This window comes from Acanthochromis polyacanthus, chromosome 3 (assembly GCF_021347895.1).
Source record: "Acanthochromis polyacanthus isolate Apoly-LR-REF ecotype Palm Island chromosome 3, KAUST_Apoly_ChrSc, whole genome shotgun sequence".
Lineage (NCBI taxonomy): Eukaryota > Metazoa > Chordata > Actinopteri > Pomacentridae > Acanthochromis > Acanthochromis polyacanthus.
The window spans coordinates 3,958,544-4,030,632 of record NC_067115.1 but is presented as its reverse complement, the minus strand read 5'-3'; the positions used below and the strand labels follow the sequence as shown (position 1 = coordinate 4,030,632).

The following is a 72,089-nucleotide window of genomic DNA, read 5'->3' as shown; positions in this document are numbered from 1 at the left end:
CTCCAGGTTACCCTGACAGAAGACGGTTATTATTCAAAGAATGTTCTTTGTTTGCACTGGCAAGTAGGGTAACAACTGAGATCAGAGATGGCATCATACATAAAGTGTGGGAATACCATGCCCAGCCTTAAGATATTATAACACAAAATAACTTGGTTTGAGAAAGGCGTCATCATTAGAGGCTCTTCAGAACAACTTCACATGTCATTTTGACATGTCAAACTTCTTCAATGCACTGAAACACTTCCACTGGAGGTGAACACAATTGTTTTGCTGTATCTACCAAGTAAATACTATGAAATGTTATGCTGTGATGAGAAACATACACATAGGGTTTTATTAGCAACAAGAGAAGCATTCAGAGAGCGCAGTACACCGCCAAGGCTGCTCGGTCAATAATTATTTCCGACAGATGAAATTTTGAAAATAAATGTGGCATAAATCACAGCACAATAGAATGTGCCCATTTAATATAGATAATATAGATTTACCCACAAACAAAATGACCTTGTGATGAGCACAGGCGTGTGTTATGCACATGTACGTTATGTACGTATACTGAAACGCTTCACCTAAATATTTAGCGGGCAGCGGGAATTGATGGGACTCAGAAACACCCCCACAATGTAATCAATTGTTCCTTGTATCATTTCCAATGGATAAGTCCTGATAAGTCCTCAGTTGTGCATTTGTAGTAGGATCACAATCATGTGATCATCAGCAGGCAGCTGACATAGCATTCACTTGTTGTCATGGTTACAATGACACCATGCTGCTGTCTCACAGTGATACAGAAATCTTTAACAAATCTGTGGATACAAACTGAAAGCTGCATCACTGTCAAAATCTAATCACTTGGTCCTTGTGTTATTTCTGACCGTCCCTGAAAATTTCATCCAAATCTGTTAGTCCATTTTTGAGTAATGTTGCTGACAGACAGACAGACAAACTTACGCCGATCATCACATAACTCCGCTGTGTTCTTTGGCGGAGTAATAAGACTGCTTTAAGAAGTGCAACATCAATTCAAGGACACACAGTGTTTTGAATGTAAGCATGTTTTTTTTATTCAAAGGAAAACTCCACAGGGAAACTTCAAGTAATATTTTGCTTCGATGCATCTGCCTTCAGATTTATTTTTAATGTTCTCAGTTGACTGGGTTTAAGGGCCCATCCACATGCCATCAAATTCATGATGTGCAACAACTTAAAAGTCTAATATTTACCAGTCTGGTATATAGTGGTCCAATCACCACCTTTTTTTTATACAGCCAAACTCTTACATTCTTCGTAATTCTTCATCCAGCCATAAACCCTGGGTCTCCCCAAAATGCTGTTCCTACACAACTTAACTACATTCTCTGCTACATTTGGAGGGAAATGTGTTTTGTCCTGGTTCACATTTTCAGTCAACACATGTTTGTCATTTCGTGTATTGCTTTCCAAATGTTACTCCTTTTTAGTCCTCCAATCGTATGCTATGAGGGGCCAGACTCAGAAAATACAGGAGTAGATTTGTGTTGTCATAGGGTCATATTTTTACTCAAAAATGCTATTTTCTTAAACTTAATGAATTAGTTATAGTGTGTCTACACATAAATATAAACAAAGAAAGTAAAAATGAGTGTGAATGTCCTGGGTGATAGATCTGTACAGGACCCATCATCCTTCCAACCTCCCAACATGGACACAGAAACAGGAAATGTTTCCTGTCATGTCATAGCTTTACCTTACTGGGACCAAATATGTTTCTATCTAAAAGTAATGAGAATGCAGTTTAGTTGTTCAGGAACATAATTTTGGGGAGACTGGGTTGCTTTAACCATTTTTAATCAGCCCTGACAGATCAAGTTGTCTCACTCAGTTCTTTGACATGTCATCATCCTCATCCTCATCCTCATGGAAATTACAACAAGTCCTCCAATTCATACGACCACACAGGTTGTATGTAACGTGCACCGGAATACGACCCATGAGAGCGTATTTACGTTAGCGCCCCTGCAGGGAAAAGGAACGCATTACGGGATTTAATTCGCGAAACGGCTTTTCCCTCGTAAAACGGCTTTTTCCTCATTTTCCCACCACGGGTTTAGGGTTAGGGTTAGGGTTAGGGACAGGGATAGTGTTAGATAAAAGTTTGTTCATGGTGACGTTTCACCTGCGACACCGGAGTGTTGATATTTACTCAACCGCTAGAGGTCGCTTAACGTCAAAACGTAACACTCGGTCGTAATACGGCCGTGTACAGACGACCTATGTGGTCGTTTTTTGTTTGAGGACAGGCTCGGAAATTAAGTAGAACCAGATAAATCCATCCATATATTGTATTGGCCTTGCATTGCGTTGAAACTTCTTCATGTGTTTACCTAGTAACATATTTAAATGCTGCCTCTGCTAACATCTTTTGGAGCCCGCTGTCACAGTCGAAGGATTTCAGAGGATTTTAGCACCAAAGACTTCATTTGAACTGTTTTGTATTCACTTTATTCCTCTCGACAATCTAAAACGGCACTCAGACGATTACCAGACACGACGCATTTTTCACTGAAAGCCAGACTAATGACCTTCTTTGCTGAGTACCAGCTGCAAAATGCTGGTCACACCCCCGCTGGGTATTTGGACGCTCAAACACTGAGCAGGCGGTGTCTGAACTACAGTTGGCCTTTACTGTGAAAGGGTAATAAATTCATTATTGTGTGATGAAATGAATAACTGGGCAAAGAAAATAAAAATTTCACTCTACATTGTCTAGACTTGCAGCTGCACTCTGGGGTGAACCTTATCATCAAGTCATCAGCGTAGGGAGAAAATAGCGTAGAAAACCTAAATATTTGTGCATGATTATTAATAATTCAGACCGTGAATTTATGTCAGTAAGTTTTATTAGTGTGAGTTTGGTAAACTGGGATCAAAGTGTTGCTTGTGCTCCATCTCTGGCAGTGGTCTGATCAGTCCCATCAGAGCTGTCCTGTAGAGTATGTGATGTTCAGAGATCCCCAAAACTCACTGATCCAACATCAGTGAGTGATCTGTGCATGTGCAGCAGCATGGGTGTAGAGTATGAAACCTCCAAGCACAAAATGAAATCCAGCTGCTAATACATCCAATGGAAAAATGGCAAACAATGCAATAATCACAATGGCACTAAGAATAGCAAAGTACAAGCAAGAAACTTTGCCAGATTGTTAGTATGACTCATTTCTGGTCGTCTTTTCCTCTCAGGTTCTGATTCAGATTCCACAGACCCATACTCCATTTTGGGCCTTTTTATTGTATTTGAACTGACGCTAATCAATTTCTCTGTGTAACCAGGAAAACGTGAGTGCCCGTTGGCATTGTTGCGGCCCTGTGAATCACTTCACAGTTTCTTTCTCAAACGACGCTTTGATGAGATGGAAAGCGAATGAGGGACCACTGAGTCAAAGGGAAGGAGCGAGGGAGGAAAAGGCGGGGGGACGCAGCGAGGAGAGGAAAGGGGAGGGAGGGAGGCAGAATCACATTGTTGTGTGTTTTCCCAACATCAACAGCAGAGGAAGTGGAACGGAGCAGCTAAATATACAAACAGCACAATGAAGCAGCGAGTGTGAAGCAGCTGTGGAACATGGCTGTCACCTGGTCCAGGAGTGTGAAGCACGGAGGACTGCCTTCTGTTTGTACAGGAAGAGCTGATGGCGTGTACGCACCACTCTGCAGATACACCCACATATCCCAACTGTCAGCACAGGCTCATATACAACATATCAACAGCTTTATATTATTTAGTCTATTAACTTCATGTTACACGCTGTATATTCTACTGGGGCCTGTGAGGTTTCCTGTCTTCTGAGTAGTCACTGGTCTACATTCAGTTCTATGTTATCAAGTTCAGTAAACACAAAACTTATCAATATCATCTCAAAGAGTGAAGCTTTTAGTGTGGATTCACATTGTAGCTAATGTACTTTATGATTGTACATTAATGCAAGTCGAGCTACGGAATTATTGGTCCTGTCAGCACGTGAAGTTGTGAGATTTCATAATTTAGGAGATAACTGTGATGAGGCACAAAGTGAGCGGTGCACATTTCTGCACAGCCAAAGAGAATAATATGTACCTGCAATTACAGTGAGTTAAAGAAAGATCAGAAAAGTCTTCCATAGCGAAAGACTCCAAACTAACTCAAAACACTTGCAGAATGTTTGCATGCAGCTCACAACTTGTTGCTGTAGACTGCTGTGACAGTACGGACCTTGAAGAGCAGAGAGTTGGTGAGTGCAGGTCATAGATCTGTGGAGGAAAGCTCGCTTATGGATTATAAGCAAACACCTTATTCTTTTGAATGAAAGCTGCTCAGTGGTTCATATACAGGAAAAGTTTCCGAACCTTCTTACATGACAGACTGCAGTGTTCTGCATGCTTCCATATTTTTGGCCTCATGTGTGTTCAGTGCATTAGCATTTGTCTCAACAGAAAGTCCATGCACAACTGAGATTCCAGCCGGCTGAGCTGCCTGATGACATGCTGGCAACATGGGACATTTTCAAAAGGAAGATGTAACAGAAAGTTTAACATTAAAACCCAGTTGTATCACATGTAAAAGAAAAAACAGACAGCTTTAACCCTCGTGTCGTCCTGGAGGTCAAAATTGACCCGTTTTGAAGTTTGAAAATGTGGGGAAAAAAATATGTATTTTCACACTGAAACTTCTGATGTCCTCATTTTCAACATTTTTGGGAAATCTGAACATTTTTTGGTGGAAGAAAAAGAAATGTTGTAAATGTTTCTTAAGAACATTCCCCCCCCCCCACACACACACACACAATTTTTGTGAATGTTCTTAAAGAAAATATTAGAAGTTTTACTGATAAATATGTAATCACTTTAGATAATTTTAGGATTTTTTGGAAGATTTACTCATTTTTTGAAAATATTTACAAGAATTTTCTTGCCATGTTTGGGTTTTATTTTTAAAACAAACTTTTAAGGGATTATTGGAATTTTCTTCCTGAAGGTTTTGCAAATTTTCAGAAATTTGAGGATTTTTTTTTTGCTGAATTTTTTAGTATTTTTTCAGACAAGGAAACAGTATGTTTTGGTGCCTGTAAATGAGGACAACAGGAGGGTTAATATATTTGGTTTTTATGTAGATTCCATTATCATGAAGACTTAGACGTTATCAGCAACTGCATGTATGAAATTTACTGCTGAAAGTATATTGCCATTGAGAACTTTATGTTTCACTGCTTGTCGGGATTCACGTGGTACGAGTTGCTTTTAAGAACATTTATAGTTACTCATTGCTTTTGTACATTTTTGAAAGAGCATTTTTAAATTCACATTTGCTTTTTTCATGGAGGCAATTGATCTGCACAGGATGTGAACCACTACAGTACCTAAGTTAATGTGAGATTATATAACACTTTTGTATTCTCCGTGTGTGTGTTTGTGCGTGTGTGTGTGTGTGCATCCAGTCTCCTGTCCAGGTCATGTGGTAACTGAACCTCTCGGCCACTGGAAAAAACAGGAAGACATGCCACAGACATTTTTCCTCATTACCTTGGCAACAGCGGATGCAGTTGTTATGACTTTATATGGACCTGTTGCATGACTTGAATTGTGATAAACACATGACAGCATGACTGGACAGCGTCATCTTCATCTCTGTTGACTTATTTGTGCCATTTGAAGCACACTTTTATCCACAGCACCTGACTGCAGCACGACTGCTAACTATTTCCATCCCAGGAGGTAGAGCAGACCAGGTCCATGTCACCTTCATCATCATCATCGCTATTGTTATCTTTGACGTTTCATCCACATCCGTCTTTATCACATTTTTATTACCTACCTCTCAACCTTTCTTCTCCTGCGTCACTTGCGTATTATAATAATTATTTCCACCGTTATTTTCCAATCTATCCAGGTTATACAGATGCTCCTCTTCAGTCTCCCTTCCTAATCCCATTATCAGGGCTACAGCCTAACATCCTCCATGGAATCATACGAGGCCAGCTGAGCTGCAGTCAAGCCTACAAAGCTATGTGGTGATAACTTGCTATCAAATGTGCCGTTTTCTTCCTGTTTCTGCTCCTTATGACAGCAAAAACACTCACGCTGCTGCTGAACACAGCTGCCTGCTGACCAAACTACTCTCAGCAGGATGATCAGACACCAGCAGTCACTTCATTTTTCACTGCTGATCTTCCTACTGTGTTGTTTAAACGAACTGCTGTGCTGGTCCTCGCTCCCCAGCTGTGCCTGTCTTCATAGTCATACATTCGCTTTGTTTTCCATCAGCATTTTTTTCTTTCAGAGAGAAACAGGTGAACTTAACCCTCCTGTTGTGTTCATTTCCGGGCATCAAAAAACATTTTTTTCCTTGCCTGAAAGAATTCCAAAAATTCAGCCAAAAAAAATTCCAGTAATTTCGTAAAAGTTTCCCTTAAAAGTTTTATTTTTTAAAAAATCCCTAAATTTAGCAGGAAAATTCTAGTAAATATTTTCTAAAAATGAGTAAGAATCTTTAAAAAAAAAATCCTAAAAATATCTAAAGTGATTACACATATATTGGTGAAAGTTCTAATCTTTTCTTTAAGCACATTCACAAAAAATGATTGATGGTTGATTTTTTTTGTGAATGTTCTTAAGATTGAAGCATGTTCTTAACATTGCTTTTTTCCACCAAAAAATGTTCAAAGATTTCCCAAAAATGTTGAAAATGTGGACATCAGAAGTTTCACTGTGAAAATATATTTTTTTGCCCCACATTTTCAAGCTTTAAACCGGGTCAACTTTGACCCACAGGACGACACAGGGGTTAAAGCTGCTGCTTTTCTAGTCAAACTTCCCAGCTCATACTGTGTAATCAGTTTATTTTTATGGTTGTTTTTTCCCCTCTGGTTTAGTTTACAAGTAAAACCTGCTCCAAACTGATGAGTATCAGAGAAAAAATTCTCAACAACAGAATTTAATAGGATTAAACAGACCGAGCTCCAAGATGTTAATAGGAGCTTGGTCTGTTATTTTATGTTTTAGTTTAGAATAATTCAGTTATGAAAGGTATGAGACTTTTTCTTTAAAAACACAGATAAGATGTGTTTGTCCCCACTTTAAATTTGGATGCTTTAATGTTGACTTTTCTTCACTAGAAAATGCCACCTCTGATTCCAGGAGCTTATTCAAATATGGGGTTTTAATTGGGATGACTGAGGACAGTTGTCTTCCATTGACAAAAATGGCATAAAATCTTCTAAATCTTGTTTTTCATTCATATCCGTCACAGGTGGCTTTGCTTTGAGGTGATGTGTTGGTATTAACCAGTCAATACAGGACTGTTAACAGTTTTAGGCTCAGTGATTGATGCTGTGGATGAAAAAGCATAATCGATCTGAGAATTTACAGTTTAGTGGGAGAGCATTTGACTACAAATCCTGGAGGTGCTCTTACCATGGTCTGCTGGGACGCTTTGCTGCCGGCGTACATGTGGATGTTACTTTGACACATAACACTGACCAACACTTTGTTGCAACCAAAGCAGACACCAAATGGAAACAGCATCCTAGATAACAATGCCCTTCTCTATTAGGACAATGCACATTACCACGCTGCACTAAGTGTTCAGGAGCAGGGGGTGTAGCTCAGTGGTAGAGCATTTGACTGCAGATCAAGAGGTCCCCAGTTCAAGTCTGGGTGCCCCCTAAGATTGTCAACCTTTTTATTAGTGTTTCTGTTTATTGGGATGTTGCATCTTGAAAAGAATCAGTGAACTGGATTTAGGAAACAAATGAACCAATAAACACACAATACTAACCCTGCTAATAGACAAACATGTACTCTAATCCACTACCTTGTGCAACAATGGCTGGTTCACTGGTTAACTGGAGCAGCAGCAAGCTAGCAGAGACAGTGTAATGCTCTGCTGGAAAACATTCATGTCTATGTTCCTTTGATATGTACCACCTAACACCTACCTAAATATTTTAGCAGACCTCCTTACACCCACTTACGGCAATGCTATTCCCTGATGGCAGTGACTTCTTTAGGCAGGATGATGCACACTGCAAACATTGTTAAGAAACTGTCTGAGGAACATGACAAAGAGCTTAAGATGTTGACTTGGCCTCCAAATTCCAAGATCTTAATCCGACCTGTATCCAACTGAGCATCAAATAGATGTGCTGGATAAACAAGTCTAATTCACGAAGGACCCAACTTGCGACTTCAAAGGCTTCCGGGATTTAAAGGATATTAGACTACATTAGGATGGAGGTTTAATGTTGTGGTTGTTTGGTGTATTCCCCCCAACAGAAGTAACTTTGTGGTACTTATCGATCAAAAACTATCCCTGCACAGATCAGTGGGCGTAGCACTGTGGTAGAGCATTTGATGGAAGATCAAAAGGTCCTTTTAACTTCATCAGGATGTGGCAGCTTAAATCAAATATTTGTCTTTAATTCCACCAGTTCCAAAGATTTCAGAAAAGCATAAATTAATATGCAAACACTCCAATAGCAAAAGCAGCAACACCAGGTTCCATGTACATCGTTCACTTGGGAAAGAGATGCTCCATGAGATGAAAGCACCCACTTGACCATTGATGAAGACCACCTGAACCTCTTCATGACGATGGAATTTCCTAAGAGCAGTGGCTTTTTTTCTTTCAGCAGGGCACTGTTCACTGCCACCCTGCAGACTTTGCTCAGGACTGGTTTGAGGAACATGGCAAAGAGCTTACGGTGTTGACATGCTTGATTGGATTGAGATTCCCAGATCTCAATCTGATCAAGCATCTGTGAGATGTGCTGCAAAAACAAGTCTAATCCAGGAAGTCCCCACCTTGCAACTTCAAGGCTTCCAGAGCTTAAAGGATCTCAGACAATATTAGCCAGGTGGTTTTAATGTTGTGGCTATTAAGGGTATTTCTCCTCAATAGATGCAACTTTGTTGTACTTATTGATAGAAAAGCACTGGTGTTCAACTGCAACACAATAAGAGGGGGTATAGCCCAGTTCAATTCTGGGTGCCCCTTTGGTGTGATCTGTAGCTGCAGATTTAGAGAGCTGAAAGGTTTGTAGTTTTATTCTCATTTAAAAAAAACAGCAGCTCTTTGTTCTGGACAAGCCTGTTTGATCAAATAGGGTTAAATTCCTACATTTCATCAGACAAGTGGAAGAACTGTGCACGAATGAAAACAGAAAAGACATTGTTCGATGCCGAGAAATTTCAACTGTGGATCTCTTGATCTCCAGTCAAATATTCAGCAACTGTGCTGGAGTGTGTCGCTTTGGTAGTGATGATACACTTACTGCTCAACAGTCATTGGTCTTTGATTCACAGTCAAACAGTCACCTGATCTATGTTAAAACAGACATTTCTCACTTGTCTTTCTGAGTAAAAACATCCACAGGATCATTTTAACTATGTGACGCTCTCAAAGCACCTTCTCAGTGTAATCCACTCAGCTGTATGTTCAGCACATTTTTGAAAATGAATTTAATCATGTATACACAGTCCAGTCAGTCTAATTCAGTAGCAGCATCTTGTGTTTTTTTTTCCCCAAGTGACCTGTGACAAAAGCTGGAGCCCCTTAGTCCTTGCATGAGGTTTTGCTTTGCTTGTGATAGCATCATCTGAATACTAAAGAAAACATTCCAAAGACGTTGTCACTAAAGGAGTTCATGACTATGCTGTTGGGCTGACAGCAAATATGTGTGTGTGAGAGAGATGTTTGACTTTTGGCCTTCTTTAGTGCCTCATAACATCTCACATCAAAGAGAAAAAAAGACTTGACACACATTAGGAAGTCACCAACTCCCACACCCACCCACAGAGGCAAACACACTCACATATAAGCATGACACCACCAATAACAACCAGGTTTACCAAAAGAGATACACTGCAGTGGCAATGTTCCCTCTCTGAACCACAACTGACCTGTAAATACGCTGAGATAGAAGCATAACGCATGAAGATCTGCAGGGAGTAAACTCTGACAAACTGCTGTGCTTTGTGATACTGCTTTAAGGATGAGTGTGGGAGTGACAGTCTGGTGTTAATGTTCATGGGTTTGGTTAATGAGCTGAAGGTAGACAGTCACTGTTGTTGTTATAGAGGGAGAGAGAGACAGTTCAGTCTTTATTAATCTTGTACGCTGTGTTAACTCTCTCTACACATCCTAAACAGCCTTTCTGCACGGCGGACTTTTATGTTCGCACTGTACGGTCCATTGATCAGAATGAGGCCGACCATAAGCACGAGACATCTGGTTGGGTTTGTGCATTGATCAGTGACAGAAAGGCAGCTTTACTTTGTGCATTTCTACTATGAAGGGCAAGGTAGAAAAATGAGATGCTGCAGACAGCTGGAAGATGCACACAATACAGCCATGAAACAGTAAAGCTCAGTGTTATGATATCGCATGTTATCAGTGGCGAAGGAAGTATTCAGATCCTTTACTTGAGTAAAAGTCCACATTTTTAGATAGTTCAGAAGGAAAATGTCATTATTTTGGTGAAGCTGTTAACTCATGTGCATCCGAGCTTAAATGCACAAGAAACCGTAAAGGTTGAAAGACCACTGATTGTTATATAATCTAAAATCTTTGTCATTTTATAAATAGCTAAAGCTATCAGACACATGTAGTGAAGTGAAAAGTAGAGTATTTCCTACTGAAATGATGCACAGTGGAAGGAAAGCAGCGTGAAAACGAAGTACCTCAAAGTACAATGCTTGGTAAATGTTCTTAATTACTGTCCTAGTCCTCTACTGCACATTATAATGTATGACACTGTGTTGTGTGAGACTTTAATTTAAAGCTTTAGGATGTGAAACAAAGCAGCAGAATACAAGATGATTTGATTTGCAACACAAGACCATAAGATACAACATTATGAAGTACGCTGTGATGCAGTTCGATAATAGGATAAAAACAGATGGGGCGCCTCTGTTTCAGATCTCATATTTATTCTATTTCATTCCTTTTTTTAACACAGCACAATGAAAGTATTCACACTGACATCTAAACTTGCTGTAACTGGTGTATACTGTAACCATGCATGCATGCAAACAAACACTGTTTGGTTTTGCTTGGTTACGCTGCAACAGGACGGTGTTATATCTCCACATACTTTTTAATGCCCTCATTCCTTTACACCTTTAAGATCTTCTTCTGCTCATTTAAGGTGCGGGTGGCTACACTCACAGGTGTAGCACTGTCTTCTCACACACACACTTTGATCTGAGGGGTGGTTTGCTCAATTTGGTGGGAATTTCCCCTTATATCGCTGGAGGAGTGTCCCCTTCCTCTACCTTCCAAAAATCTTCTATTTTCTCTTTCTTCTTCCAACTCTTCTGAAGCTCCATGAGCGCTGCCCTTCAGGGTTTGGATCCTTGCATACTCTTCGTTCCTTTTTTCTTCTTCTCCTCCTCTTGCAGCCACATTCAATCCTCTCCTTGTTCGTGGTCCTGTGATCCTTTCACAGCCAGGCCACCAAGTGCTTCTATAAGTCTCCTATAAGGTCTTGGTGTCATACTTCAAACAGCTCCTTCATGCATTTCCATAACATGTTCACTGTGTTGCTGACAAGAGCTTAGAGGAAGAAGGAGAGTTGCCAAGTGTGAATGAGTTCTTTCTCCTCCAACTTTCAAGTGACCTATTAAGAGTAAAAAGGGGGAAGAAGGAGTAGTGATTGAGGCTTTCATTGGAGTAGACAGCAGTGTTGGCCTACCTTGTCTGCAAATTAGTGCTCTGATGCTTTGACAGGATTTTCCGTTGTAAAAACAAATGATGGCCTACAAACGCTGGAACATCACCTTCAGTCAGGCCTTCTACCTCTTTCTTCCCCTCAGGGAGAGAGTCTACATTTTCTGTTTTAGTTTTAGACTTTCCCTATTCCAAAATGGGAATAGCAGAAAAGCAAAATTAGGAAAAGAAACTATTTTGCACACTATACAGCCATGGCCATGAGTTTGGACACAAGTACCATGTGAATTGTGAATCTTAGAAAATACCACAAAATTGTCACTTACCAGTCATAGCCATCAACCAAAATGAAATACAGATATTTCCAGTGCATAAATTTGATGTTTGACAGCAAATATTGACATTGAAATATTAACTGCAAATTGTTGCACAAATTTTGTCATTGACCATCAAAAGTTTTTCATATACTATTTGCTGTCAAACATCAAATTTATGCACTGGAAATATCTGTATTTCATTTTGGTTGATGGCTATGACTGGTATTTATATTGTAAGTGACAATTTTGTGGTATTTTCTAAGATTCTCAAGCGTCATGGTACTTGTGTCCAAACTTATGGCCATGGCTGTACTGACATGGCTTTTTTCCAGTTAAAAGGTAAAATAAGAAACCCCGCTTTTCAAAAGCACAATCTTTATATTAGACCAAATGAAAGCTAATCACAAACACAGTTTTTGCTCAAAGATGCGTTTAGAAAATTGGTTAAGTTATGGTTGTGGTTAACGAGACTGTCTTAACTGAAATGTCGCAGGTGCCGCCTCTGCCGTGAAAACTCAGCTGTCCTGTGCAGAGAAACCACCTGAAAATTGCTGCAGTTGAGTTTCTTTCCTCTCCTTATTCTTCACAGAAACACACTTTAAAACAAAACACAGACTCAGACATCTGAAATAACTCAAAATTTTCCTGCACCTGTGTTTCCCACCTCCCCGACTCTAGCAGTTAACCTTTTTTCTTTTCGAGATGAACGACTCTCAGTGAGGCACGACCACAGCTCTTTCCAGCCGAGGTTATTTTCCCCACCATGAGGGCAAACAAAAAAAAAAAAAAACAAACTCTGACTCAAGTTCTTAATTTTGGAACAAAGCGTCATAAGAGTCACAGAAAAAGCACAAGCTGGTGTGAATGATGAACACATACGAAGACACTCGCATTAAAAAGCACGTAGGCTGGATGTCACACAGCTCGAAGGAAAGCCACTTCCCTAAACTCGCCATCTGGGGAAGTTCTGGTGGTTTTTCTGTGCAAATTTGCACAGATGTGGTTTTTACAGAGCTGCTAAGAAAAATCTGTACGGAGATGTGGAGTTGAGGAAATGCGTCAGCAGAGGAGGAATACTAACCTCTCAGGACAAACTCATGCATTCACACACAGACTACAGCTTAGTGGGTCTGTGTGTAGAGGTGTGCATGACCCTGTACAGTCAAAGCCATTGTCTTAGTATGTTTAATGTCACCTGTGAAAGCAGGTGAGTATGCAAAACATGTTAAAGTAGGATGTCTATGCAGCTCATGTTACACTGACTGTTATTTGTGTGTGTGCACAGACATTTGACAAGTGCAAGTCTTTGTTTTGATTATTCAAAGACAATGTTGTGTGGAGATTTGTTTGATTTGTACAACAAAAAAACATTTTATCATGTGTGCACAAGTTATAATCCTGTGCAAATAAGCTATTAGCTATCTTGTAGAAAAAGTCATTATCATGTGCAAACAAGTTATTAATTTGTGCACACTTTATTTTACTGTGAACATGTTGACACCACAAGTTGTTGTCTTGTGAAAATAAGATATTATCTGTTTGTTAACAAACTTACTATCTTGTGCAGAGAAGTTATTAACTCTCGCACACAAGATTTCTCTGTAAACTAGTTACTATCTTGTGTAAATAGATTAATTTGTGTAAATGGCTTAATATGAACTTACTGCACACAATATCATCTATTTACACAATATTCATCTATTATCTTGTGTAAATAGATTAATACTGTGTGCAGAGAAGTTAATGTCTTTCGCAAATAAGGTACTATGAAGAAGTTATTGTCTTGTACAAAGAAGCCACTATATTCTGCAAACTGAGTTGTGTAAACAATGTGAAAAGAAGTTCTTATCTTGTGTTAAGAAGTTATTCTGTGAACAAGTTACTATCTTGTACAAAGAAGTGATTATCCTGTGTGAACATGTTATTATCCTGAGCAAATAAGTTATTGTATTGTGTTAAGGAGTTATTATATTGTGTAAATAAACTACTATCTTGTGCATACACGTTGTTACCTTATTATTTTCTTCTATTAAGTTATCTTGTGTTAATAAGACCATGACTGGTGGAAACAAGTTAATGTGTGAACATGTTATTACCTTCTGCAAAAAAAACCATTATCTTGTTATTACAAAAAAAATCACAGTTTAAACTCTAGGGGCCCTGTGAATTTTTTTTTCCTGCAGTCTTTGAGAGATCTGAGTGTTGGTGTTAGCCAACAGGACAAGCCATGACAATCACTGCCTTTATGTTGCGAGCAGATGGAAACCCAGCTGAACATAAACATCTGAACTTGACTTGGGCTGTTTTTTTTTTTTTGGTTTGTTTTTCTGTCTCTACTTCTGTGCCCCGAGCGTTTGCACTGTGCTTCTACAAACACCTCCATAAGGACATGAATCGAGGCATAAAATCTAACAAATTCGTGCTGAATGTTAAGGCCATAGAAAGCACATGATCGAAGTTAGGCGCGAACACAGTCGCAGCTTTGAAAGAGAAAATTTAGATAACATGCAGACCTGAAGAACTGTGTCTTAAGAACACTTGTCGTTCGATTTGAATTTGACCTAAAGGACATAAAAAGGACATGGGTGTGGCTAAGCTGATTTAAATACACAACCTGAGAGTGGAGTTGGCCCAGCAAATGCAAACACAATATGATCGCTTTTGCCATTTTGTGATCTTTATTAATATTGTTAAATACACTAATGTTATCTACTACTAATGTTGTCCAACCTGATGAAGACTGTTGTGATCTGTAGTGACTGAGTCATTTAAATCACCAGCATGGCTTCACTAGACAGCCTGAAGGCTCCCAAATGACTCCCCCGAAGAGAAAAATGGGTCAGAACTGGAAGGCAGGTGAGGCAGTTAATGAAAGATGTAAAAGGGGAGACAGAGGCTTGGGGAAAGGAAAAGGAGAAAGACGTAGAGACAGACAGAAACTGAAGAAGAAAATGACTGGGAGTTAAAAATATTCGTGGTATGCACCTTCACTTAAAGTCTAACCAGGCAACGCACACACACCCACACAGGCACAACCAAACCCTTCTCTGCAGTATATGATAAGGTAATAGGGGCATTGGGTTTCCACTCTTTCTCCACAAACACTATCTGATTTAGGGGACTTCCTACTTACTCCCCCCTCCCCGCTTTCTTCGTTCTTTGATATTAATACTTCGCAGTGCGTGCTGTTTCATGTGTGCTCATGCCAGAAACTATCTACACCTTGTAAACGTCAGTCCTGCAGCAGGGCGAGTCAGAGTAGCTGCAGTGTGTATGTATTTCTATTAATGTAGCAGTGGATTTGTGTCTGAAGTACACCTGCAGTAAATATAATGTCCTTCTATAGGATTTGTTTATGTGTTATAGCTGGATGCCTCGTTTATTTTTGACATCTGATGTACTGTACAGCTGTGTCTGTGCCCATGTGACGAGGAACGGAATATTTAACAAGACATGGAAATTACATGTCACTAATAATAATGAATTATAGCTGCTGAAGAGTAGTGGCTTGGTGGTTAGCACTGTCGCCTGCAGCTAGAAGATCCTTAGTTTGCGGCCTGGGCTGGAATCTTTCTGTGTGGAGTTTGCATGATATCTCTGTGCATGTGTTTTACCGTTTGCTCCGGCTTCTTCCCACAGTCCAAGAACATGCTGAGATTAATTGGCGATTCTAAATTGTCCGTAGGTGTGAATGTGAGTTTTTTTTTTATATTTTTTTTTAATGTGTAGCAATACATCAACCCTCGTGTCGTCCTGTGCGTCAAAATTGACCCGTTAAAGTTTGAAAATGTGGGAGAAAAAAAACATTTTCACAGTGAAACTTCTGATGTCCACATTTTCAACATTTTTTGGTAGAAAAAAAGAAATGTTAAAAATGTTTCTTAAAGAATATTTACATAAATTTCACTGGCTTTTGGTTGATTTTTATGTGAATGTTCTTAAAGAAAATATTAGAAGTTTTACTGATATATATGGAATCACTTTAGATACTTTTAGGATTTTTTGGAAGATTTTTACTCATTTTTTGGAAGTATTTACAAGAATTTTCTTGCCATGTTGAGTTTTCAGGCTGGATGTGTGTGAGTGCGTGCTGGATGTCGTATTAACTTCCACTCCCCCCGCTGCTGTCACATCCACTGTCCTCACTCTTTCCTGTTTACATGAGATGACTTCCGCATGAACATCGGCGGGACCTGGACTCTCTTTCTCTTTAGATCCAGATAAGTCCACAAATAATACCCCAGGCTCAGTGAAGTAACATTAGCATTCTGTTGGCTCCTTTGACCCTCTGAAGAAACTGATCAATGGTGGAGAGCAGGAAGCTAAAAGTTAAAGAGGCTCAAATGGCCAAATTTTCTTTCATGTTGCATCCTGCCAAAATGCTTTAGTGCGTAATACACCTAGACACACACACGCACTATTCTGAGAGCTCTCTAAAGTCCTGCCATGCAGGTGTGTGTTAATCTTCTAAATCCAATAATAATGGCAGTCCACCATACAGCTGCTCCACTGATCTCAATGGGATCATATTATCCCATCAAGACGGAGCAGCTGTATGGTGTGTTTACAGATTAACAGACACAAAAAGCACACAAAGCCGAACAGAAAGGAGCACATACTGTATCTGTCTGTCCCAATTAGATGTTAATTGTCAGGAAATTTGTTTCCTATTAGACAGGACTTTTCACTGTAAGCTACCGGCAAGTAATCTCAGTTTTTAGCATTAAGATGCTGACACTCCTTTCACAACTGGCAGTTCCCTTGTTTGAATTGATTTGAACTATTTTCTACGACTAATTGTATCATTCAGGGTATTTTAAGACACTTAAGATCACGCATGCATTAACTAATAAAATATTTGGCTGCAAGACTAAAATATGCTGGCCTAGCCGCGCTAGACCCAGCTCTGAAGGCACAAGGGTCTAGGCACGCTCGACAGGGAGGGAGGCGGGCTAAAAGGTTGTCTATCAAATCACTCTGCAGCAATTGGGTAGGTATACAACCAATCAGAGCAACGAATAGGCTCCTAGAGCGCCGGAAATCAGAGGATGCGGTAGTTTGGTGAAGCCTTATTTATACAGTCAGTGGGTGAAGCTCAAGTATATCACAGACATGTTAACAGAAAGATTATTCAGAGTCGGTGCTAACGGAGCTCAATGGCAGAGAATTAAATTCGTTGCCGTGGGTTGTCTAGTGCGGCTAAGCTAGTTGTTTCCGGTTGTTTCTGTCAGAATCTCTGTCGTCACTTAGTTACGCCCGCCTTCTGACTCTACACTTCATGGTGATTGGTCCGGCCAGTTTTAGGAGCATCCAACCTCGAGGCTTATGGAGGGTAACTAGACCCACCCTGGCAGAGAATTAAATTCGTTGCCGTGGGTTGTCTTGCGCGGCTAGGCTAAAAATATGCATTAATCTCATAAAATGTTGACACTCCTTCTGTGGAGTTAAACAATGAGAATAAATGCAGACAAAGGAGAAAAAAAAGACACTTAAGGTCTAATAACATATTTTTGACTATTGTTTCTCTAAGGTTTAGTTAAAAATATACTCAATGCAATGTAGTCAGATTGATGATGATGGTGTTACTTGTGTAAAGGTCAAACAAAACTGATTTAATTTTAGGACTGCAGGGCAACATTATGATCACATCAAAATCTCTCCCTGATGATAACCTCAGGCAGTTTCATGAGGGACTGCTGCAGTTTCGTGCTTCATTTTTTAAAGCATGAAAATATTCACAATAAAATCCCACAACAGCTGCTGCAATTATCTGGGGCAGTCCCGATGTCCTGGGCATTTAATTAAGCTTCAAAGAAAGATACAAGGACATTGTTTTCCTTCACATCGATTTTTATTATTATGCAACCTCCGAAAATAGCAGTTTTAATGGAGGAGAAGGCATTTCTTTCCCAAAGCGTCCTCACATATTCCACACACACACATGCAGGCGTGTGTTTAATGGCCCATTGTACGTTGTGGAAAAGACTATTCCAACATAACAGATGGGGGAATTTACAGCACTGAGACAATGGAAGAAAAGGAGGGAATCAAAGGCGCTGACATCACTAACTAAACCCCTGAGAAATAATGAATGTGTGAAAGAAACAGGGGAGGAGGAGAAGGGAATGATGCGGAGAAAGATAATAAAAAGGGATGACATCATAAGTCTGACAAGATAATTTGATTATACCTAGAACTGAAATATGGTGGTTGATGTTAAGGAAACATGATCGGCTTTGAAAATTATGGAAAATGGGAGATGAGGGGTGAGGATAAGGAGTGAGGAAATGAAGACGGAAGCCAGGTGGAAAGAGCGAGAGGAGCGAAGGGTGACTGATAAAAAAAAGTGTGTCAAGAAAAAAGAGAGAATGAATTAAACATGGAGGGAGAAAAGAAGAAGGGGACAAGAGGCTTTGACTGGAAGTAATATGGCAGAGGAAAGAATGTGGAGAAACGCCAAGAAAGGAAGCGGGGCAGAACAGGACAGCACAGGAAACGTCTGAAGGTAAAAGTGACAAGTGGAGTGATCAAAAACAGTTTGGGTAGCGAATGCACGGAGCACATCACTGTAATGTGAGTGCAACGTATGAGCAGGAAGATCACGTGATACAACGCTGTCAGCTACAGTAGCTGTTTTCCAATCTTTTTGAGTGTGGACTAGAGAAACAAACATCACATTCTGTGTCAAACAGCAGCTGTGATGAGATTTATGTTGAGGGTCATGACCGGTCAGTAGAGGTGGGTCTTCGGTTAGCATTAAGAGAAGAAACGGTGAAAAACCTGCAGCCTCCAGTCTGAGCTTCAGATCAAGAGCACCAGCAGCATGCTAGCTGGTTTCTTCAACATTATTGTGGTTTTGCACCCAGAAATAATCCCCATAGGTCGAGCTATAAATGCAGTTTCTACCATACAAGATGAACTGTGGTGCAATGGTCAGTGCGATGTTTACACATGAGGATTTTTTGGCACCAACAACACACTCATCGCTTCCCACTCACCCCACTCGCTAGATTTGGGTCTCTGTGATTTCTTGAAATTCAAATTGAAGGGGCACCATTTTAAAATGGTTTAAGAAATTGTTGCACTCTTCTCTTAGGGCTCTTCAGGGAGTGTTACAAGTGTGACTATTGCACTGTGCATGATGAATTTCAGTGCAAGGGGACTACTTCAACGGAGACGGTGGTTAAATTTAAATCAAGTTCGTTTTTTGATTTGTAGGGGCACAGAAACTCATACGGGGTGGATGAAAGGAGCAAAGCAGAAAGCAAAGATGGAACATTGAGTGAGACTGTGGGATGAAAGCAGTAAAGAGAGTACAGCTTAAATTATACCTCTGCAGGTTGCATGTAAGGGAACATTTCTGTGGCACATTGAGTTTGTTTGGGAACCTGTGCAGGCTGTTGGTATGAAACACATGTAGGCTAGAGAGCATTGTCATGTTCAGCTTCTCCCTGATGACTGTTTAAACAATAAATGTATGAAACACACTTAAAATGCCTTGAATATAAATAGACAGGATAATGGCAATGATGGGAAACAATGTTAACTGCCTTGACAGGGGATTTTGCTTTGTGCTATTGTGGAACATCTCTGGTGGTGACCGGGGGTGGACTGGGGCAAAAAATCAGCTCTGGCATTTTTGGCCCAGACCGGCCCACAACGTTATCGGTTGACTGAATCAAGCACTAATTTCTGAATGACAAAAAACTGACAGAGAGGTTGGATTTTCAGAACAAAAATTCAAAAACATCCCTAGAGACCTATACAAACTTTTTGACAAGTTGGAAAAAAACAATTGCAATCCAGTAGAGCAGGGGGATTCAACTAAGGGTGCTTTCACACCTGTTAGTCCGTTAGAGTGGTTCGTTTGGGCCCAAAGTTGTTACAATGTTGCTAATTTCAACTGGATCCGTTCGCATTCACACCAGTGTTTTCGCAGTTGAACCAGCTATGATGAATGTTATATCTCCCCCCAGTCGTTTGGCGGCGCTGTTCACAAAATAAGGTGTTTTAGATGACGTAGGTGAACGCTGATTGGCGCAGCATGTGAAGAGGGAAAAATGCCGGAAGAAAACATTCCATGGATCGAGGTTTATTCGTAAACAACGAACTATGCTCTCCTGTTCGTTCTTGTTGCCATATATTCGTATCATTGCTTTATGCAGCAAGCACAAATACTGCTGTTGTTCCAGCATGAAGCTCGCATTCGGTACGAGAACATTACACAGTCGTTTTTGGCTACGGAAGCTCCCGGAGACCAAAAAGTCTGCTGCGCCATCAAGCCGGTCCGAATGGAGACAGGTTTGTGTTCTCACCAGGAGCGAACCGAACTGGAGTTCACATAGAAGCGGACCGAGATCACCTCCCGAAGGTGGTCTCGGTCCGGTTCTTTAGTCCGCACCAAAAGCATCTGGTCTGCTTTCACACCAGCCCAAACGAACCGTACTTGCTGGTGTTGCGGACTCCAGTCCGCTTTAAGCGGACCAAAAGGCATATGTGTGAAAGCACCCTAAAATTCAGAGTGATCCAGTCTGAGAAAATGTATTGAAGCAAAGGTCCAGAACATCATAATGTCAAACCTGTCAAACCACCGAAAAGTTGTAAGAAAAAATGAAAGCTGCTACCGACCTCTGACTTGTAAAAAGTATTTTTCATGTTGTTGTTTTTTTTTTTATTTTGCAATCTCTGACCTTAAGGAGGAACTGCTACTTTCACTCTGTAACCAGACGGCGGTTATTTTAAAGACCCAGCTCCTGGAGGCTTTGAGTGAAAATTTAACATCCATCAAAACGGAACTGCAGACAGTTAAATCTGAGCTGTTAGTCAATATTTCAAACATCAGTCCGACCCGGGTGTCCTAAAGCACGCTGTGGGTGAAACGGAAACTTCAGTCTCCACATCACCGACGACATCGTCACACTCCAAAGCAGAGCACTGTCTGCTGAACTTTTAAAAGTGGACTATAAAGGTAAAGAATGTGAGCAGCGGAACAGATGTGATCGGAAGGAAGTCATTTTCTTTTTTCTTTTCTTTCTGGTTGACTTGATGCTGTCAGATGCAGATGTTGGAGCTGATTCTGATCGTTCAGGAGAAAAAGCTGCTTTTCCTTCACAGACTTTTCAGGAAATTATTCTCTCAGGTTTTCTCTGCTATTTATATTTTTATTATCTGTGATCGTTTCGTTATTGTAAAATGAAGTTGGAATTGTTGCTTTCAGTGATTTTTTTAAATAAATGGCAAATATGAGGCTTTTATTTTTCTGGAAGTAAAAGAAAACGTTGCTTATCTGTAGTTGCACTCACTTATCTTTAGCTGCACTTTCACCATGTTCTTACTGATAGATCATTTTTTATATTAAAATAGCTGCACTTCCTTTGTATATTTGGTCGTTTCTTATGCTGCTGCTGTTTCATTGCAATTCTATTTTAATAATATCACTTAAAATACAGATAATTGAAAAGAAAAAAACTGGCTCTGAAATACTCAATGAACTGATACGTCATCTAGTGTTAAACTGAAGAGGAATTCTTAATATAAAATGTAACTGACTGAGCTGTATTAATTAAATCCAGATATTTCAAATTGAAAGAAACACAACATTGACTGAAAGATTTCAGTCAATTAAACCTTAAATTCATTTACCTAAGAAAACCATCCTTTAATGTGTTACCTTAAAATTACCAACATTTTTTAAAAATATAGCTGCAAAGTAAAAGTTTGAATCACTGACGAACATTTAATGGCATTAACTCAATTATCATGAGGAAACAAATCCATTTCTAATATTTCTGTCAAATATGTTTATGTCTATAAAATGTACTGGACATCAATAAAAATGTCTGCATAGTGAAATATATGAAGTCCATCTGCATTTATGTGTATATAAATAATATACAATAATATATATATGTATTATTTATAAAATGTGACTTTGAAAATGCAAGTCAAACTGTAATAAGCATTAGCTAGCTGCTCCACTTGCTCTGAATATTTTTGTTCTCGTCTTTGTAAGCCCAAGCGAAAAATGAATCCATATTCTGGCTGCATTACCGACAACAGCGTCCATGGAGTGACCGGAAGTTGGCCAACCTAGCGGAAGTGCTAATGAGGTCTGCTCTGGCACGGATTATTACCATCACACATGTAGCTTTAAAAATAAATCTTCTAAATCTTCTGTAGCTCCGTTTCAGTGTGAGGTCTTATGTTTCTCTGTGTGACTGTGTCTGACTTCCTCTCGTAAAGTCCTTCTGTTCACTGCCAGCTGCAGCCACAGATATATACTGTATCTATCTACTGATTCACATCACCCCCGACCCCAGTGAGGATAAAGCGGTGTATAGAGAATGGATGGATGGATGGATGATTCACATCAATACTCACTGGTCTGGTCCGATGCAGTCTCGATGATGACGTTTCATGAGAACCAAGTACGGACAGTTACGTACTGAGAAACGGCTACAGTCTTCTTACCGCAAAGGTACAAAGCTGCTCGTCCTCTCCTCAGGCATCAGGAAACGTCTTCAAAGCTTCTTAAAAGCCAAACGAAATACAATCAAAAGGTCAAATTTACGTCATTGGTGCATTCAAGTGCAGTCGGACAACGAAGTTGCTTTCAGGAGCGTCGGAAATCGGAGTTTCAGTAATGTAAATTTCCAACTGAATTTTTTTTGGGGGGGGTGCACTGCCCACTGCCCACTCGTGACCCGACAGAAGATCTGCCACTTAATTGAACACTTTCACATTTTTTCCCGTCTTATATCTCTCCCCTTATATCCCTGCTGCTTCATGGGAGAACTGAGCTGCAAATTGTCCTGTCAGTATTTTGAATCGTGGTCTGTTCGTTGAGAAAACTGCCTCCTAACTGTATGTTTAGCTGAACATAATCAGCATGTGCAGGGCTGCTTTCTTCTCGGTGTCTCGTTATTTGCCTTTCTATCTCCTCTGTCCTCTTGTCTGTCCTTTGCCTCTGAACTGTTTTCTGAACGCTGAGCTTGCTTAGCGGCTATAATGCAGAGATTTCACGTAGGATGCCTTAATTCGTATGTAATTTGTCTGTGTGTTTCTTGAGCTGATAACCAATGACGTAAACACAGGAAAAGCTGTGCTGGGATAATGGAAGCGACCCGTGAAATTTAAAATGTCATTAAAATTTACTGATTATAGGTCCGGGGGAACCTGTTGATCAGCCCCACTAAAAACCGGCCCACCGGGACAGTGCCCGGTATGCCAGATGGCCAGTCCACCCCTGGTGGTGACACTATGATGAAATAGTTACCAAACCTCTGAAAGAAATAATACAGGAAACTTGCTCACACTGTGGATATTGAGATTTAAGAGGCATGTCCATTCACTTCTCTGCAAGCCTGTGTGCCTTACAGTTATCATAATACTCTTCTCTGCATATTGCAAGGACGTTTACATTTATCTCAGCAGATGCAATGTGGGCCTAAAGATGGAAAGGGGCTGAGAGGAAGAGGGGGAAGGACAGAGTCCATAAAGGTTGGAAGGAGGAAAGCAAGCAGTCAATTAAAGAGCGAGTGAGAGGAAAGGGGAAAAACCAAGTTCCCAATTAAACCCCAGTTGAGAAAGTAACACCTCAGCTCTTTCATCAATGGCTTGGTACGCATTCCCTCATGTTAAAGTGTGTGTGCAGCCCTGTAGCTGCATGTCTGATGTGTGTGTGTGTGTGTGTGCGTGTGTGTGTGTGTGTGTGTGTGTGTGTGTGTGTGTGTGTGTGTGTGTGTGTGTGTGTGTGTACTTGTTTCTGCTATACCGGTGGGGACTTTGACCTGACTATTTGCTATAAAGGTGGGGACTTGTCTTACGGTGGGGACCTAAAATGAGGTCCCCACGGGTGGCAACACCGTTTTCTTGGCCATATTGTTGTTAATAAAAAATGTAAAAGTGCAAAAACGTTTGTTTAGGGTTAGGCATTGATTTGGTGTTGGTTAAGGTTCGGGTTAGGGTAAGGGTTAGGAGTTAGATATGAATGGGAGTCAATGGTAAGTCCCCACCGGTATAGAAAAACAAAACGTGTGTGTGTGTGTGTGTGTGTGTGTGTGTGTGTGTGTGTGTGTGTGTGTGTGTGTGTGTGTGTGTGTGTGTCTGGTCGCAGCCCTAGGACATGACTGAGTGAGTGACTAATTGTGCCGTCTGCTCGCCATAACAGACACACACACGCATGCACACACACCGAGATTACGCAATTGCCATCAGTATAATCTTCTTGGCCTGGTATTTTTTTTTCCGCCTAGAGGATGAATATCAACACGTCTAGATTACTCTCTCGTCTGGAAATCCTTCGCTCTGCTTGCCTAATCCCTGACCTCTGCCTACATTACACCGTCCATCCATGCATCCGTCCCTCAGTCCATTCCCATGCTCGTCCAGCACAGAATAACTAATCTGACATTTCTTGGAAAATTGCCATTTCTCCCACAACCAGTGAGCTGTTTGGTTTGAATCCAAATTATACTACAAAAGGATTTGGTCATTCCAACTTGTCCTCGCTTACATGTTGTGCGCTGAAGCTGAATATTATGTAAAAGATGAGCCACAACACGGGCTGCACAGTGGCTCGGTGGTGACAGGGGTGGATGGACGAACCACAACACGGTCTTTGTCAGCTCACAAGAGAGTTCATGACAGCAAAAGTTTACACCTCATATCTGCGCCCAATGCACATACATCTGACGTACATCTTTGCAGGCAGTAACTGTGGTTCACTTTGGCGCCTTTGACACAACCAGGCTTTTTCACAGGCTCTGTTCTATGCAAGGTTTCCAGTATGATCCGGCAATGTAACAAGGAGTTACCACCAGAAGCTGAAATTCAACCAGCTGCATGTAAATCTGCCAAATACCATTATTTTGTGGTATTAACACGTGCGCTTTTCCTACTGTGACATGTCACAATGTGTTCGGTGAAAAAAAAAGGCGAAGAAGGAAATAAAAGAGGATGTGACTGTTCCTTAAACTTGTTTTAATGCTGATACTGATATATGTTGAAACTGCTGCTGACATCTTACAGAACTACTTTGATGTAGCCTTTATCTGTTTGCTGCCTAATTCCCTTATGGGCATCATTAAAGTGTTACCTTTCCTCTAATGTCATGAATACAGGTTTAAAAAGGAAAAAAAAACCTGATGTCGTTTGCTGTTGAGGCCAAAGACTTCTTTGTTTGATGTGGAGAGAGACTCTTTGATCATTCCTCACGCAAACACAGATATGGGGGGGAAAGTAATATCCGCTAGCTATTGATTCCAGGGGCTGAAGGAAAAGCTCAATCTGTGATAGAAAAACACACAACACACACTTCTAAAGCATATCCCTACAATATAAAGATGTTAAAAATGCTTACATGGCTACTCACTCTCTAGATCACGTAAATGAGTTCATATAAATCCACACATTGATATAATAATGTGCACAAGTCACACAGTGGTTATAGGCATTCTCTTCACGTATTACAGCACAAAATATGGAAAATTTTATGCATATTTTGGAAATAAACTTGAGATCAAAAGTAAATTCTTCTGTCTTTCCTACCAGTTGCTCTATGAGGAGACTTTTTCACTTCTATACAGGTCCTAAAGTTCCTTGAGTATCCTCGCCATTACCTGTATCTTTAGATTTACAGGTGATAAAACACGCTCAGACATATACAGAAAGAGCTCAGCTGACATCTATCATATTGTGTCTTTTTACGTGGCGTGTCAGTGATGTTTATGATCGCTAGCAGCATTTTCACCTCCATCCATCCATGGAGGCCGTTTATGTGTGTGTGTGTGTGTGTGTGTGTGTGTGTACGTGCACGTGTGTGTGTCCACGGAGGTGTGCCAGATAAAAATGAAGTGTCAGCCACAGTTCAGGTAACGCTGAAACCCAGAGCAACAAGCGAAAATCAAAACATGGACAGCTGCTCCCACACACAGAGCCGGTAGTTTGCTGTGGAAGGGTTAGCTCAGACAAATACAAACTGAAAAGAAGCACAGATGAGACAGATTTGAAGAGGTGACAGACGGGGCAGGAAAGAGGGAGAGGACGGAAAAGGAGTTCAGAGCTACTCGTACGGATGCATCTGCAGTGATCCTGGCGGTGGAAGAAAACCAACAGTGAAATAGCCTGTTTGCTTGGTCAGACAACCCTTCTTTTCACACAAATACATTTCTGGATTCATGCAAAGGTATTACAGTAATTCAGTCTATATCCATTTAGCCCACTTGACCCAGTTATCTAAGTTAAAAGGTACAGTTCTGTGAATAAGACGGATCAACCAGTATGCTTTTTCTGATAACGATTATTAGTAATCAAGGGCAGCTATAACTGAAATTTGGAACTTTGTGTCTTAGTGTTACAACTTTGCTGAAGTGTACTTGTTTATTAGTGTTTACATGTGTTTAATTAAAGAGCAGTTTTAAACATTTATCCCTCAGTGATTCATGAGGTGTAACCAATCAAACAGTGCTGTTTGAGACCACAGAGTGTCGACAACCTATAGGGATGAAGCATCAGAATCAAAGAATAGCGATACTGATGATTGGAGAAAAGCCAAATGTCACATTTAGACGTGTTTTTACTGACTATGGATTTGGCTCTAACATGCTTTGCACTGTTAGCAATATGAATGTTTAGAAACTGGTGAGACATGGCACGAACATTTTTCATAAAGCAAAGATTTTGCTGCTTTTGCTCATCGTCTGATGTGTCGCAATGTTTGCCTGTTAGCCTCAGGTGTGTGATGATGAATCAAAACACAACAAGCTGCTTCTATGCTCTTCACTGTGATATTTTTTCTCAATGCATTTGGACCTTGCATGAAAGCTCAAAGTGGCGTCAAGGTAAGGCAAGTCAGCAGGAAAACATGTACATAATGCTTTGAGGTCATGGAAAAATCAAACTCTCTGTGAGGTCGTGACCCGGTCAAACATGAATGTCTAGAGTTTGCTTCACACTCCACATCTGGCGGATTTGTTCTCATAAATCTCTTTGCCCTCACACACTCAGACACACACTCACTCTCATTCGCTCAGACACTCATGCTCTCACACTCTCCCTCCATCCATCGTGGCCTTTCATGTATCAGTGGCTCCATTGACACTCTTGCGTGAGTCCTTCTGGGTGGATGTGGCTGTTGGGGTTTGCCCCTTCCATTAGCCATCATTAACCTAAGTTTCCACACACTCACACAGAGATGTGCGTGCACGCATGCACATATGTTAAAATGCTTAACCAACAACTGTAGGTTAATGAATTACATTTTTTATGACCATTCTTCAGTCACACTAAACAAAAGGCTGTGCTCGCCTTGTGTTTCCCATAATCTAATACAGATCGTATGGATGGAGAGTGATTATTGCTTTATATCTTACCCAGCTCTGCAAACATGTGGCAATGTGACCTTGTGTATGTGCTAAGGTAAAATATCAGCCTGAAATAAGTGTTGCTTCGAGGGGGAACTCCAACAGTCTTCTTTACATCGGTACACAGAACTATAAAGTGTTTAGTGGCTGCAGGGTGATAATGTGATGTCACTTCAGGTCCCTTTAAACAGCATCAACCTTCAACTTCTGTAGGATGTTCCTCGTCTCAATAATATAATTTAGTAAGAGCAGAACCAATAAATATGTATTGTTGGGTCATGTGTGGTCATCTGAAATTACTCGATTTAAATTTAACCAACCCAGCCTCATATATCCAATTATAGAGATCAGACCTCATAGCCTCTAGCAGGTGTGCAACAAATCTTCCAGTGTTACTGTGAATGCTGAAAGATGATTTTCACTGACAGTAAATTTGTGTTTGTTGCTGAGTATTTACAGGATAATGCTGCACTTTTACAATTATATCATGGCTGGGAATGTCTGGAAAGATGATTATGAATTAGATTAAGAGGGACGTGTAAAAAAAAAAGTGGATATACTGCTAGAACAGAAAATTAACCTTGGAACTGTAAAATAATTTGTACAAGCAATAATATTCAGAATAGTAATAATCGCTATAATATCAAAACCATAATAAAGTTGATAATAATAATGTGTGTTGTAAAAATGTGTTTTAAATTTTAAACTTAAATAAACCGCTGGCCTGATGCTGGCTAGAAAATTACCTTTAGTTGCTAACCCTACACTAGACTGCCATTTGTTGACATTAATAGCTTAAATGTTCACTTGCATAATCAGGTAAACAATAAAACTACAAATTCTTTTTTGTTAAAGAGCCTGGGAGCCAAAGATGAATGAATCCACTCTCTTAACAAACCAAAAGATAATAATTCTTTATAATGAATGTTTTTTTTGCGTGTATGTTTTTAGAAAAGGCTGTCTGCATACACATACATAAGAACAACGTAAAAACAATGCTGCTGTATTGTCCCTGTTCAGACAGGCTGTGGGCAGAGCTCCAGACATGAGCTCACAGGGAGACTCCCTTTGGTGTGGTGGGGAGGTGAGAGGTGAAGATTTGCGGTGTCTGCAGCACCCAGGTGGGCATGCACGGCTTTGTAAACGTGCGCACCGTCACAACTGTGCTGTGAAGCTCAGAAACACACCCACTGGCATCTATGCATGCATACACTTGCACATGGGCATTCATCCACAAACAAATACTTAATGGGCACTCACATAACTCACATACAAAGGCATTATGTTTGAAATCCGAGAGGCAGACATGCCACCTGAAGGTTTACAATCCTTCTGCAAACTAAAACAAAGAGGACATTAATGGGGAGTGACGTCCACTTCCACTGTGATGCATTAAATAAGGATGCATCAAATCCTGCTGCTGCCCAGTGGCCAACAGCAAAGGATTGTGGTATTACCAGGCAAATCTCAGGGAAGAATGGCATTTTTACTGCCTCTGGCAATTACAGTAGAAAAAATTAATCATCATCTCTTAGTCAGCCTGTCTGGTGAAATGAAATATGCACGCTCATGTGCAAATGTCAGACACATCGTGTCAAAATTTCCCTTAGCATTGTCTAAATCACTGTCTCTGTGCATGTTCACTGATGTGGTTGTATCTGTAGTTACACAGTTTACAGCCCTCTTTCTATTTATACATTTAAACAGTCTTATTGTTATGCTCCCGTATTCCCAGTCTGTCTTAAACTGAAATGACGTGTACCCATATGAATGTGAAGACGAGATGTCTCAGGCTGAACTCATGTCTCATTCACTGGTTTTCACCATCAAGCATATACTGTACAATGGTGAACCCATAGGTTTCCTGAAGACTAGTTTTGAAGCTAAGTCTGGTAGCTCCAGCCATCACCAGTTTAGCAGGGCTTGACTCCCTCTAACTTCTGATCAGTCGAACAGTGATCAAAGAGGTGGATCGTGAGTGGAGCTGAGGCAGTTCATGCAAATAGACCATGGACTGCCCTTCAGCAAAGTCTTTAAGCCTTCATAGAATGTAAACAGATAAAATATATTTTAAAAAATCACGAATTTAGATGCAAAGACCAAAACCATTTTCATACCAGACTATAAGCATCATAATTCCCACTGGACACCTATTTTCAAACATAATTTGAAAGTAGGTGAACAGCTAAGACTTTTTTTTTTTTTTTTTTTTTTAAGCAAAAACAGTCCTATCACAAACTTGAGAAACATATATATTACTGGTTTCTGTAGTGTTTTCCTTTGTAGTCAATTAGCCATTGTAATGGTTAGGTTTTCTTGCTCGTACGTGAAACTGCTCTCCCAGAATTAATTTTCCTTGTCACTATTTTGCAGAGATGCAGTCACTGCAGCCTTAGCTTAGCCCTGCCCAAGATGACGGTGACCGGTTTAAAGACACAAACAAGCCAGAGCATTTTCCCCCTAGAGCACAACGACAGTGAGGTGTAATCAGACCATTGTGTACCTAATGATAGGCGCAATAAAAGAAAAAAGATCCTAAAACCACAGGAAGATCTGATGAATAAAAAGAATAATAGCGATGCATATGAGCAGTATGAATACAGGTGGATCAGTGCATTCCTTCCTAAGCCTTCTGTACCTCCACCTAGCATCTAGGTTTTATGCAGCCACTCATCTTGCAATTTCAATTCAATTCGATTTTATTTGTATAGCGCCAATTATAGGTCAAATTGTCTCAAGATGCAATACCATTAGTCCAGCAGCAAGGGCTCAGGGACTGAGGCTGTCAATAGCAAAGAAAAGCGGAAAAAACAAACTACTTAATTGCATTGTAGCACTTTAGGAATTTAAAATAACAGATAAAGCTCAAATAAAGCAAGAAAATCTATTTAAATTGATCTTGTATGAAGAGGTACGCATAATATAGTACAATTTATAACCTGTGATGAGAAATCCCAAGTTGCTTTTATTCCAAAAAGTTTGAAATCAGTGATGACATCATTATTACATTTCCTCATGTGAGCAGTGACAATGACATTTCCATGCTTTATATGTATTTTGAGTACCAGAGAAATCCATCAAACTTCATTAGTTCTAAAATGATCATTTATTACGAGCCTGATGTTGTAATTAATTTAATGGTTAAGCTGTACTGCTCTTGACAGCGTCGCTTGCGGATAAATACGTGCAGTGGCTTGTAAAAGAAGTCAAACTTGGATAAAGCTCTGACACCTACTCCTTCAGTTACAAAAAAAAGAGAAAAAAACAAAGCATGTGTGGCTAATTATTTTCACAGTCATTGCCGCTGGAGGTGAGCGGATCTCATCTTCCGGTCTTCTCATCCACAGGACAATCTGAGGAAGCGGAGGTGATGTTTTTCGATGGCGGGAGACCGAAGCAAAAAACAACGCTAATCTCCTTTTAAGGAGTCTTTCCTCTTATTGCCTGAAACCCCCCGAGCCTCCTCTCTCTCTCTCTCTTTCAGTCTGTCCACTACCTGTGTGTCACTGATAAAGAATTCCCCACCGGTGAGACTGCAGGGAGGCTTTGGTTAATAAGTGACACTATCTGACAAGGACTCACTGGCCTCTGTACCACACAAACACACCGTCTCATTTCCCTCCTTTCTTGTCAGTCTGTCTCATGTACAGACACATAAACAGTCATAAAAACATTAAATAGCGTGGAATGTCACATATTGCTTTAGCATTACCTATTGTACTGCGTTCAAGCTGTAAAAAGCAACAGGAACATTTTATCTCTCTGTAAGGCAATAGACAACACCAGCAGTCATCTGAACACCTGGTGAGTTCAGTCTAAAATATAGAACAGAAGATTAAGTCCAGGAATCTCCATACCAAACACTGGGGTTGTTTTCTCTTAATATTGCATAAATGTGTCTTGATCAGGAGTCCAGTGCTCAGTGTGAGAGTAAATATCGTCCTTCCTGACTGGCAGCCAAATATTTGGACCCAATTACTGACATGACCACATTGGTGTATTGCTTTCTGCCCCTGTCTCTAAAGGTAGCCAGAACAACAGGAATAACAGGGAGTCCTATCTACATGAATCAGTGAGAAGCAGTGAACCATCAGTGTGGGAGCTGGTCTGGATCCAAAGCAACGCCTATATGGATAAAAGTAAACACTGGTGGTGGAGAGCTGTAACCTGGTCTTGCTTGCTTTTAAGTGAGGTGACTTTTAATGAACGGATGAACTTTTTTTTTTATCAGAAACTAATAGACAGAAACTGATCTTTGCAGGAACAGACTGTGAGTATAGAATAAACAAAGTCAAGGGAACCGGATCCAGTGTTTCTAACCAGGATGTGGCCAACCTTTCTGGAGCAACAATAATACAACAGGATTTGTGCTCTCACAAACTAGAATCAAAGAGCTCTTAAACATTACTCAAGGCCCTTATAAGTGGGCAGAGTTCCTTTTCATTAAAGCCATTGATAATGATTGGACAAAGACATACTTTTGGTCTGTGATTTTGATTAAATCATCTTTCCATACCTACTAGAGCCCAGTCCAATCCAGACTGCAGTGTCCCTGCAACCTGAGTTCCAGTCCTCATCATCAGACCTGCCTTCAGAGTTGGTGTGGCGGTTTCATAGCTGGACGCTGTTAAGGCTAATCAGTCTTCTTTTAGCTCCGTTTTTGGTCTCCACCACTTGCTCAAAATAAGGCTCATTCGGTGTTAAATGGTCCACTATGTTTATCAGCTAGTCGCTAACTTTTTCTGCGTGCAGTTTATCAGACTTTAGCTAAAGGTAGTCACGATCCACTCACCTATAGACATTTGATCCATTGTTAAAATATCAACTGGTGAGGCTTCACCAAATACAATCAGAAACATTAATGTTGTATCATCTTTTCGTGCACACATGGAAAGTGACTCGCCTTAAATTTGACTGTGTTAGCAGCTTACAGCAGACACTCTGTTGCGACATGGCAGTTGTGCAAATATCCTTTACCATAACACTTCTTCTCGGCAGCCCTCGCACTCTCGCAGACATCTCTGACTCACCTTTATGACATCACCGCAGTGAGGTCAGTGTCCCGCTAGACAGGGAGCGGATTAAACTTGTGGTCGGCTGCTGTCACACTGGTCTCAGGGTAGCTTAAGCGTGACCACACGGGGTCACTCCGTTTGGCTCAGCAGATTAAAATGTGTGCCATGCTGCCAGTGATGTCATGAAGTTGAGCCCTGCACACGACCTATATTACCTATCATCTTCCTTTCTTTGGTTTTCACTTAGCTACCAGTCACCTCCTGAAGGAAATACAAGAGAGGCACAGATCATGGGCCAACGTGCATCTGATTTGTTCATATAAGTCCATGATATAAGAATGAAAGAAATGGGTAGAATTTTCTTTGGGGTTTAACTATAGTTATACACTACCGTTCAAAAAGTTTGGGGACACCCAGACAATTTCATGTTTTCCATGAAAACTCCCACTTTTATTCATGTGCTAACATAACTGCACAAGGGTTTTCTAATCATCAATGAGCCTTCCAACACCATTAGCTAACACAATGTAGCATTAGAACACAGGAGTGATGGTTGCTGGAAATGTTCCTCTGTACCCCTATGGAGATATTCCATTAAAAATCAGCCGTTTCCAGCTAGAATAGTCATTTACCACATTAACAAGGTCTACACTGTATTTCTGATTTATTTAAAGTTGTCTTCTTGAAAAAAATAAGGACATTTCTAAGTAACCACAACATTTCAACGGCAGTGTATAAAAAGAAACAATTAACACCTTTTTAGAAACAGTGTAGTCATTACACAACATGCTGTCAACATATAATAGGAATAACTTCTTCAGCTGAAAACATCTCCAATGAAAACACACACTGAGGTACTGTAAACAGTCATTAGGTGTAAGCGAGATTCTTTTAGTGGGTGGGATAAGGAATCCCTTTAAGTAAACCGTATTACTGAAAATGCTTATTGGCTTCTATGAAAGGAAAATCCATCCTGTTTATGCACATTCCAAAAATTCCAAAGGCCATACTTTGTCATTTTCCTTACAGGAAAACAGATTTGGAGGTGGAAATGCCCTTCGGGTTTCTCATGAAACACCGTGCATTTGCGCCTTTTTTGGAGAGCAAAATGCAATCAGCTGTTATTTCAGAGTAATCAACATTTCATTGGAAATTTCTTCTGAAGTTCCTCTATTTGCTCTATTAGGGAAACTCCGTTGACGCTCCACGGTCATCATGGAGATAAGGGATGGCAACAAAAGGGTGAGAGGTAGTTATCGCAAGCCATGGAACTGGAAAGGAAAATCATCATGTTTAGGTCTGTTTCTGATTGTTTTCCCAGATTTTTGGTTTCTTGTAAGCAAGCATAGGCTGATTTCGTTACCATTTTGTCAAGTCCACTTCAGTTCCAATGGCGAAACATTGCAACAAAATGTAATTCTGCTAATTTGAGCATACCCATCACGTAGCCTCTCATCCAGTCAGTTTCATTATGCAGTGAAATAAAACTGCAGATTCTTGCACCAGAATACTTCAACATATTAAACACTTGTCAGGTGGTAGCCATAGATGTCTGGACTCAGTCCCAGATTTAACCATCTAAATTTAAGCTTCTCACCAGACTTGTGCCATAAAATATTTAGCGAATGTGACCTAGAATAAATGGAGCGAAGCCTACGGGCCAGTTCAGGCAGCCAGTGAGCCTGAGCGCGACACTCACATGACACGCTCTGTTCACTGCAGCATACATCCAGGGCACATTTTGCAATAAGAGTGTCTCTGCTACTCTTTTATACAGTAATATAACAGAAAATATTTAGTTCCTTGCTGCTCAGTCCCTCCTCAGCCCACCTGTAGAATCTTGCTTGAAAATTAAGTCCTTTAATACTTGCAGGTTTCTAAATAATCTTCCTAAATTGTTAAGTGCTGCTGATGCACACTGTTATACCCTATTAGAATTCACAAAGGAAATACAGCTGCTTACAGATTAAGAGCATTCAAGCAATTAAAGAAAATATAAGACAAGTGGAAGATTTTGTATGACACATTTTGCTTTTCTTTGTGGCCTAAATGGCTGTAACATTACAAAATCTCAGTTAACATCCACCGTTATAGTTATTATTAAACATGTTGTATCAAATTCTATTAGTACAACTGCAATTGTTTCACTTATGCTTCAAGTTCAACAACATTGAGAGCTTGCTGTCATGCTAGTTGTTGGACAAGGAGTCAGCCTAAATGATCTACAAAGGCAGAAACATTTAGTCACAGGTATATGGAACTGAACGATCCAGTATTTTAGTTCATGATCAAAACAACTGGTTAAGACCTAGAAATTATTTGAAAACTGAATTGATTCACCAGAACATACAATTTAAAGTGGGAACTATTAAGGAAGAAGGTTAAGTTATCCCCCTGCCCCATAAATGTATCATAAAGAAATACATAAAAGTGGTGACGGTGCAAGAACAATGGGGTTCCACCAAGCCAAACTCTTTTGTATGTAAGCTGCTGATTGACTTTAGATTGCAGAATGTTCAGCATCTTAAAATACACCCTGTGCCAAATTATTAGGCAAGTAGGTTTTTTGTCCAAAACACAGTCTTAGAAATAAGTCCGGGCCTTCTCACTTTTAAATGGTCTTCTCCTACGCTAACTTTGTATTGTCAGACATCATTTCAAATTATATTACATTTAAAGCAAGAAAATCACCACATATGTCAAAAGTGCATGTGCCAAATTATTAGGCAAGTTTTAGCTTTCATCAAAATGGGACCAAAACAAAAAAGGACTTAACGGCTACAGAAAAGAGCCAAATAGTTCAGTTGCTGCTGGTTTTGGCCTGTGGGCCCTATGTTTGACACCACTGGTTTAGCTATATAATACTTGTACATATTATCTGAGTATAGCGTGTTAGCACGGTCTGTCTGACACTTTCTTTGCTCAATTTGCACCAGTGTCAAAATAAATAAGACATAAAAGGGGCTGAAAAACTTGAAAATAGATAATTGTCAGTTTAATTTTAGCTGTTGATGTTTGGAGTTTTGATTTAAAAGGTGATTTTGAACAACAAAAAGAATTTAATAATAAGAATATATTGCCTTAAAGAGTCCACAGCCAGTCATAGATCCCACAGTGATGTTGCATTATCTGAATGTGCACATTTGAGCATACAATGGCCTAATCTATCGGCCTGCATATTTTGGGAGGGGCTGGAAACGTGTGAACATTGCTTATAGACTGCAGCCGTAAAGGGCAATGTATTGTTACTGTTGCTCGGACTAAACATAGAGCAGCAGCTTTCAAAGAGCCGACTCTTCTGAATGTGCTTCTCCTCCAACCTTTCTTTCATTTCATTTATTTTGGTGCAAATTGAACAATAAACTGCATAACACTGCACAAAACTGAGCATGCTCATAATTTTTAATCAACACTGAGCTAAAAGAACAACTGAGGATTTTTGGAATATTACTCATTTTGCAGGGGCGTGTCAAAAAGTGGACAAATTGATATTTTAACCTGACAACAGTGCCAGATAAAAGCCGAGGTGTTCAAATTTGTCTAAGCCAACCCCAGGGGACTATAAATGCCAGTGGCACATTCCATGGGAAACCGTTTACGAGTTGGTGACATGTTCAAAAACTCGTTAATCTAAACTAAAGACATGCCATCATGACATTTATTGCACGTGAAAATCAGATTAAATCAAGTTTATTTACATAGCACTTTTAAAACAACTTCAGTCAGCCGAAGTGTCGGGCATGTTATCAGTCAGGCAGCAACAGAAATATGTAAAGACAAGCATAAAGACTTGTAAAAATCCATTTTTTAAAACTACTAAATAATAAAATGAGGCAAAACAGCAGCGCAACTTGTAAGATTAATTTCTTTAAGACAAATAAGGACAAAAGCCACTAGAAACATGTGTGTCTAGTGGAGGATCACCAAAATCGTTAGCATTCATCCACAAAAGAATAATGTTGTTAAAATGTCACGGTAAAATGTTGACCAACTGACCAACACTCATCTGAATAATGTAGTGTGTAAAAAAATATTTAAAAAGTGACTCCCTTATCTCTGCTGTGTTGCTTTTGATGTCTGGTTATGGAAGGTGAGGAGTGAAAGACAAATTTGAACTTGTGTTCACACAATAAAAGAAACTATGCTGCTTGTGCTTTGGTTGAATGAACGTTCTGGTCGATAAAGGAGCAAAACAAACAAAATAGTTTCATGTCCAATTTGTGTTGTGTGAATAAAAGTTATCAAGTGTAAACAATCAGCATTGCATAATTCAGTGTGCACACCTGCAGTACGGTGTGTTACTGGTGGATTTCCTACGTGCTGCCTATTATTCTTTGAGAAGAGATTACTGGTGATGACTCAGACTGTGTGTGTGTGTGTGTGTCTGTGAAAGTGGGCAGTGTGTGTCACTATCAATAAGGTGTGCCCATGTCTGTTTTAAAGATTTCACTCTCTCTTGCCCTCTCTGTCTCATGCCCTGTGTGCCCCCATCTTTTTTTTCTCCCACCATCCCTCTGTTCGTCTCAAAAACAAACACCCCCTCATACGCACTCTATTTTTGATCACATTCCAACCCAGTGACTTCAGGCCAGAAATGGGAAAGCTGGAGTGTGTGTGTGTGTGCATGTGTGCCCATGACGTCAGCTGTTTGTTTGCGTACTGCGGTTGTGTCTGGGGCACCAGCTTGGTAGATAAGCAGGGTGGGAGTCTGAGAGTGTGTGTGTGTGTGTGTGTTGAACAGATGAAGAGAGGAGGGGAAATGCCAGACATGAAAGAGTGCATAAAAAACGTTGTGTTGAAAGTCGGTTGAGCTGGCCCCGGGAGTGATGAGCTTGTCAACTTTATAGACTCTTCATTGTTGAGCGACTGATGATTGAGTGTATTCCTATTTCTCTGTCTCTCCCGCTCCCTCACCCCAGCCAGAGGAAACTGCTGCATAATGATAACAGACTCCGAGACAATGGGTTCAACAGGCGTAAATACACACACATGCACACACACACACACACACTGATGCACAATGCATACACATACACTGTGCTGGCAAAGCTCAGGGGTCAGGGGTCCTGCCTGTGCTGCTGATAGTCCAGACCTTCTGAAATTATTTATCAAATGCGGAGTAATCCGGACATACCAGCCGCATTTCTGAGCTCTTTCTCCCCCCTAAAATGACCTGTTGGAATAAAGAATTGTCCCACCTTCCCTCCCCTGCCTGGACCTTGTCTGCCCAGTGATAAGGTCAGATTGGGTTTATTTTAGGCAGCTTGCAGCACGGCAAAGAGTACCGAAGCCCTGAGGGTTTCCCTTAAAAGCATTTAGTTGTGTTTTGGGAGGTTAGGTCCCTCACGTGGTGGACAGACTCAGGGAACAATTCTGAAAACCTTTCTTTTTCTGAAAGGTTTAACCTTAAGTGGTTGCCTTACCTGCTGCTGGTGTGGATTTTTCTCTCCCATCATCTTCCAAAAATAAAAAGAGATAAATCTTCGGCCAACAGGATGATGCTGTTCATTTAAGAAACAAGTATAAAATGGCATCTCCAGTAGACATTTACAGCTACGCAAGCAGCCAAACTGGTGTGAATTTCTGTGACTTTGGGCATACATTAGCTATAATAATAAAGAAAGGTATATGCAAAAGTGGAGATGCATCATCTAAGCTATAATGAATAATATGTGTATAAATCTTTATTACATGAGGCTACTGTGTCCATTTGCACTTAAACTTTACCTCATGCTAATGAAAATATTGCATGTAATATCCCATTTTACAGTAAAAATATAATATGTTCAACACTACAATATGCAATACATGACAATCCATTGAAACAGAGATCACAAACTGCATATAATCATTGTTCTGGTTCATGTCACATTGTTTATTTTATTCACATTCACTCCTGATAGCTTTGGTTTACCACATCTTTGCTTTTGCATTCCCAATCAGTTCCCTTTCTGAAATGAAGTGGAAAATAAAAGAGTTTGGTTTGCTTCTAAATAGGCTGTAATAAAAACAACGCTGCATCTTTTGGAGGTTTAAGATTTCAGAAACAGACGTTATTGGCTAAAGAAAAGCTTCACAGTATACGGTGTATTTACTGACTTGGTTTGCATGTATTAAGAATTTATTCAGCTTTTATTCTGTAATTTGAGAATTCTGAAAGTCAAACACTCTTTATTTTTACAGTTTGTGCTTAATTCTGCTTTAAAAGTTGCCAACGACTTCTTTAACTTTGCCTGACGACCTGTCGTATTGTCTAACAGGCCTGTTTCAGCAGGTAGTCACTAATGGTTAGATGGCTCCACTCTGTGTCTGCAGGTCTGAATAGCAGCTAAAGGGAAGACAGTCTGGGAGAGCACATTTGTGGCCACTAGGAGGCGCTATATGTTTGCTTATCGCAGATGAGCTGCAAGAAGGAGAGCGGAAACTGTTCCAAAGTGTACAACATCATACATGTGGTCGTGTACAGAATAAAATAAATAAATAAATCACATTTAAAGGGGACTCTACGCACAGTACATTTCAGGTGAAAATGTCTTTTTAGTCAAAGTGTATATTCTTTTTAAGCAAAACGAGAAAATGACACGCCATTCTGATAAAGCGTATTAGATTAATAATTATTATTCTGCAACAACAACAATAGCTATTCTTATTATGTAAACGTTATTATTAATATGATATGTAATTAATCTAACAATTATAGTAGTAGTAGTAGAAAAAGACATTATTCCGTGCATTTATGGGATAAAATCTAATAACTAATCAAGCAAACTCAGCAAACAGGAAGTTTGTAGGAACCTTCAAGGAATGACCCGTGACGGTTCATTTTTTCTAGAATTTCAAGAAAGTCGCAATTTGTTGTAAATACAGAACAGCAGTGGGTGGTTTATTTCTTAAAATTACATGTAGTAGTAATAATAATAATAATAATAATAATAATAATAATAATAATAATAATAATAATAATAATAATAATAATAATAATAATAATGTACAGTTGGTGACCATTATTTTGTAATCCCCGCCGGAAGTGCGTCTCTTCCTGCTGCGAGCTTGGCTCAGCTCCTGTCCACACCGTAGCGGTGAAGCTGTCACAACAAGCGTCAGTCTGTTCCGCAGCTTCAGCCCCACAATCATGCTATCCATATTCTTAGTTAACTTGCGGGAATTTATGAGAAACTAAGTTGCCGTCAGGGGACTTAGTTGAGCGGACTTGACGCTGACGGAGATGTTTCTCGGTGTCGGTGAGGACTGAACGGAGGATTATCGTTTCCAGGGAGAACCTGACAGTTAGGTTGCCAGGCTGGCTGCTGCTTGGCGTCTTGTTTAATTTAACTGCGACAGACCAGAAAACATAACGAGGTGAGTTAATGACGCCGAAGTAACGACTCCAACTTTAATATCACGCTCGGTTGAACACACTTGAGTTAGAAACGGTGACTTTTCTGCCTCTGTGTCCGGTGTTCATCTCTGCTCTGCCTCAGGATGCTTTTGTCAGTTGGCTGCTGCGGTGCTGAACTACCATGTATTTCTTCTAGCCTGGTAGGATACCGGTAACCGTAGCTAACTACAACTCGTAATTACTTTTGAAAACACTCACAGTAAATTGGCTGGCTCGAAATGTTTGTTTAATGCATCAGTTAGCAATTAATATAGGTGTGAAGTGTTCGCGTGTAGGCGGATTTGACGTGTTTTTGAAACGGGGTTAGCTAAGTTAACGGCTACTTTAAACAAGTTTTTACCAACGCTACCCAGCTAGCTAAGTTGCTATCAACTATTTCATGTAAATGAGACGCACTACTGCAATGTTCCTTCTCGAAACACTGCTCAACCTGTTTAAATGGGAATAGCCCTTTTTTAAAACTTAACTTTACCTTATATTTCTGCATTAAAGCATTTTTACTTAACTTGTTTTATTTATCAAAAGCAAAACAAGCCCTGTGCTCTACTATTGAGGTCTGCTGGAGTATTAAGACTGTATGGGTATGACGAGTGGTAGAATATATTGAAAAGGTGCACTGTTATGCAAAATTAAACTAAAAGGAAGTTCCTTTTTTTGTAATTTGTTAAGGGACCACCAGGGATCGTTTAGGGGCTTCAGGGGATGTCTCAGCAAAAGGGAAGTGTAACTTTACCAAAATGAGGATTAGTGTTTTGTTATTGTTTACCGTTTACATTTTCACCACAGTAAGTTTGTTGGAAACTTCATATTTGACAGCTACGCTTCAGTTTCTGTGGGGCTGAACATCGTCTAACCAGTTTCATCCCACTTTTCTTTGTGGTTTGTGGCATCAATTTCATTTATACATAAGCGGCTGAGTACAGTATGTTACCATTATTACTGTTTGGTTGCGCCAGAGTTACTGTGAAACTGCATTTCATATGCATTTCCTTTGCGCCTAGTTACTTAAGTGCCTATTTTTCAGCAGGGTTTGAAAAAATGCACCATTGTTTATTGTGTTTTAATCTACACTACCGTTCAAAAGTTTGGAGTCACCCAGACTATTTCATGTTTTCCATGAAAACTCCCACTTCTATCCATGTGCTAACATAACTGCACAAGGGTTTTCTAACCATCAATGAGCCTTCCAACACCATTAGCTAACACAATGTAGCATTAGAACACAGGAGTGATGGTTGCTGGAAATGTTCCTCTGTACCCCGATGGAGATATTCCATTAAAATGAGCCGTTTCCACCTAGAATAGTCATTTACTACATTAACAATGTCTAGACTGTATTTATGATTAATTTAGTGTGATCTTCATTGAAAAAAAAATGTGTTTCTTTCCAAAATGAGGACATTTCTAAGTGACCCCAAACTTTTCAACAGTAGTGTTTTATGTTTACAGCAGCATATATATGAATAGCTGTTATTGAGCTGTGTTTACATGTCTCACAAATAAGAGCTGAAGCAAATTAGAAGTTAAAATGTGACTATTTAAGTTGTTCAGTGTGAGAAAGATGGCATTATGTGCTCAAAAGCTGAAGTTAAATAATTCTAAATAGTAAGATTTTGATATGTTTATTTTATTAATACATTGCTAGCTTTACACATTAATTAAATGAATAAAATAACATCGAAAGAGACATACTGAGGAGATATTCAAAACATTTATAATGCATTACAGCTGGTTGAGGTTTGAGGCGTGATACAGGGCACCACATTTGCTTGCCTGAGATTCTCGGGCAGGGATGCTCAGACAGCTGAGACGCCCAGCAAACAAAAGCACTGCAGTGGTAGAACTTCATTCCAGAGAAATGAAGTTGTCGATATTCTCCAGTCCTACTAAAAGCTTTACTGTAAGCCAGAATACAGCAAACTATCTACAGAATAGAAAACTTAGGAGCGCGAGCATCTGGTTCACATTGATGTAAACAGACCTTATTAGGTAGCTGTTTCGCTAAAATTCCTCCTCCTTAACTTCACAAAGAGCTTGGGGTAATTTGTTTAAAACCAGCGCTCACAGATGACTCATCTGCTCTGTATGTCTGAGTCATATTTCACTGGCACTGTCCTAATGTTAGCCACAGTCTTCAACCATTTGCCAGCCAGTTTTGGTTTCATGGTTACTGATTCTCTGCATTCCTTTCTTTGCCCGCTTCTTCCCGCATTTTTTCCCCCTCCTTGGCGTATAGTTTCTGCATTTTTCCTCTGTTTCTTTCTGCATTTTTTTCACGCATTCAGAAAGCCTAAACTTTTTTTATTCTCTCTTTAACCTCTTAAGCCCTGGCCATATTTTCAGAAAAAATGCCGGGATTTCTTCGGTCCACCCGTGGGCCGACTGGGCTTAAGAGGTTAAGAGTCACAGCGTCATCTTACACACTATCCCTTCTGTTTACACAATCCTGGCCTTTGGCACTTTGTCTGCTACTGAGTTACTCGCCTTTGCTGTGCCATTTGCCGTCTTTCTCTACTGTTCTCTCCAACCAGCAATGCCATTGTCCTATTCTGGTCCCGTTCTGTCTGTCTTTTACTCTTATGCTTTCTTTTATGTGTCCTGCCAGTGTCAGTGGTCAGAATATTGGATCAGTAACAGCGCCCCACCCTGCCCAGCCTTGCGTGAACAACAGTACCACATCTCGATCGCTCCTCCTGTCAGAGATTTTCAACCAGTACAGACTGGCTTATAGGGTTCACATGTATGTCTACAAACATGTGTGTATGATTTATTTTGCTTCAAGTACAGTGTACAAAGTCGTTGAATCATTAGCATGGGTCCACGCCAAGCTTAAGCGATGCATTTCTCTTGTATTTGTTTATGAATTGATTCATTACCTGTAAATCCTGTAAGGGGACAAAAGGGATGACAGAAAAAAACTCACTGATGTTCAGCAGACTTTCAGGTTTCATTCTCAAGTTTTACTTCCATTTCAGCTTCTTGTGGACAGTGGTAACATGCACAGTTTCATGTGGACACGTTTGCTTGAAGTTATTGCCAGGTGCAATGCACTTCTTTATGGCTGTCCTTTTTCATGCTGATTACTGGTTTAGTTTTTCATGAGTCTTTGCAAGTTTAGCAGTCATGTCACATGGGTTTAATCATTAGGTTTAGCACTTTGTTTTCCCTACTCTAGAAGAACAGCATCTTGTTTCTCTTTGTTCACATGATTGCCCCAGGACCTGCATCAAGTTTCCTTGTACCTTCCTGAGATTCTCCTATTCATGACCAAAGACTCAGTAAAAGAAGCGGCCATAATGTCAGAGTCTGAAAAGTAAAGCCAGTCCTTTAAACCTGTATTCTTTCCAATAGGGTGGACTTTTCTGGTTGTGAAAAGAAGTGTATTTTTTGGACAGAAATCTTTGAGGAAATTACTCTACTTCTCACTTGATTTATTACCGCAGTAAACGTTTTCCTAGTGAGTTTATGGCCTCAATTACTAGGTTGAAGTCTCATTCAACACTTTTGTAAATTATGGTCGCATTTGGAGACCCGTAGATAATGAAGCAGGGAATGACTCAGAGCATTGGAAATTGATAATACAGTGATCTATCAGTCAGGATAGAGGCATAGCAAGCCGTACCTGTGCACTTTGTACATTAATACATAGCTGTAAGGATGTTTACTGTCGTCTGTGTTTTCATCATAGAACTTTGACATTTCATTTTCTGTTTATAACACTTTGTCTTGTTCATTATTTGGCTGTTTTGAAAGGCACTGTTAAGAGTCAGCTTTCATTTTTTCTGTAAGTATTGATTTAAGTCCTTATTTTCTACAATCCAGTATCAGCTTTGCAATTAATTTTACAGTTACTGCGAATTGTGGCTGTACCTTGCTAACCAAGCAAGCTACCCCTAGAGTTAAGGGACATCTTACTAGTGTCTCTGGGTTGTCAGTCAGAATCACCTCTTGTCCTCACCAGCTCCACCCTTTTATACCAACATGGCCACTTCTGGCTCTAAAACACCAAGATGTTGCAAAATTCGAGACTTCAAAAGTCTACAGACTGTGGCATCACGGTTTCTGGATGTTCATGACACATGGTGCATGGAGGAATCATACCTAAAGTAAACAGAGTGCAGCGCAGTGCAAGAGTGACCAAGGTAACACATTCTCTCTCAGCAGCCATTCAGCGGAACAGTGAGCCTCTTAAAACTGAAATAAAAAGGCTTAAATGGGTTTTGCAGCCCATTCCATGACAGCAGCGTTCCAATTTTGGAGCATGAATGGGCAATTGTAAGATTCAGCTTGGTTTTCTATCAAGCTGATGGCATAATTAGCCTGAAAACAAAAAGGAAAGGCTACAGAAGAATGTAGGATTTGATCAAACATTTCTGCAGTGTTTCAGGGAAAATGGTAAATGATGAAAAGCAGCTTTGTGCAGCGGTGTCCTCTGTATAATGAGGAGGGGTCTGGTACGCTCTGGAGGAGAAAAGTGCTGAGCTAAGCTGCTCGATGCCACTTCGAGTGCAAGGGAGGATTTGAAGGAATTAAAGTGCAAACTGCTCCCCTCGCTACACTCTTGGCTAAAGCCTCTTGACGTTCTAAGAAGAAAGAAATTCCAAATGTGTGAAAGGGGAGCGTTTGTTTCCCAAAGATACAGGGTTGAAGATAGAGGCTGTCGTTTCTGTGGAGTCACAATGTTTTTGACCCTTGTTGCTGTTTCTCAAGTGCTATTGATACAATCTGCAAAACAGCTTCAAAGCATGCTGGATTTAAAAAGAATAACCTCATTGCATCTGTCACTGTCTACCGTTTGTTACCCGCATCAGTTAATACTGGGTCTCTTTTAGGGATGTCCCGATCCGATCACATGATCGGAAATCGGGCCCGATCACATGATTACAGACTCGATCGGGATCGGAAGTGACCTCCCGATTTGGACTCGGTTGGATATATATGTTTATTTTTTATTCAATTTCCTTTTTAAATGAGATGTATATAGATGAAAACAGCAATAGGCTCAAACCTGACAAGGTGGAAATGTTGGTTTTCATCAAGAAAAACATACATGTCCTTCAGTGAAACTCTAGACAAATATGTGCCATTCATAAGAGCACATTACTACTACTGGCCTTACGGTATTATAAAGTGGCTCTTTGTTAACTTTGTTCCCTATTGTTTACATGCCTTTGAGTTGAGCTGACCTGCTGTTTATTTTATAGAAGTTTATTATTTATTTATTTTTGCTGTTGTACCTAAGCCAAAAGGGAAATTTATTATTTATTTTTACTTTTGTACCTAAGCTAAAAGGGAAATTTATTTATTTTCTGATTGTTATTTTTAGTCACAGAAATGTACTGTTCTAAGTGTTGTTTTGAATTGACGTTAAGAAAATAAAAAAGGAAAACTTTTCATAAGTTTTTTTGTTTTTTTTAATAGATAATATACATATTTTACTATATTAGAAAAGAATCGGATCGGGACTCGGAATCGGCAGATACTCAAAATGATAGGACTCGGACTCGGTGGCAAAAAAACCTGATCGGGACATCCCTAGTCTCTTTAATGTCACACAACTAGTGAAGGTAATTCACCGTTGCTAAGGTTGAATCCTACGGGATAAGGATGAGTGCTTGGTTTGAAAATACGAGATAGAATTTACATAAGCAGGCTGATTGGATCAATATGAGGGGGAGGGTTAGAGTGAGACCATGCATTTATAGCAAGTAGATGGACTTTGCCTCATATAGTGTCAGTAAGTGAACAGACGGGTTTGTTAATATTCAGCTTTATGTTTAAAAAAAAAAAGTGTTTTGGAAAATGAAGTCTCACATGTGGACTGCTTGCCACTGAAAAAAAATCGGTTTCAGTGTGACAGTGTGTTGTCCTTGGTCACAGTAAACAGTAAAAGCCTCACTGTTGGCAATGACAACCACAGCGGTAGACTGCTGATAGGCGCTGTCGTGTACGATGTTGCTGTTATTGCCTGTTTACATCAACACAGTTTGGTTGGTTACAGTTTAGCCTCTTTTCTCTGATCAGTCTCGTAGTCCGTTTTTTTTATGTTGGGCTGAATATCCTTCTCAGATACTCTGGGTTGTAAAATTAAAGACAATGATGTGAACAGTGGATGTAGTAATGTTGAACATGAATACCGGAGAAGGCCATTGTGGAAAAGACATCTCAGTTAGCCATTATTATCTTAGTCTGTATCAGTAAACTAATTATATTTAGAAAAATGAAACGCCCTTTTGGGTAGTGATGGTTTCTGTGTGCATGTGTGCCTTCACACGAACTTCCTGACTGTTAGGTACAAACAGCCACAGCTTCCCTCTTTGTCGCCTTCTGCCGCTCTTTTTAGACACATTAATTTGTTACAATCTGCTGTACTTATGTCCTCGTATTGAATGTAAGCTCTGACAAATTTAGAACATATGAAACAACAAGTCACAGTCAGATATTGAAAGACTAGATCACAGAGAGGATCTAAAGTTTTGTTTTTTGTTTTTTCTGACAGCACAGAGTCAAGTAGGCCCCAGCAGATGTAACTGCCACAGCAGCACATTACGCCGTGTGGAGTACATGGTCCAGTATTTACTTTGAAAGTCTGGTTACTTTTTAACATCTTGCTTTAATGGCCACATTGTCTGACAACTTAGCTTGAGGTATGCAGCGATGTCTGAGAACATCAGAGACGCCAATGTTATGTTCTAACTGATAAAGACTTTGTGTGGTCACTAATGTGACATCCAACATTAGGATTTGGTCCAAACTACTGAATTAAACTTTGGTCCTCCTCAGTGTTTAAACCCGCTTTTCGCTCTGAACCTCAGATAAGTTGGGCGTCTACACAGAGGCATAGCTGAGCATGCATTATTATCAGTGACAGTCAGCAGGAAATACGGTTGATTTGTAGTCAATGAGTCAATACTTTTGCCCTCTTCACAGAGTACTCCTGAAACATCCACAAAAACATGTGAAGGAAGTGCTGTAACAGCAAAAGGGAAATATATGTTCCGTGTTTTCAGTAAATACATTAATCTTGCCACAGGAGTTGGCACAGCAAGCATGAAGGCTTGTGAGCTGTGGTTTATGCTAATTATCCGCGCTGTAAGACCACATCTTTGACCAATAAGATTTCTCGGCTTAAGATGCCTCTTACATAGTCTTTGTGATGGCGGCCGTGCTGAAAGTTAAACTTGTGGACACTTTGCAGCAAACATGAACAAAAGATGTAGCGGCTGAAACCAGGTCGTTTTCCACCCTCGTCTTTTACATCATGTGCTGTCAAACTACTTTCTCAAGACTTTTCTTCACTTGAAGCGTCCTGAGTCTGTTAAGGTATGCAGGATTTGTGTGTGTGTGTGTGTCCCTGTACAGTACTGTTTTGTACGATGCACTTTAAACATGTCTGTGTCACAGCGTAGTAGCATTGTCTGTCATCGTTCTTGTAAGTTTCTGTGTGTAGCTGCACTTGTTTGCGTGCTTGGATGTTGTGTTTTTCATTTTCTGTTTTCTCAGGGAGCGTTTGAGCAGCAGAACAGATTAGTTGGATTAAACGCGACTAAGATTAACTAAGAGAGCATCTGTCAGACACTTAGCGCTGGTCTTACTGCTACCACTACATCAACTGTTAACAGGCTCGCTGTTGCTAATACTGTATATTTCACTGTACTGACACCGTCACTGCTCCATCTGCTACTATTATTCAACTGTAATTAGCGATGTTAGACCTATTAAAACTTTCAGAGACACAGTCACAATTTCTACTGTTGTTGCAGCTGCTAATGCTTCATCCATTTCCGCTTCTGCTACAGCTTGGACCCTTCTATTAATTGTTCGGTTTTTGCCGCTAATACTTCACATAGCAGGACCAACTACTGCATCTACCACTTCTGGTATATGAAACTGTGTAAATACCAACTGCAGCTGATGCTCCAACCCTGCCAACAACCACTATTACAAATTATCACATGATCTGGTGCTATCTGTACCAGATAATAGATAGATAGATAGATGATAGATAAATACTTTATTAATCCCGAAGGAAATTATACAATAGTCCGTTGCTCACATTCATAAACACAGAAATAGAAATAAAGTTAAAAAGTACAATTAAAAAGACAAATAGCAACAGCCATAATAAATAAATCCAACATTAAAAAGTCAAGTGCAACTCCATAAGGTGCTTTAAAATTAAGGCACTGAAAAACGAAGTTCAGGACCAGCATCAGTCTCTCCTGCTCCTCCCTGAAGTGGCTGCATTATACAGCCTGATGGCACGAGGGACGAAAGAGTTTTTAAGTCTTTCTGTCGAGCAAGCAGACGTGCAGCCTTGGCAAAAATGGCATAAGTCTGGGTTTTTGTTTTGTTTTAAAGTGACAGAAATCTGCCTTAGCAGAAAAAAACACACCCCTGCTAGATTTTACATTATAGTGAATTGCGCATTGTGCTGTTTTGGACTGTTGAACAAAGAAAACAAGGCCTTTTAAGAAGTTGTTTTGGGTGCTAAGGCTTTGCTTAATGTTTTATACAGATTAATCAAGCAAGAAATTGCAGATAAATTGATATGAAGATTAAGCTTTATTTGGATGTCTAATCTCTGCTAATGTCAGAAGAAGTGATTAAACCTGCTGTATTAATTTTCCTGGGGAAAACCTGCAATTTTTAAGACAAGCATGTTTAGTTTTACTCAAAATGCACAATTTTGTAATTATCACTATGCTTATAGATAGATAGATAGATAGATAGATAGATAGATGGATTCTTTCTAAATCCTGAGGCGCAATTATGTTCATTTGGTGAAACTGTGATAAACATCCAACATAAACAGATTTATTCTTGGTAACTAACAGAAATAATCAGTTATAAACAAACTTTAAAGTACAGTTGTCTTATTTTTATAGGGAGGTTGTTCCATTTGAGAAATACTAGAAGAAAACAAGATTTGGCTCAATCAGTGTTGAATGTCGTGAACACGGTTTAACAAGTCTAAAAATAATAATTACTCCTTTCTTCACTCCATAGAGTTGAAATCCTACCTGTTTGCATTGTACTGAGCTTCACCTGTCAGTAGGTTCTGACCAGAGGCGTTAAGCAATTCAGGAAGGTATGTAAAATATCAGTTAATCAGTTGTTATTATTATTTTTTGTGTGTGTCTTTCAGTCATGTCTCGCAGGAGTTCCCGCTTGCTGTCCGGTGGCTACTACAATTCAGATGAGGAATCTGACTCAAGTAGTGTGACAAACATATCTTACAGAGAAAACCCGGTCAAGTAAGTAGCTGTGTGTTTGTGTTTTCATGTGCCTAAAGCTTGGTTTCCAGGTTCTCGTTTACAACCATAAACAGTCATTTTCCTTTCTCTCATACCTCTTTCTTCTTCTTCAGGGTTTTTAAGAAGAAGGCAGGGACCCGCAAGCCTGGCTCCCGCACCTCCAGTAGAGCAAATAGCAATGCCAGTTCTGGGACCCCTGAGACCCCTCGCACTGCAGGCCAGTATGATGGTAGCATCGCTACAGCACTGAAACAGAAATGACATAATATCCTGTCTTTATAATAGTCATATTAATACCATGAGTAGAACAGAGGTGGGGACATTTTATTTAGAGACTTTGCAGAGTAGGTTAAAAATTCCCCTTAAAGTTGAGGTTTTAAAACTGTTTGGTTCATGATTGCTTATTGTAAAACAGTGTCCATTTGTGACCCCTTATCACTAGATACGTACACTCAACAAAAATGTAAACGCAACACTTTTGTTTTTGCTCCCGTTTTTTAGGAGATGAAGTCAAAGATCTAAAACTTTTTCCACATTCAAAATATCACCATTTCTCTCAAATATTGTTCAAGATGCGTATACGACAGCGTGTACCAGTTCCTGCCAATATCAGCAACTTCACACAGCCAATGAAGAGGAGAGGACCCCCCTCTATAAAACAAAACTGCACCTTTCAGAGCGGCCTTTTACTGTGGGCAGTCTAAGGCACACCTGTGCACTGATCATGGTGTCTAATCAGCATCTTGATATGGAACACCTGTGAGGTGGGATGGATTATCTCAGCAAAGGAGAAGTGCTCACTATCACAGATTTGTGAACAATATTTGAGAGAAATGGTGATATTGTGTATGTGGAAAAAGTTTTACATCTTTGAGATCATCTCATAAAAAATGGGAGCAAAAACAGAAGTGTTGCGTTTATATTTTTGTTGAGTGTATGTTTACCAGCTTTGCAACCAAGAATTCTTTTCTTAATTCATTTTCAGAAGTTTAAAGAGGGACAATTAGCGAAGTAATTCAGAAAAAAATATACCACAGGCTATAATTTTGTGCTTTGTTCTGCTGATCCCACTAAGCTTATTCTTGCCCCTCTGAATTGTCTTTTACCCCTTGTAACAATGGAAACAAATGGACTAAATTTGTGATCATTTAATATATACAAAACATTTTAAGTAGCATTGGTTGCATCCTTATTCACTTGTCATAAATAGGGCTTTCAGCCAAATGAAGATGTTTTACAGTAAATATACACTACCGTTCAAAAGTTTGGGATCATCCAGGCAATTTCATGTTTTCCACAAAAACTCATGCTTTTATTCACGTGCTAACACAAAGGTTTCTAATCATCAATGAGCCTTTCAACACCATTAGCTAACACAATGTAGCATTAGAACACAGGAGTGATGGTTGCTGGAAATGTTCCTCTGTACCCCTATGGAGATATTCCAGTAAACATCAGCCGTTTACTGCTACAATAGTCATTTACCACATTAACTATATCTACGCTGTGTTTCTGATTAATTTAATGTTATCTTCATGGAAAAAAATGCTTTTCTTTAAAAAAAAAAGGACATTTCTAAGTGACCCGAAACGTTTGAACGGTAGTGCAAATTTGTATTTGTATTTTCTTAATTTTAAACAATTAGCATACATGTGGAATGCTATGTGTGTACATTTTCACTCATCAAGTTTTGGTAGAAGAAAAGAAATGCGTTAATCTCACCATCACTCACTCATCACACTTTATTTTTGTCTTTCCTGTTCTCAGGTCAGAGTCCGTCGCCCTTGAGCACTCAGACTGCACCTACCATGAGGACCGTGCCCTACGTCCCCATCACGGTCACCCCACGCCCAGCACTGACCCCATCATCAGCCCGGGCTCAGACCCCCACACACTGCCGTCCCGTACCTCCAGTGAACAGCCCTTACGCCGGGCTCTCCAGCTCCAGCGGGCCGGGATTACACTCTAGGCCTAACCACAAGGAGCTGAGTCAGAGTGGCGTGGACAGCTCGGGATACTCGTCCTCTGAGGGCAACGCACCTGAAGATCGTATATACTCCCACATACCAGCAGGTTTGTGCTTTCACAACCACTGCATGTGATTTGGCTCCTGGCTTTTCAAAATCCCTGCTAATCAACTTTCCTTCTCTTCCCAGTAGCTAAAGCTGCATTCAGCAGCAGCATGAAGAAACGTCTGGCTCTCTTACTGATTGCACTTCTATGTAAGTACCATAAACATTTAATAGACTTAAGTTTGCATCTACCAAAGTATTCAAATACATTTAGGAGGCATTTCATCACCTGGAAATGTCTGATGGGAGTGTTGATGGTTGCTATTTAGTTTTGTTTACATATGTGTATATTTTCAGTCAGTAGCACGGTTCTTTTTGCAGTTTCTATCACACCTACTTTCCTGAAAATATCATGCACTGGGGTACTCAGGGTTTCCCCCAGGAAATTAGAAGAGGTGGTAGTGTTTGCCGCCAAATGTAGTGTATGCCTTGCAGAGCGGCACAGCTTGGTTTCTTTTGCTTGTGTGGTTGGTTTGTGCTCACACCGTCTCCACCTCAGTGTGGTTGAATGAGTCACAGTAAGCGTCAGTCATTACAGGCTGCACATGTCAGGGTCTTTGATCTTCAAATGCTCATGGAGTTTAGGTGATGTTACCACATGTGTTTTAAGTGCTGTTCTCAAGGCAGTGTCCCTCCTGTCTTCTCCAGGTATCTGGTTGCTCCTTCCCTTCTTCACCTCTTTCATCTCCCGCATGACTGTCTCAAAGACCCCGTCACAGACAAAACCCAAGAGTCAACCTGTTCTCCCTGCCGCTCCTCCTCCTCCTCAACCCAACACCATGCATTCCACACCTACAGCGGTACGGCTCAAGTGTGGATCATCTGCATCTCACAGATTGTTTGTGCTGGATTCATAGATTGTCATTGGATGTGTGGGTGTATGTAGGTTTGTCAGTTACTGTGGGCAAATGTTTCCTGATTTTACAAAATGACCTTAACTTACCTAGCGTAAGTAGGTAAGTCCCTGAACTTGATCTTTAAGGCTTGCTCATGAACAAAAGCAGCAGTTAAAAAACTGAACAATAGCAGACAACAGTATTACTAGAATATGAGTAACTTGCGCAAGTAGAAAGTGTACATTTAGTGTGCAGAAGTTTTACAGTCTGCTGCTTTAGGAAGCTCAAGGGTCCTGGGATCAGGATCATTCAAACATTTTTATTGGGTCCCAAACATGAAGAAATGATCTGTTTCACTATTAATGACTCAGTATACTCTTAATTTAACCACAGAATATTAAAGATTACTTCCAAATTCATTTTTACAACGCCTGCCAACTATTTTAGGGTCGTTCATATTGAAGCTTGGGGTCTGTTTTGCTACCTTAATTATATTTAATACTTTAAAAAATGACGTCTTTCATTCAGGATCCTGCCGTTGTGTCTGCTGCTGTAGAAGCTAAGATGCAGCATCTGCTGGTAAGAAACAGTTTCTCTGCAGCATAGTGAAAAACATGAGGGCATTTCTTGAAGTGTTGTTTTTTGTAAATATGAAGCTTTGTGAATAATCTGTAATAAAGAAATTAAAGAAAGAACCACAACATCCCCACATGCTGATCTGAATGAAGGCACGTCGAATGTAACATGTTTGTGTGTTTGATGCAGGTGGATCTGCAGCTTAAACAGGAGCTCCTTATCTCCCAGGTAAGAGAAACTCTCTTTGTTTGTGCCAGTGTTTTTCTCCTTCATATGCTGAAGCTTCTCGTTTCCCTGTCCTTCAGTAGCTCTGTAACTGTTGAAGAGCTCTGCCAGGGGAGCTCATGATGGAGGCTGGATGGAAAGTGACAGCTATGGATTTTAGCAAATGACCACCGCTAGAGTACCATCTAGTGGTGGGGATGTGAAACTGCAGCATGTAGGAAGCTTTTTCTCCATAAAGTGCTCTGGAATGTCTGTCAGTCCTGAACACTTTTCCAAGATGCTATTACAGAAATCAATCATGCACCATCATTTCCAATAACAGACTGTGTTACCTTTATGAATTTGAAACTTGTGGTAAAAAGTATCCAGTTTTTTAGTCCTCAATAACTCCTTAGCCCAGAGTGAAACCTGGGCTAACAAGAGATCAGCAATGTAGAGTTTAATTAGACCCTTCACAGCTCCAGAAACCTCTGCAATAATAATGTTTTACACCATCGAGCCTCCCGACTGATTTAAGCAATACTCACCTTCACTGACACTTCCCAACACCCTTCTACCAGTCGTACAATAATTCCACTGATGACTGACTCATCCACATCTTAATCTCTCAGATGAAGGAGCAACTGCAGCTGGACATGCAGAACATGAAAGCAGGTCTGGAGGCAGTGGACTCAGACGGTCGGCTGCGTCTGGAGCAGGATCTGGCCGTGCTGGGCAGGCAGATAGAGGATTACCAGAAGGACAGTCGCTCTGCTGCAGCCAGTCTCAACCTCAGGATCCAAACTCTGGAGAAGCAGAATACCAAGGTAACAGTGTCTGATAGAGATGCGCCCAGCTGACAGGAGATTACAGATTTCTGCACTGTTTTTATAGCAAGACAGACATTAGGTAATTCTGTCTCCTGTTTCTCAACATGACGTTTTTGTTGTGCACGATTTCAGTGTGTCTTCCTCTCTTTTGTAGCTTTTCCAGGAGTTGTCATCCGTCCAGATGATGCCTCCTCCAGCCCCTTGTCCTCATACCAGCGCTGCTCCAGTCCTCAACCATCTCAGCCCTGAGCTTCAACAGGCCATGGAGAAGTGGCTCACTGCCCGCATCCAGGTAAACACATATACGCTGATACAGCGGGTGGTCCGTAAGATCGCTTTAAAAATACAGAACCCTGGTGCTGTACGCTCGTTAACGATCGACGTGTGCTCCTGTTGTGATTGTGAATCAGGAGCAGGATGCAATCAGAACTGCTGACAGAGGAAGCTGCACAGACTGTGGACATCCCATGGCTGACAGAATGGCTGACTTTGCTCTGGAGACTCAAGGTCAGGACTGTTGAGTTAAAGGTTGAATTATTTCTGTGGCCATCTATTGCTAAAATTCTGCAAACCGCGTGTACTGTGTTGGATGTTAAACTCATTTGTCAGCTAGTTTGTCTTCTCCATTCCTATCCAGATCTGACCCGTTTTACTGAAAATGTGGGAAAAATATATTTTCACAGTGAAACTTCTGATGTCCACATTTTCAACATTTTTGGGAAATTTTTGAACATTTTTTGGTGGGGAAAAAAAAGAAATGTTATAAATGTTTCTTATGAACATTCACATAAAAATCAACCAAAGTCCAGTGAATTCATTCATTCATTTTACTGATATACATGTAATCACTTTAGATTAGATATTTATAGGATTTTTTGGAAGATGTTTACTCATTTTTTGAAAATATTTACAAGAATTTTCTTGCCAAATTTGGGGCATTTTTTTAAAAAATAAAACTTTTAAGGAATTATTGGAATTTTCTTCCTGAAGGTTTTGCAAATTTTCAGAAATTTGGGGATTTTTTGCTGAATTTTTGGATTTTGTTCAGACAAGGAACCAATATTTTTTGGTGCCCGTAACTGAAAACAACAGGAGGGTTAAATGAAAATGGCACTTTGTCATAAGTTTTGCTTGCAAAGATTGGTTTAATTGTCTTCGTTTTGAATTAAAGGCATTCCTTTGACATTGTCTAAAATTAAGGATCGATTCAACAGTGTATCTTTAAATTCTTATTGACATTTTGTTTCTGTGTACAGGTGCCAGTGTGATCAGCACCAGGTGTTCGGAGACGTATCGTCATCGCTCAGCGTGTCTCACCCTGTTTGGTTTCCCTCTGTGGTATCCATCTGAGAGCCCACGCACCGTTATTCAGGTAGAACCATTACCTTTCTCAGTTTTTCATTTTTTATATCTTGGCTTATATTCTTTCCCCCGTCTTTTCTATCCATTTTTACCTCCTAAGTCATGATGAACTCGGTAGGTAAAGATTTTAAGGAGTTTCAGTTTTATTAGCATCTCCTCCCTCCTCCCCTTCCAGGGCTACCCGGTGCTGCTTCCAGGAAAGTGTTGGGCGTTTCATGGTGTCCAAGGCATTCTTGTCATCTCTCTGTCCCACCCCGTGAGGATAAGTCACGTGACGCTGGACCACCTGCCACGCTACAACTCTCCCACCGGTCGCATTGACTCCGCACCCAAAGACTTTGAAGTTTACGTGAGTGATCCCAGTCTGCCTCTGTTTTCCTTCTTTTTGTATTTACACACATGCTAAAAACTTGTCAGATTTAATCACGGCTTTTTAGAAGTGGAAATATCAATCACTTGAACTTTAATTTAGTGTTTAGGATTTTTATATATATTTTGAACAGTACGTCATTTAATAGCTCTATAATGAACATATGCTAAATTCTATACGGATGTGAAAACAAGTTGTTAGCCCAAGATGTTTGGCTTAAATTTACTTTAATTCATTGAAAGACTGCTTCCCAGAGCTGACTGATATGGATGAAAAAAACAGTATTAGGTTGAAAAATTCTAGGCTTTAGCTAAGTCTCTGGAAACTTCTTAGATTACAATTCTGTCCCATAGTTACATTCACAACAGCAAAATGCAGCTCTGAGTCACTACATGCTATTCTTTGTTTGTTTGTTTATTTCACAATGTTACACAAGTCAATTTTCCACTTTGAGATCAATGGAGTCTTGTCAGTTTTTACACTGTGAAAATGGACACCCTGAAGAAGCTACAAGCTATGTAGTGTTTTTAGAACCGACTCACATTTCCCCCTATAATGGATGATTACCAAGCTCAGGGGGAAAAAAGCCGATCGTCACGTGAAGCATTTTTTCTCCAGCGATTCTGAACTTTAACATGGCTGTAACTTCTCTCTTTCCCAGGGCATGAAAAATGACACAGAAGAAGGAACACTGCTGGGGAAATTCACTTACGATGAGAACGGCCCGTCAACGCAGACGTTTAAGCTGCCTGTGAGTTCAAACTGACGATAAATAGTCGATCCCTGTCATATTTACAGAAAGCCATAACACCACAAACACCACCAGAGAAGGTGGGAAGTCTTGAACGTCAACATGAAATCAGAACTACCTGGTTTAGTTTTTGCTGCTGTCCCTTTCAAAGTAGTCTCCTTGTGTGCTTTTGCAACACTGGAAGTCCCATTATTTAAACATGTGATGAGTGCTCCTGGCCTGATGCAGTTCTTCTGGTTTTATAAAATGTGGCCTTTTAAACTGTAAAAAACTGCTGTTTTTGCTCTCGGTGGTAGCCCCAGACCCGCCTCTTATCCCCAGTGATTGTCCTGAGCTTTAACCCCTTGATGCCTGTTGTCACACCACTTTCATTCAGACTGTAGCCGAGATAGCGTGTCCATTCCCCCATTCCCGGTTTGTGCATATTCAATACGTACCTCAGAACCTTTTGCAAGCCCTGGTTTCTGGTAGGACCAGTTGGAGAGAGACCTAATTATTGTATATCTGTTATTCTGATGTCTACATTTTCAACATTTTTGTTGAAAATGTAGACATCACAATAACAGATATACAATAATTAGGTCAGATATACAATAATTAGGTCAGATATACAATAATTAGGTCAGATATACAATAATTAGGTCCCTCTCCTTTCAACATTTTTGTTCAAAATGTATTATTATTATTTATCGATGTATCTGTGTTCTATGTGTTGTAGATAAGTTAGCAAGCTCCACTTATTTTAGCATCAGCTGGAAAGCAAACACACAAAAAGTGTTGAGAAATCTCAAACGTGCCCTTACCGCTGATCACAGTAACATGATGTCATTCAGGTCACATGACTTGTGACGGTTTGCACCTGTGTGGACGTTACATGCTCACGATCCACAAACAGTCCCAGAGCTTTCTGATCACTCTCACATTTCTTATCGTCTGTCTTTTAACCTTTAATCTTTTTGTTCATCTTCCTGTCTCTCTTCTTTTCCCCTGTGCCCTCTGTCCCTTTGTACAGAACCAGAGTGACGTGGTTTATCGATTTGTGGAGCTGCGAGTTCTTACCAACTGGGGTCACGTCGAGTACACGTGTCTTTACCGCTTCCGTGTGCATGGAACGATCGCCTCCACATGAGACTGGAGCTTCTCTGAAAGTGACGTGGCAGCGCATTCTAACATATCAGAAAGTACATTTGCAATGCACACTTTTTTATAAAAATTAAAAACCACTTGATGGTCTGAGGCCAAATGCTACTGAAAACATTTTTAGTGTTGACTTGGGTGTGGCAACAGGTTTTGCTGTTTTTTTGTGATTACTTAATGTTAAAACGACAAAATTACGAGAGCTTTTTGTGCAGTGCGCATTCAGCTTTAAATAATGGCAGAGGAGAAAAATGTGATTCTAAAAAAACCAAAAGTCTACCTGGTAAAACCATGTGGAAGTGTAAGGTTCTGGCAACTTTATGCTTTCAGTCATATGAGCGTGCCACAAAATCATTTTTAATCTTTTCCTATTTATTGAGGGTTTTTTTCCTGCTTTACGTTCTTACAGCGCACAATCACAGTGGGAGCTCCCTGGTAAAATAGCTTTTCTTTCCGTTTTGCCGCTGGGTAGCTACAGTGTTAAATGCCTTGCTCAGTGGTACAAGTCAAAGCAGCTCACTGTACTGACCCAGATGTCTGCAAGGGGTCTTGGGATTTAAACCAGCAACAACTGGTTCCGGTCAGACCCATACGGTCAGCCTGCCACATCACAGAAGTAATGACATTGATGAACTTAACAAGGTTGTTTCTAACTTGTGCTGTCCATTCTCTGACACAAAATGAAGCTCAGTGTTTCACTTTTGTCATGATAAAGGTTTAGTTGGTGAGGTTCTGAATCAAACATGTGGCCTGATGTCTGACCAGGTTGAAAATGTTTTTACACCATTTTTTGTCAGGACAGTGTTCTGATTTGTAGTTGACAGAAGGGGTGTGCAACCCTCTGAGCAACAGGTCGATAATATACACAGGACAGCAGTGAATGTTGTTTAATAAGTGTTGTTTGTTATTGTTAAGTTTGATTTAATATTCCTACAAAGGTCAAATATGCAGCTTTGTAACATGTATTTTGTTTTCTCTTTTGGCAAGTTTTGATTTTATTTCTGGTACTTGAATACTTGAAAAGCTTTTTTCTGACCTCTCTTTGAGGAGACGTCGCGCTGAATCCCTGACGTCTTTGTTTCCACATCCTTGTACAGAACACTTTCATTTTGTCTGAGCTCCTCGACCAGGAAAGATTTGCGTTATTTACAAATGCAGTCATGAAGTTACGAAGAATAAGTTATGTCTGTTTTGTAGGATGCATTTGAAAGTGTTTTTTGATTATTAATATGCTATACATATGAAAAATCATTCAATTTTGTTCTTCAAAATCTGGAAAATACCTCTTAACACAACAACAGAGCTGCCGGTGTTTGTTTTAGTTCGTTTGTTGTATATTTTATTTAGACGGAACAGAAAGGCTTTTTAATGAGGTGCACTAGAGATGATTCCAGGTAACAGATAACTTTATTGATCTTGTTTTCAGATGTGCATCATGGCAGAATTTACCACAAAACAGGACCACAACCTTTTGTTGAGTTTTTCTCTTAATGAAGCAGATCTAAGAGAAGGTTTGAGCTCACAGGAAAGGTTTACCCATATTTAAAATAACAGACGTGCATGCCATGCATTTATTTTGTAATCTCTGCTCAAAAGAAATCAAAGTAAACTTTTGAAAAATTCTTATTTATTTTTGTAAATTTTTGAGATGTTTGGTGTTTGCTGATGATGAAATCCTTCAAAATTCTAAAAGCTGATTTTTGTAATAAGGCAGTCCTAGTGCATCCCGTTATGTATTTAAACTTGGATTAATTGTGGTTAATACAAGGACTTTGGTACAGTTCTAATATGTTTAGTTTGCAGTATTTACTTTCTTCATTAAACTCCTTGATTATGCATAACCATGAATTTATAGTTATTTATCTTCTTACATGCGGAAGATGTAAAAAAAAAAAAAAAAAAAAAAAACCCAGCCTGTTTAAAGGGGGAAGTACAGCTTATTTCATAGGTTCGCAAAGCCACTATATTGTACAGGCTCTTAACAATGTTTGATGTGACACAATTTAACATGCTATGCATCATTTTAAAACTTTTGAGTTGCAAATTATCATTTTAACAGTTAGAAGTTACATGCAGTGATCCCTGGGGACAAAATCTTGTCATAAACATGCCAATACACATTTCCCGGTGACCCATATTTAGATGCTATCTACTCGGAGTCCATAAATTTTGGGTTAATGACTATTATAGCTTTTGATAGAGTAACCTACAGTAAAACAAATAATGGGTGCTTTGGGGATAACTCTTTTTTTTATTATTATTTTATATCCCTTATTAATCCCTCGAGGGGAAATTCCGATTTTCGCATATCCCCCCGTCTGGGGGGGTCAGAGCGCAGGGTCAGCCGCGGTACAGCGCCACAGCAACCATTTCAATATAAATAACTCTTTACTCCAGAATGAAAATGGTCTTAAGTGGTCAGATTATAAAGTATTTAAAAAAGCATCCATTATTTTAAGAAGTACTGTCTTAAGAACAATCTGTGAAAAAATCGCTCAAATAGCTTAAAAGTTATTAGGTTTTATGTAACGCCTGTCCCAATGCATACAGATTTTGAGAAAATGGCAGATAAAGATCGTGAACCATGCACAAGTACTCACCAAGCTGTTGTAAGTCACTAACTAAGCATTTCTTTGACACATAATGAATAGTTTAAGCACTTAATTTTTTCAGATTTTTTCAGGCATGTAAGGTGTACTCCCCCCTTATTTGATTTGGAAAAAAGTCTGAAGCTCCTGCGACCTGTGTGTCACGTGTGGCGTTGTTGTTGTTGTTTAACAGCCTGTACAGTGCTTTGAACACATGACTCAGATTGCATAATTCCTCTTTAATTCTTGTTGGTGTGAATCTTTAGGAGCAACATGAACAGCATGGCTTTACTTCATCACACTGAATGAGGTTCATCTCTGTCTATAAATTGTGTTTTTCACAATCAAACAAGCCAAAAAGTTGACTGTTAAGGCACATAATGTCGGCTACTGCCTGAAGTGTACTACAGGGTTATTTGACTTTAAATGCCTATTTGTAAGCCAAACTGGGAATGTTTGATTTATTAAATAAAACATTCTGAAAAAATAAGGTTGTTTTTGTATTTTTTTTTTCTTACATCCTGTTCTTGAATGTTGGCTGTGGAGTTCATATTGATGTGCCACAACTTTAGAACCACCTGCCTAATGTTGTCAATAGTAGAACCATCCGTGCTGACTTAACACGGTAGAGGACATTATACTGTAAGGCCTCGCCACTTAAACAGTTCTCAAATCTAATTTCTGGGAGACTGAAACCCCAAAGAGGGCAATAAAATAAAACATCTCACCCTCCCTCCGAACAGCCAATCATCTGTTTTGTAACAGCCATCAGGGGAACATAGAAGTAGTACAAGTATGAAGGAAAATCCTTTTAACTCTGCCAAGGAAGCGTGGAGTTATGTGACGATCGGCTTATGTTTGTCTGTGAATCTGTCTGTCTGTTCGTGTGAAACATTACTCAAAAATGGACTAACAGACTTGGATGAAATTTTCAGGGGAAGTCAGAAATCATACAACGACCATCTCATTAAATTTTCACAGTGATGTGGCTTATAGTCTGGATCCATGGCTTTAAGGATTTCCTTTTGCCAGATATAGCTGCCGACACGGCGTCACTATAGCATGAAAACAAGTGAACACTGTGTCAGTGACCTCCTGACCATCACATGATTGAGATCTTACGACAAATTGACTGTGATTTATCAGTTGGAAATCACACAAGGAACAAATGATTAAACTGTGGGGTGTTTCTGAGTCCCATCAATAACGGTGAAGCCTGTGATGTTTCAAAAAGCCTTTATGTACATTCAGCAGTCAGCCTTATTTTGAACACAAATTCACATTTTCTTCACTCCTTTCTTCGGGAAACACGATAAGAGCTTGTCCTCATTCCAACTAGGTGCTTCTAAGTTTAGACACATCCTTTGCTAGAAAATAACAGCATGGAACTGTTTTCTTTGATCTTTACTTGAATGGTCAGCAGGGTCTTCATCATGTCAAGAAACCTCTTCCAAGATAACCACTTCCTGTGCTGCTGGAAAAAATAAAAGCTCAAAACATTAAAAATGTTCCTTCAAAATAAAAGAATGGAAGGAACAGTGACTTTAACAGTAGCAGATAAAAGGATTGCCAAAAGTAATGAACTGATCAACTGACCTATATAAGAGTAATTTACACGCAATTCAGAATCCACACATAACATACATAATACATGCCTGGACTCAGCACAAGGTCATTTTTTATTAAATATTTCATCTGACAGAAATGATACGTCAGCTGAGCAGCCTTGGCGGAGTACTGCGCTCTCTGACTGCTTTTCTAGTTTAGTATGTCTTCCAAGATGTGACAAAAGTGTCATAGTTTAGTATGTCGTCGAAAATATGAAAAAAACGTCACCTGGAGAGGTCGCCGGTCTGTCGCAGGGATACATATACAGACAAACAATCACACCTACGGGCAAGTTAGAGTAGCCAATTGACCTCAGATTATTTTTGGACTGTGGGAGGAAGCCAGAGTGTCCGAAGAAAACCCACGCATGCACAGGGAGAACATGCAAACTCCATGCAGGAAGATCCCAGGACCACCCAAGGTTTTGAAACGGGTATCTTCTTGCTACAAGATGAAAGTGCTAACCACTACACCACTGTGCAGCCCCGTGGTAAAAACATGCCACATGATTAAATAATGTAAACGAGGCCGTGAAAGACACTACAGAGCAGCAAAGAAGTCATGGGCGTCTGTATAGCTTAATGGGTTAAGCGGGCGACCTATGTATAAGGGCTGGCTGGTATGTCGTCCAAAAATGGACAAAAAACATAATTTCTTCTCCAAAAACTGACAAAAAAAATGATAGTTTAGTACGTCTTCCGAAAAAGTCATAGTATAGTATATCGTCCAAAAATGGACAAAAACGTCATAGTTTAGTATGTCGGCCGAAAATGGACAAAAAAACGTCATAGTTTAGTATGTTGTCCAAAAATGGACAAAACAACGTCATAGTTTCGTATGTTGTTCGAAAATGGACAAAAACGTCATAGTTTAGTATGTCATCCGAAAATGCACAAAAAATAATTTCTTTCCTGAAAATGGACAAAAATGTCATAGTTTAGTATGTCGTCCAAAATTGGGCAAAAAACGTCATAGTTTAGTATGTCGTCCAAAATTGGGCAAAAAACGTCATAGTTTAGTATGTCATCCGAAAATGCACAAAAAACAATTTCTTTTCCGAAAATGGACAAAAATGTCATAGTTTAGTACGTCGTCCAAAAAATGGACAAAAACATCATAGTTTAGTATGTCGTCCGAAAACGGACAAAAAAACGTCTTAGTTTAGTATGTCGTCCGAAAATGGACAAAAACATCATAGTTTAGTATGTTGTCCAAAAATGCACAAAAAACAATTTCTTATCCGAAAATGTCCAAAAATGTCATAGTTTAGTATGTCGTCAAAAAATGGACAAAAATGTCATAGTTTAGTATGTCGTCCGAAAATGGACAAAAAAACGTCATAGTTTAGTATGTCGTCCAAAAATGGACAAAAACAGCATAGTTTAGTATGTTGTCCAAAAATGGACAAAAAACAATTTCTTTCTTGAAAATGGACAAAAATGTCATTTTGTCGTCCAAAATTGGGCAAAAAACGTCATAGTTTAGTATGTCGTCTGAAAATGGACAAAAACATCATAGTTTAGTATGTCGTCCGAAAATGGACAAAAAAACGTCGCAGTTTAGTATGTCGTCCAAAAATGGACAAAAACATCATAGTTTAGTATGTCATCCAAAAATGGACAAAAAAAGTCATAGTTTAGTATGTCGTCAAAAAATGGACAAAAATGTCATAGTTTAGTATGTCGTCCGAAAATGGACAAAAAAACGTCTTAGTTTAGTATGTCGTCCAAAAATGGACAAAAACATCATAGTTTAGTATGTTGTCCAAAAATGCACAAAAAACAATTTCTTATCCGAAAATGGACAAAAATGTCATAGTTTAGTATGTCGTCAAAAAAATGGACAAAAACATCATAGTTTAGTATGTCATCCAAAAATGGACAAAAACGTCATAGTTTAGTATGTCATCCAAAAATGGACAAAAAAATGTCTTAGTTTAGTATGTCGTCCGAAAATGGACAAAAACGTCATAGTTTAATATGTCATCCGAAAATGCACAAAAAACAATTTCTTTTCCGAAAATGGACAAAAATGTCATAGTTTAGCATGTCGTCCAAAAAATGGACAAAAAAGTCATAGTTTAGTATGTAGTCCAAAAATGGACGAAAACATCATAGTTTAGTATGTTGTCCAAAAATGGACAAAAAAACGTCATAGTTTAGTATGTCATTCAAAAATGGACAAAAACGTCATACTTTAGTATGTCGTCCGAAAATGGACAAAAACGTCATAGTTTAGTATGTCATCCAAAAATGCACAAAAAATAATTTCTTTCCTGAAAATGGACAAAAATGTCATAGTTTAGTATGTCGTCCAAAAAATGGACAAAAACGTCATAGTTTAGTATGTCGTCCAAAAATGGACAACAACATCATAGTTTAGTATGTCGTCCAAAAATGCACAAAAAACAATTTCTTTTACGAAAATGGACAAAAATGTCATAGTTTAGTATGTCGTCAAAAAAATGGACAAAAACATCATAGTTTAGTATGTTGTCCAAAAATGCACAAAAAACAATTTCTTTTCCGAAAATGGACAAAAATATCATAGTTTAGTATGTCGTCCAAAATTGGGCAAAAAACGTCATAGTTTAGTATGTCGTCCGAAAATGGACAAAAACGTCATAGTTTAGTATGTCATCCAAAAATGGACAAAAACGTCATAGTTTAGAATGTCATTCGAAAATGGACAAAAACATCATAGTTTAGTATGTCATCCGAAAATGCACAAAAAACAATTTCTTTACCGGAAATGGACAAAAATGTCATAGTTTAGTATGTCGTCAAAAAAATGGACAAAAACATCATAGTTTAGGATGTCGGCCGAAAATGGACAAAAAAAACGTCATAGTTTAGTATGTTGTCCAAAAATGGACAAAACAATGTCTTAGTTTAGTATGTTGTCCAAAAATGGACAAAACAATGTCATAGTTTAGTATATCGTCCGAAAATGGACAAAAACATCATAGTTTAGTATGCCATCCGAAAATGCACAAAAAATAATTTCTTTCCTGAAAATGGACAAAAACGTCATAATTTAGTATGTCATCCGAAAATGCACAAAAAACAATTTCTTTTCCGAAAATGGACAAAAATGTCATAGTTTAGTATGTCGTCCAAAAAATGGACAAAAACATCATAGTTTAGTATGTCGTCAAAAAATGGACAAAAATGTCATAGTTTAGTATGTTGTCCGAAAATGGACAAAAACATCATAGCTTAGTATGTTGTCCAAAAATGCACAAAAAACTATTTCTTATCCGAAAATGGACAAAAATGTCATAGTTTAGTATGTCGTCAAAAAATGGACAAAAACGTCATAGTTTAGTATGTCATCCAAAAATGAACAAAAAAATGTCATAGTTTAGTATGTCGTCCAAAAAATGGACAAAAACATCATAGTTTAGTATGTTGTCCAAAAATGGACAAAAAAACGTCATAGTTTAGTATGTCATCCGAAAATGCACAAAAAACTATTTCTTTTCTGAAAATGGACAAAAATGTCATAGTTTAGTATGTCGTCCAAAATTGGGCAAAAAGCTTCATAGTTTAGTATGTCGTCTGAAAATGGGCAAAAACGTCATAGTTTAGTATGTCATCTGAAAATTGATTAAAAACGTCATAGTTTTGTATGTCGTCTGAAAATGGACAAAAAACGTCATAGTATAGTATGTCGTCCAAAAAAATGGACAAAAATGTCATAGTTTAGTATGTCATCCAAAAATGGACAAAAAATGTCATAGTCTAGTATGTCGTCCGAAACTGGACAAAAAAAGTCATAGATTAGTATGTCATTCGAAAATGGACAAAAAAATGTCATAGTTTAGTATGTCGTCCGAAACTGGACAAAAAACATCAGAGTTTAGTATGTCGTCTGAAAATGGACAAAAAACGTCATAGTATAGTATGTCGTCTGAAAATGGACAAAAACATCATAGTTTAGTATGTCGTCAAAAAACGGACAAAAATGTCATAGTTCAGTATGTCGTCCGAAAATGGACAAAAACATCATAGTTTAGTATGTCATCCAAAAATGGACAAAAAACAATTTCTTTTCCGAAAATGGACAAAAATGTCATAGTTTAGTATGTCGTCTGAAAATGGACAAAAAGGTCATAGTTTAGTATGTTGTCCAAAAATGGACAAAAAACGTCACAGTTTAGTTTGTCGTCCGAAAATTGACAAAAATGTCATAGTTTAGTATGTCGTCCAAAAATGGACAAAAAAACGTCATAGTTTAGTATATCGTCTGAAAATGGACAAAAAGCATCAGAGTCTAGTTTGTATGTGGATACAAATGGGATTTTCTAACATGTGGTAAAAACATGTCAAATGATTAAACAATGTAAAGAAGGCTGTGAAAGACACTACAGAGCCATTTCTTTGAAAAGTTAAGTCACAGGTGTCTGTATAGCTCAATGGGTTAAGCGAGTGACCGATGTACAAAGGATGGTCTCAACACAGTGGCCCAGGTTCGATTCCTGCTCGTGGCCCTTTGCTGCATGTCTTCCATTGACTCCATTCCCTGTCTTTACTTCACTAAGCCCATCAATAAAAAAAATTCATAGAGAAACAAAAAATCATCATGAATCTCGTCGAAAAAAAGGCCTTAGTATACTGTGTCGAGAAAAAAGGTGATTCTTTCAACATGTTGTGAAAGCATGCCATATGAAGAAATAATGTAAAGGAGGCCGTGAAAATCACTACAGAGCAGATTTCTTTGAATAAAAAATCCTTTCGAATTTTGTCCACAAGAAAACGCCATAGTATCGTTTAGTATGTTGTCTGAAAATGGGGAAAAAAATAAATGTATATGTCGTCGGAAAATGGACAAGAAACATCATAGTTTAGTATGTCGTCTGAAAATGGAAAAAAACGTCATAGTTTAGTATGTCGTCCGAAAATGGACAAAGAGCATCATAGTTTAGTTTGTCGTCCGAAAATGGCCAAAAAACATCATAGTTTAGTATGTCGTCTGAAAATGGACAAAAAATGTCATAGTATAGTATGTCGTCTGAAAATGGACAGAAATGTCATAGTTTAGTATGTCGTCCAAAAATGGACAAAAACATCATAGTTTAGTATGTCATCCAAAAATGGACAAAAACATCATAGTTTAGTATGTCGTCCAAAAATGGACAAAAACATCATAGTTTAGTATGTCATCCAAAAATGGACAAAAACATCATAGTTTAGTATGTCGTCCAAAAATGGACAAAAACATCATAGTTTAGTATATTGTCTGAAAATGGACAAAAAGCATCAGAGTCGAGTTTGTATGTGGATACAAATGGGATTTTCTAACGTGGTAAAAACATGCCAAATGATGAAACAATGTAAAGAAGGCTGTGAAAGACACTATAGAGCCATTTCTTTGAAAAGTTAATTCACAGGCGTCTGTATAGCTCAACGGGTTAAGCGAGTGACCTATGTACAAGGGATGGTCTCAACACAGTGGCCCAGGTTCGATTCCTGCTCGTGGCCCTTTGCTGCATGTCTTCCATTGACTCCCATTCCCTGTCTTTACTTCACTAAGCCCATCAATAAAAAAAAAATTCATAGAGAAACAAAAAATCATCATGAATCTCGTCGAAAAAAACGCCTTAGTATACTGTGTCAAAAAAAAGGTGATTTTTTCAACATGTTGTAAAAGCATGCCATATGAAGAAATAATGGAAAGGAGGCTGTGAAAATCACTACAGAGCAGATTTCTTTGAATAAAAAATCCTTACGAATTTTGTCCACAAAAAAACGCCATAGTATAGTTTAGTATGTTGTCTGAAAATGGAAAAAAAATATAAATTTATATGTCATCCGAAAATGGACAAAAAGCGTCATAGTTTAGTATGTCGTCCGAAAATGGCCAAAAAACATCATAGTTTTGTATGTCATCTGAAAATGGACAAAAAACATCAATGTTTAGTATGTCGTCTGAAAATGACCAAAAAAACGTCATAGCTCTGTTTGTTGTACAAAAATGGAAAAAAATGTCAGAGCTTAGTTTGTCGTCCAAAAATGGACAAAAAACGTCATAGTTTAGTATGTCGTCTTAAAATGGACAAAAAAACGTCATCGTATAGTATGTCGTCCGAAACTGGACAAAAAAAGTCATAGTTTAGTATGTCGTCCAAAAATGGACAAAAAACATCATAGTTTAGTATGTCATCCGAAAATGGACAAAAAATGTCATAGTATAGTATGTCGTCTGAAAATGGACAGAAATGTCATAGTTTAGTATGTCGTCCAAAAATGGACAAAAACATCATAGTTTAGTATGTCATCCAAAAATGGACAAAAACATCATAGTTTAGTATGTCGTCCAAAAATGGACAAAAACATCATAGTTTAGTATGTCATCCAAAAATGGACAAAAACATCATAGTTTAGTATGTCGTCCAAAAATGGACAAAAACATCATAGTTTAGTATATCGTCTGAAAATGGACAAAAAGCATCAGAGTCGAGTTTGTATGTGGATACAAATGGGATTTTCTAACGTGGTAAAAACATGCCAAATGATGAAACAATGTAAAGAAGGCTGTGAAAGACACTATAGAGCCATTTCTTTGAAAAGTTAATTCACAGGCGTCTGTATAGCTCAACGGGTTAAGCGAGTGACCTATGTACAAGGGATGGTCTCAACACAGTGGCCCAGGTTCGATTCCTGCTCGTGGCCCTTTGCTGCATGTCTTCCATTGACTCCCATTCCCTGTCTTTACTTCACTAAGCCCATCAATAAAAAAAAAATTCATAGAGAAACAAAAAATCATCATGAATCTCGTCGAAAAAAACGCCTTAGTATACTGTGTCAAAAAAAAGGTGATTTTTTCAACATGTTGTAAAAGCATGCCATATGAAGAAATAATGGAAAGGAGGCTGTGAAAATCACTACAGAGCAGATTTCTTTGAATAAAAAATCCTTACGAATTTTGTCCACAAAAAAACGCCATAGTATAGTTTAGTATGTTGTCTGAAAATGGAAAAAAAATATAAATTTATATGTCATCCGAAAATGGACAAAAAGCGTCATAGTTTAGTATGTCGTCCGAAAATGGCCAAAAAACATCATAGTTTAGTATGTCATCTGAAAATGGACAAAAAACATCAATGTTTAGTATGTCGTCTGAAAATGACCAAAAAAACGTCATAGCTCTGTTTGTTGTACAAAAATGGAAAAAAATGTCAGAGCTTAGTTTGTCGTCCAAAAATGGACAAAAAACGTCATAGTTTAGTATGTCGTCTTAAAATGGACAAAAAAACGTCATCGTATAGTATGTCGTCCGAAACTGGACAAAAAAAGTCATAGTTTAGTATGTCGTCCAAAAATGGACAAAAACGTCATAGTTTAGTATGTCGTCCAAAAATGGACAAAAACATCATAGTTCAGTATGTCGTCCGAAACTGGACAAACAAAGTCATAGTTTAGTATGTCGTCCAAAAATGGACAAAAAACATCATAGTTTAGTATGTCATCCGAAAATGGACAAAAACGTCATAGTTTAGTATGTCGTCAAAAAATGGACAAAAACGTCATAGTTTAGTATGTCATCCAAAAATGAACAAAAAAATGTCATAGTTTAGTATTTCGTCCAAAAAATGGACAAAAATGTCATAGTTTAGTATGTCGTCCAAAAATGGACAAAAACATCATAGTTCAGTATGTCGTCCGAAACTGGACAAAAAAAGTCATAGTTTAGTATGTCGTCCAAAAATAGACAAAAAACATCATAGTTTAGTATGTCGTCCAGAAATGGACAAAAAACATCATAGTTTAGTATGTCGTCCAGAAATGGCCAAAAAACATCATAGTTTAGTATGTCATCTGAAAATGGACAAAAAACATCATGGTTTAGTATGTCGTCTGAAAATGACCAAAAAAACGTCATAGCTCTGTTTGTTGTACAAAAATGGAAAAAAACGTCAGAGCTTAGTTTGTCGTCCAAAAATGGACAAAAAACGTCATAGTTTAGTATGTCGTCTTAAAATGGACAAAAAAACGTCATCGTATAGTATGTCGTCCGAAACTGGACAAAAAACGTCATAGTTTATTATGTCATTCGAAAATGGGCAAAAAATGTCATAGTTTAGTATGTCGTCCGAAACTGGACAAAAAAAGTCATAGTTTAGTATGTCGTCCAAAAATGGACAAAAAACATCATAGTTTAGTATGTCATCCGAAAATGGACAAAAACGTCATAGTTTAGTATGTCGTCCAAAAATAGACAAAAAACATCATAGTTTAGTATGTCGTCAGAATAATGGACAAAAATGTAATAGTTTAGTATGTCATCTGAAAATTGATTAAAAACGTCATAGTTTTGTATGTCGTCTGAAAATGGACAAAAAACGTCTTAGTATAGTATGTCGTCCAAAAAAATGGACAAAAATGTCATAGTTTAGTATGTCGTCCAAAAATGGACAAAAACATCATAGTTCAGTATGTCGTCCGAAACTGGACAAACAAAGTCATAGTTTAGTATGTCGTCCAAAAATGGACAAAAAACATCATAGTTTAGTATGTCATCCGAAAATGGACAAAAACGTCATAGTTTAGTATGTCGTCAAAAAATGGACAAAAACGTCATAGTTTAGTATGTCATCCAAAAATGAACAAAAAAATGTCATAGTTTAGTATTTCGTCCAAAAAATGGACAAAAATGTCATAGTTTAGTATGTCGTCCAAAAATGGACAAAAACATCATAGTTCAGTATGTCGTCCGAAACTGGACAAAAAAAGTCATAGTTTAGTATGTCGTCCAAAAATAGACAAAAAACATCATAGTTTAGTATGTCGTCCAGAAATGGACAAAAAACATCATAGTTTAGTATGTCGTCCAGAAATGGCCAAAAAACATCATAGTTTAGTATGTCATCTGAAAATGGACAAAAAACATCATGGTTTAGTATGTCGTCTGAAAATGACCAAAAAAACGTCATAGCTCTGTTTGTTGTACAAAAATGGAAAAAAACGTCAGAGCTTAGTTTGTCGTCCAAAAATGGACAAAAAACGTCATAGTTTAGTATGTCGTCTTAAAATGGACAAAAAAACGTCATCGTATAGTATGTCGTCCGAAACTGGACAAAAAACGTCATAGTTTATTATGTCATTCGAAAATGGGCAAAAAATGTCATAGTTTAGTATGTCGTCCGAAACTGGACAAAAAAAGTCATAGTTTAGTATGTCGTCCAAAAATGGACAAAAAACATCATAGTTTAGTATGTCATCCGAAAATGGACAAAAACGTCATAGTTTAGTATGTCGTCCAAAAATAGACAAAAAACATCATAGTTTAGTATGTCGTCAGAATAATGGACAAAAATGTAATAGTTTAGTATGTCATCTGAAAATTGATTAAAAACGTCATAGTTTTGTATGTCGTCTGAAAATGGACAAAAAACGTCTTAGTATAGTATGTCGTCCAAAAAAATGGACAAAAATGTCATAGTTTAGTATGTCATCCAAAAATGGACAAAAAATGTCATAGTCTAGTATGTCGTCCGAAACTGGACAAAAAAAGTCATAGTTTAGTATGTCATTCGAAAATGGACAAAAAAATGTCATAGTTTAGTATGTCGTCCGAAACTGGACAAAAAAAGTCATAGTTTAGTATGTCGTCCAAAAATGGACAAAAACGTCATAATTTAGTATGTCGTCCAAATAATGGACAAAAATGTAATAGTTTAGTATGTCATTCGAAAATGGAAAAAAAACGTCATAGTGTAGTATGTCGTCTGAAAGTGGACAAAAAAAACGTCATAGTATAGTATGTCGTCCAAATAATGGACAAAAATGTAATAGTTTAGTATGTCATTCGAAAATGGACAAAAAACGTCATAGTTTAGTATGTCATTCGAAAATGGACAAAAAAAGTCATAGTTTAGTATGTCATTCGAAAATGGACAAAAAAAGTCATAGTTTAGTATGTCGTCTCAACATGGACAAAAAACATCAGAGTCTAGTTTGTATGTGGACACAAATGGGATTTTCTAACGTGGTAAAAACATGCCAAATGATTAAATAACGTAAAGGAGGCTGTGAAAGACACTACAGAGCCATTTCTTTGGAAAATTAAGTCACGGGCGTCTGTATAGCTCAACGGGTTAAGCGAGTGACCTATGTACAAGGGATGGTCTCAACACAGTGGCCCAGGTTTGATTCCTGCTCGTGGCCCTTTGCTGCATGTCTTCCATTGACTCCCATTCCCTGTCTTTACTTCACTAAGCCCATCAATAAAAAAAAAATTCATAGAGAAACAAAAAATCATCATGAATCTCGTCGAAAAAAACGCCTTAGTATACTGTGTCAAAAAAAAGGTGATTTTTTCAACATGTTGTAAAAGCATGCCATATGAAGAAATAATGGAAAGGAGGCTGTGAAAATCACTACAGAGCAGATTTCTTTGAATAAAAAATCCTTACGAATTTTGTCCACAAAAAAACGCCATAGTATAGTTTAGTATGTTGTCTGAAAATGGAAAAAAATATAAATTTATATGTCATCCGAAAATGGACAAAAAGCGTCATAGTTTAGCATGTCGTCCAAAAGTGGCCAAAAAACATCATAGTTTAGTATGTCATCTGAAAATGGACAAAAAACATCATGGTTTAGTATGTCGTCTGAAAATGACCAAAAAACGTCATAGCTCTGTTTGTCGTACAAAAATGGAAAAAAACGTCAGAGCTTAGTTTGTCGTCCAAAAATGGACAAAAAACGTCATAGTTTAGTA

The 72,089-nt window shown here is 38.9% G+C and overlaps 1 protein-coding gene and 1 non-coding gene across 3 annotated transcripts; both read left to right on the top strand.

Annotated features, from left to right (window-relative positions):
- The first annotated feature begins 7,605 nt into the window (after positions 1–7,605).
- On the top strand, positions 7,606–7,677 carry trnac-gca (transfer RNA cysteine (anticodon GCA)). Its single transcript has one exon. It is a non-coding gene; the product is annotated as a tRNA-Cys (tRNA).
- A 31,745-nt stretch (positions 7,678–39,422) lies between these two features.
- sun2 (Sad1 and UNC84 domain containing 2) lies at positions 39,423–60,246 on the top strand. Of its 2 annotated transcripts, none has more exons than XM_051946108.1 (15): positions 39,423–39,733; positions 48,922–49,030; positions 49,144–49,247; positions 50,798–51,103; positions 51,190–51,252; positions 51,751–51,902; positions 52,467–52,517; positions 52,704–52,742; positions 53,351–53,545; positions 53,703–53,840; positions 53,959–54,055; positions 54,805–54,920; positions 55,086–55,259; positions 55,942–56,031; positions 57,044–60,246. In XM_051946108.1, the coding sequence occupies exons 2-15, from the start codon at positions 48,924–48,926 to the stop codon at positions 57,158–57,160; spliced, it is 1,749 nt and encodes a 582-aa protein (XP_051802068.1). In that variant the 5' UTR covers positions 39,423–39,733; positions 48,922–48,923; the 3' UTR covers positions 57,161–60,246. The 2 variants fall into 2 exon arrangements, with proteins under 2 accessions (XP_051802068.1, XP_051802067.1); XM_051946107.1 differs by having other exon boundaries at positions 51,187–51,252.
- The last annotated feature ends 11,843 nt before the right edge of the window (positions 60,247–72,089 follow it).

Excerpts from the sequence above, each read along its gene's own strand:
- sun2 (XM_051946107.1), top strand. The coding sequence starts at position 48,924 with ATGTCTCGCAGGAGTTCCCGCTTGCTGTCCGGTGGCTACTACAATTCA. Across the intron at positions 49,248-50,797 it reads TGAGACCCCTCGCACTGCAG|GTCAGAGTCCGTCGCCCTTG; the intron begins GCCAGTATGATG and ends TCCTGTTCTCAG. Across the intron at positions 55,260-55,941 it reads CCAAAGACTTTGAAGTTTAC|GGCATGAAAAATGACACAGA; the intron begins GTGAGTGATCCC and ends TCTCTTTCCCAG.